The following is a 72,089-nucleotide window of genomic DNA, read 5'->3' as shown; positions in this document are numbered from 1 at the left end:
TTTGGCCAACCATGAAATATAGATTTTGATAATTGTCTTAATCTACCTACAATCCATACCTCAACCCTTTGGGGACTTTCATAATTCTCCTCTTAGTAGACCTCAACCCTTTGGAGACCTTGCCTAAGGCCAACCCTTGATCGAATTTGTATTTTGATAATTGTCTTAATCTACCTACTACAATCCATACCTCAACCCTTTGGGGACTTTCATAATTCTCCTCTTAGTAGACAACCCTTTGGAGACCTTGCTTAAGGCCAACCCTTGATACGAATTTGTCTAATTCTCTTCTCGTTGGATTTAGCCAATCATTCATTGATATAGATTTGGACAAATCTATACACATACATACACCACTCCTATTGGGGACCTATGCTCCTCTTACTAGAACCATTAAGTATATATTTGAATGGTTGTCCAAATCTATATACAATACATAGCTCACTCATATTACTAAAACTAATGCTCTTCTCACAAGTTTTGGATAACCATTCAATATATAGATTTGGACAATTGTCCAAATCTATCTATAATTCATAGCTCACTCCTAATGGGGATTGGGCTAATGATAACCCTAACCATGGACATAACTAATGCTTCTCTCACTAGATTTGGCCAACTGCTCAATGTAGATTTGGACAATTTTCCAAATCTATATTTAATTCATTGTTCACTCATATTAGGGACTTTCTTACCTAATTCTCCTCTCACCACATTTGGCTAACCCATTAAATGTAGATTTGGTCAACCAATCAAATGTAGATTTGGCCAACCATGAAATATAGATTTTGATAATTGTCTTAATCTATCTACAATCCATACCTCAACCCTATTGGGGACTTCCATAATTCTCCTCTCAGTAGACCTCAACCCTATTTTAAAGACCTTGCCTAAGGCCAACTCTTGATATAAATTTGTCTAATGCTCTTCTTGTTGGATTTAGCCAATCATTCATTGATATAGATTTGGACAAATCTATATACATACATACACCACTCCTATTGGGGATTTTCCTAATGCTCCTCTAACTAGAACCACTAAGTATAGATTCGGACATTTGTCCAAATCTATATACAATGCATAGCTCACTCATATTACTAACTAATGCTCTTTTCACAAGATTTGGATAGCCATTCAATATACAGATTTGGACAATTGCCAAAATCTATCTATAGTTCATGGCTCACTCCTAATGGGGATTGGCCTAATGGTAACCCTAACCATGGACATGACTAATGCTTCTCTCACTAGATTTGGCTAACCGCTCAATGTAGATTTGGACAATTGCCCAAATCTATAATTAATTCATACTTCACTTCAATTAGGGACTTGCCTACCTAATTCTCTTCTCACCACATTTGGCTAACCATTAAATGTAGATTTGGCCAACCATTAAATATAGATTTTAATAATTATCTTAATCTACCTACAATCCATACCTCAACCCTATCGGGGACTTGCCTATTGCTCCTATCACTACATTTGGTCAACCATTCTCACTACAGATTTGGACAATCCAAATATATCTATAATTTATAGCTCACTCAAATTGGGGACTTGATTTATGCTTATCTTACTAGATTTAGCCAACCATTTAATATATATTTGGGCAATTTATCTATAGTTCATAGCTTCAAAGTATGACTACATCCTTATGCTAACCATTACCACAGACTTGCCTAATGCTCCTTTGACTACACCCTTATGCTAACCATTACCATGGAATTGCCTATGCTCCTATCACTATATTTGACCAACAACTCAATATATAGATTTGGACAATTGTTTAAATCTATATGTAGTTCATAGATCACTCCTATTAGGGACTTGCCTAATGATCTTCTCAATACTTTTGGCTAACCCATTAAATATAGATTTGGACAATTATCCAAATCCATGACCTGTAATGGAGACTTGCCTAATGCTATTTAGCCAACCATTCAATACAGATTTGGATAATCCAAATCTATCTATAATTCATAGCTCACTACTATTGGGGACTTACCTAATGCTCATATCACTATACCTCACATCCCTATTTTTTGGGGGCTTGTCTAATACTAACCCTTATTGGGGATTTTCCTAAAGCTTCTCTCACTATTTTTGATTCATATATCACCCCAATTGGGGAGGATAATTGTCTAGATCTAACTGCAATTCATAGCTCACTCTGAATGGGGACTTCCAAAATGCTCCTCTCACTAGACCTCACCCCTATTGGAGACTTGTCTAAGACTAACCCTTATTGGGGATTTGTTTAATGCTCCTCTAACTAGATTTTACCACCCATTAAATATAGATTTGGACAATTAAATATAGATTTGGACAATTGTCCAAATCTATATAGCTCACTCCATTGGGGACTCACATAATGCTCCTCTCACTAGATTTTACCAACCATTCAATATAGATTTAGACAATTCTCCAAATCTATAAGAATTCATACCTCGCACTCATCATATCAAGGGCTTACCTAATGCTCTTCTCAATAGATTTGGCCAACCATGCAATATAGATTTAGACACTTGTCCAAATCTATTTATAATTCATAGCTTACTCCTATTGGAGACTTGTTTAATTCTCCTTGACTAACCCTCACTCCCATTAAAGAAATTTCTTGACCACAAACTTGGCTAATCATTCAATACAAATTTGGACAATCCAAATCTATCTACAATTTATAGCTCACTTCCATTAGGAGCTTGCCTAATACTAACCCTTATTGGGGATTTACCTAATGCTTCTCTTATTACTAGCTCACTCCTATTAGGGATCTGCCTAATGTTTCTCTCACTATTTTCAATTCATAGCTCACCCTAATTGAGGAGGGTAATTTTCCAAATCTAATTGCAAGTCATAGCTCACTATGGTTGGGGACTTCCAAAATGCTCCTCTCTCACTAGACCTCACCCTTATTGGAGACTTATCTAAGGCTAACCCTTATTGGGGATTTGTCTAATGCTCCTCTCACTGGATTTGACTACCCGTTCAATATAGATTTGGACGATTATCCAAATCTATATACAATTCATAGCTCACTCCTACTAGGGACTCACATAATGCTCCTCTCACTAGATTTGACCAACCATTTAGATTTAGACAATTCTCCAAATCTATAAACAATTCATATCTCACTCCTAAAATAAGGACTTACCTAATTATCTTCTCAAAAGATTTGGCCAACCATTCAATATAGATTTAGACAATTGTCCAAATCTATTTATAATTCATAGGTTACTCCTATTGGATACTTGCCTAATGATCCTTTGACTAGACCTTTAAAGGATTTTCTAATACTAACCCTAACCATAAACTTGGCTAATGCTCCTCTCTCACTATATTTGACTAACCACTCCATGTAGATTTGGACAATTGTCCAAATCTATATAATTCAAAGCTCATTCCTATTAGGGATTTGCCTAATGCTCTTCTTAATAGTTTTGGCCAACCATTAAATGTAGATTTGGACAATTGTCCAAATCTACCTACAATCCATACCTAACTCCTTTTGGGGATTTGCCGAACGCTCCTATCACTATATTTGGCCAACCATTAAATATAGATTTGGACAATCCAAATCTATCTATAATTCATAGCTCACTCCTATTAGTGACTCTCCTAATAGTCATCTTGCTAGACCCCATGTCCCTATTGGAGGCTTGCCTACTAATAGTAACCCTTATTTAGAAATTTTTCTAATTCTTTTATCGTTATTTTTAATCAATATCTCACCCCAATTGGGGACTTGCTTGATACTAACCGTGGGGGCTTGCCTAATACTAACCCTTATTAGGAATTTTCCTAATGCTTCTCTCACTATTTTCAATCCATAGCTCACCCCAATTGGGGACTTGCCTAATCCTTATCTCACTAGATGTGGCCAACCATTCAATATAGACTTGGAAAATTGTCTAAATATATCTACAATTCATAGCTCACTTCTATTTGGGGACTTCCATAATGCTCCTCTCACTTCATATCACCCCTTTTTTTGGAGGCTTGCTTAAGGCTCACTCCTATTAATGATCTTATCAACAATTTTAGCCAGCCATTAAATGTAGATTAGATAATTATCCAAGCATACCTACAAAACATATATCACCCCTATTGGGGACTTCCCTAATGCTCCTATCACTATATTTAGCCAATTATTCAATATAGATTTGGACAATCCAAATCTATCTAGCTCACTCCTATTGGGTGCTTGCATGATACTAACCCTTATTGGGGATTTGCCTAATGCTTCTCTTATTATTTTCAATTTATAGCTCACTCCTAATAGGGACTTACCTAATGCTCCTCTCATTAGACCTCACGTCCCTATCGGGGGCTTGCCTCTAATACTAACCCTTATTGGGGATTTGCCTAATTCTTCTCTCACTATTTTCAATTCATAGCTCACCCTAATTGCGGACTTGCCTAATGCTTTTATCACTAGATGTGGCCAACCATTCAATATAGATCTGGACAATTAGCTAAATCTATTTACAATTCATAGCTCACTTCTATTGTGGGGGACTTCCATAATGCTCCTCTCACTACACATCACCCCTATTGGACTTACCTAAAGCTAGCACTTTTTGGGGACTTTGCTAATACCCATATCACTAGATTTGGCCAACCATTCAATATATATTTGGACAATTATCCAAATGTAACCACAATGCATAACTCACTCCTAGCATTGCAAGAAGCCTCCGAGGCTTACCTTTTTGGGCTTCTTGAAGACACCAACCTCCTTGCAATACATGCAAAGAGGATTACCATATCTGCCAAGGACATGCAACTAGCTCGGCGCATTCGAGGAGGCGAGCGAGACACGATCTAGAGATCTTAGATGTTAACCTTTTTTTTAAAGCAACTCTTTTGTTTCAAACCCCGGGCCCTTTGTAACAAGCCTATCTGGCTTTCATTTGTAACCTTTTGATAATTAAAATTTTAAGTTTCTCTTACAATGTCTCGGTGTCATCATGTTTGTTTAACATGGAGTGTCTATCATGTGCCAGTTTGTCACCCAAGGCATCAGAAATACTCTTGGAGGGCTTGTTGAAGCTGTGCCAGAACAGTGCGAATTTGGCCTCTGCAAACGGCAATGTAGGCTCAAAATTCGCACTGTTCTGACACTTCACCCCTAGCCACTCAGGATCATTTCTGATGCATTTAAATGAAGTTGAGCACACTAATTGTGAGAAACAATAGTTTCTAAGATAAAAACACCTTTAATCATGTGTAAAAATATAGTGTTTATCATCTAATGCATCAGAATTGCTCCTGGAGGACTGGGCTACTATGCCAGAACAGTGCGAATTTAGGCTCTGCCAACGGCGGTGCAAGCTCAAAATTCGCACTGTTCTAGCACTGCTCCCCAGCCACTCAGGATCATTTCTGATGCATTTATAATCAAGTTGAGTACACTAATTGTGAGAAATAGTAGTTTCTAAAATAAAAACATCTTAAATCATGTGTAAAAATATAGTATTTATCATCTAATGTATCAGAATTGCTCCTGGAGGACTGGGAAAGCTATGCTAGAACAGTGCAAATTTAGGCTCTGCAGCGACGGTGCAAAGGCTGAAAATTTGCACTGTTTTGGCACTGCTCCCCCAGCCACTCAGGATCATTTTTGATGCATTTATAATGAAGTTGAGCACACTAATTGTGAGAAATATTAGTTTACAAGATAAAAACACCTTTAATCATGTGTAAAAATATAGTGTTTATCATCCAATGCATCAAAATTGCTCTTGGAGGACTGAGAGGAAGCTGTGCCAGAACAGTGCGAATTTAGACTCTGCATCGGCGGTGTATGCTCAAAATTCGCACTATTCTGGCACTGCTTCCCCAGCCACTCAAGATCATTTCTGATGCATTTATTATGAAGTTGAGTACATTAATTGTGAGAAATAATATTCTATAAGATAAAAACAGCTTTAATCATGTGTAAAATTATATTGTTTGTCATCCAATGTATCAGAATTGCTCCTGGAGGACTGGGGAAGCTATGCCAAAACAGTGCGAATTTAGACTCTACAACGGCGGTACAGGCTCAAAATTCGCACTGTTCTGGCACTGCTCCCCCAGCCACTCGGATCATTTCTGATGCATTTGTAATAAAGATGAGTACAGTAATTATGAGAAACAATAGTTTATAAGATAAAAACAGCATTAATCATGTGTAAAATTACATTGTTTGTCATCCAATGCATCAGAATTGCTCCTAGAGTGAGGACGCTATGCCAGAACAGTGCGAATTTAGACTATGCAGCGACCATGCAGGCTCAAAATTTGCACTGTTCTGGCACTGCTTCCCCATCCACTCAGGATCATTTCTGATGCATTTATATGAAGTTGAGTACATTAATTATAAAAATAGTAATTTACAAAATAAAAATACCTTTAATCATGTATAAAAATACATTATTTGTCATCCAATGCATCAGAATTGCTCTTGGAGGGCTGGGGAAGCTATGCCAAAACAGTGCGAATTTGGGCTCTACAGCAGTAGCGGTGTAGGCTCAAAATTCGCACTGTTCTGGCATTGCTCCCCCAGCCACTCAGAATCATTTTTGATGCATTTATAATCAAGTTGAGTACATTGATTATGAGAAACAGTAATGTACAAGATAAAAATACCTTTAATCATGTGTAAAAATACATTATTTATCATCCAATGCATTAGAATTGCTCCTGAAGGGTTGGGGAAGTTGTTCTGGCACTACTCCCCCATGCTCCCAGTGTCATTTTTTCTGATGCATTCACAAAAACATTGATGGTACAAACTTAAAAAAACAATGATATACTTGATGAAAATAAGTTTGCAAAAATTGTATTGTATTCATAATAAGAAATGATACATCATCTTTACAAAAGCTTTCTTACAATATTGAGCTTCCTTCTCTTGTTATTGGGACAGAGTGTGCTCAAGGAGTGATTGGGCTATTTCTTGAGGATCCTCTATGCCTATGCTTTTGGCTATACCTATACGAGCAAGAAGCTTACCCCTAAATCTAGAACCAAAAACATCAAAGACAAGGGATTTTTTAATTAGAACTATACATTTGGTGCTATGTGCCATAGAGGCTACACAGAGCACCTTAGAGAGGGCTTTCAAAAAGAAGAGAGTGAAGGCAGATTGAGGGGTGTAGTCCCAATGGATAATGGCGATGCCATCCACAGGAAGTCGACCAAGATAATGCACCAACGCAGCATCATGTCCATGGACCTTGGCCTGGTCTCTGCAGCCGCTGCCTCTCCCAGCAAATGCGTCAATTTTAACCACCCTTTGCAATCAAAGGAAAAATCAAAATATTTTTCTATACATAATTACAAACGTTTCTAGGTTGTAAAAGGTCGATTATTACCTCTTGCTCAATGTCTTCTTTTGCCAAAGTGCTGGTGGAGGGCGGAGAGGTCAATCAAGGACTTAACCTCATTCTTTTTTGGTGCTTTGGTCTCCTCCATTCCTCCAGTAGTAAGGGTATCCTTTTCAGCCTCTAGCTTGTCTTGTAAGGTTGTGAATTCCTCCTCTCTGGAAGAACTAGGGCTTGCTCGGCAGTCTCAACCACAGTTTTCTTGACCAAAGCAACTGTCTCTGCTACGATAGATTCTCCAAGGGGTAATATAGCACTATCTAGGTGAGGACCGAGGTTGGACGTATCAAGGTCCACCTCACATCTCATGCATATAATGCCCAGGCATTCATCCATTCTCAAGCCAGCTGTCTTTTCAAGGTCATGAAGAAATAAGTATTCTTCACCTTCCACCACAATGGTGCTCAAGAGATTGATCTCAAGCTCTGGTAGCACCTTGCTCTCCTGGTGTTGTGGGGAAGATGGCCCCACATCTTCTACTACTACATTGGGCTATTCAGCTGTGCAGATTGTGCACCCTCTGGAAAGTGCTCTGATGCAAGCTGCTCTTCTACACCAGCACTCGTTCCTAATGCCTTCACTTCCTTGTCATCCTTCAAATACCCTGCCAACTGCAATGCGGGCATCTCTACCTCCTCATCCGAATCCTCATCACGCTGATGAGGAATGCAAAAGTGGCAAGCCATGAGAGGAACCTAGTTCCTAAATTGCCCTTCCCCAACCCCTTCACCTCCTGCTTAAAGGTACTGCGGGGATACAGATGTCGATGACGTTCAAGGCGCTGGATGTAGGGGCGGGCATATTGTTGAATGTACTTAAGCAGGTCAACAGGCACCCATCGATCATTGGGGCAATGGGAAAAGGAGATGCAGTGGGGAGCCAAGTATTGCTCCATGTATGCAATCTGCGTCTCATAATTTTGGGATGCAAGGGCGAGCGACTTTTCAAAGTTGATTTCACGAGAGAACATGACAAAGAGCTCACTCTTGCTGCCTGCCCACGGGGTGGTGGAGAGGAACTCACAGAAGTTGTCAAAATGGGTAGCCATGTGAATGCAAAGAGATAGTATGAGCTCGTGCTTGGTTTCTATCGCGTGAAAATGAGAAAGAAGGCACCTTTGGCTATTTATAGTAAAAATTTAAAGTTTGGCCTTTTCACACTAGACCGCTAGACAAAAAAAATTATAGTTTATAAAAATATTAAGATTTTAATTAAATAAAGATTGGTTAAAAAAGAGCCTGCTACAAAATTACAAGCATGTCATCTAATCTAAAATTGTTATAATGTCTTCATTTTTGCCCCTCTTGTGACATTTACTTCATGTTGATGTCCATCTCCTTGTTGACTTGAAAGCTTGTCATTGCCTTCACCTCGATCATCCTGAAACTCTTGCCCCTCACGTGCATCAGAACACAGAGGCTATTTTCCCATATACTCAGTTCAACTTCAAGCTCTTCCACATGCCTACTATGTGTTGGTAGGGCTATGCACCTTACTGCTGAAAATTCAAGGTCCCCCATTTGTCATGATTCTGAGACCATGGTTGTCCTCCCCTCCTTAGGCTTCCCAATCTGTAAAAATATAGAAAGTGGCACAATAACCAGAAAGTGTAAGGGTTAACTCTAGACATGTAGTGGAATCAGATATACCTTTCTTCTCATCAACTTGAAACTTGACTCTTCTACAATGTCAAAGCCCATGATGCTAAAGTGTTGACGTAGGTCTGCTAGGCTCCAATGCTTGCTTGCTGCCACTCGCTCAATCCATCCATTTTGCATCATCACAACTACCTCAATAGGCATAATTTCTTCTTCTGAGGGGCTTGAAGTGGGATCCATGTCCCGTGCTTTTGCATCCATCTTTGGTAGTGCAGACGCATGTACAAAATAAAGTGTGCCTTCAAGAACCTGAAAGACACTGTAGAATCTACTACTTTGCACTTGTACACATCACCTTGATGTGACCCCTCATTAACCTCCCAACCCTCTCCTAGTAATCCTTGAATGAGGTTAGACCGTACCTCCTTACAAATATACATTATTTTTGTTTGGTACATTGGCATGGAATTGAACATGTGCACAAAAACATGTAAAGGACAAAACCAATTTAGTCCTACTGACCTAGATGCCTTTGAAAACTTGAGTGATGTCTTGATATCACTTACCATCTTAAACTTTAAGCATAAGATGGTCCAAGCATCAGGTTTGGGCCATGCGGGATTGTTAAGAGGGGGGTTGGGGATCTCTTCTAGCTTGCCAAATAAACTTGGTTTTTTATCTACAAAATATGAGTGAGAAAAGAAAAAGATATTATTCTATAGTACAAGATCACTTGGGCTTTGAGATACAAGCATTGCCTTCTCCAATGGATGCATGCATAGCATAGAAAACTCCAGTGAAGCTTTGTAGTGGTTGTTCCTCAACATACTTAGAGGAAAAAATATCTGCAGAGAGACATAAGAAAATGGAGAATCATAAGAAAATTTGAAACAAAAAATCTAATATTAGCATGTTGTTAAAGCTGTGTTTATGTTACATTGACAATTTGAAGGAAACCTTGGTCGTTGGCCTTGAATGTACACATCTCCAAGGGCATACACATGTTGCACTATGGCAACCAATCCTTCCTTCTTAGTATGCTTGAAGCCTTATAGCCACCCCTTCCAATGATGTAGCATATTCCCCAGTTTGACACACTCGATGTGGTCCCTTAGAGCTTGGCTGCATGTAGACCCAAGTCCCAACCCTGAATCTTGTTGGAGCCCAAACTCCATTCTCATCTCTTGTGTTATGCAGCACAAGCTCTTCCACCTTCTCCCTAGGTCTTCTGACATTACTGGAAGAGGCCATGGTGGTAAGAAAAAAGAAGGGAAAACAAAAGCTTGTTTTACAGAGCAGAAGAGTGGAGAGGAGAGAAAGTTTAGGGTTTTCAGTGCAGCAATGGAAAGCTTCAAAGAGGGTTAGAGTTTGAGAATAGGCTTCCTGAACCTAGGGTATACTAAAGAGGGATAGAGTTTCTACAGCAACATGGAGAGGGAGGGAGCTTGAGAGAGAGAGAGAGAGAGAGAGAGAGAGAGAGAGAGAGAGAGAGAGAGAGAGAGAGAGAGGGAGGGAGCTTGAGAAGGAGGGAGAGCTTGAGGGATGGAGTTTCTGTAGCAATGGAGAGCTAGAAAAGGAAGAAAGAGGGAGAGGGAGCTTGAGACTGAGGGAGAGGGAGCTTGAGACTGAGGGAGCTTGACAAGGAGGGAGAGCTTGAGAGGTATGGAGTTTCTATAGCAATGGAGAGCTTAGAAGAGGAAGAAAGAGGTTCAAAATGAGCTTTCCAAACCTAGAGTATGTTGGGGGGAAGTTTGAGAGGGAAAACACACTTTTGAAAAAAAAATCAATTTTTAGGGTTTTTCATCTGCGCGATTCTAGGTGGGGGGACCTCTAAGTTTGGGGCCAAGAGGTAGGGGGACAAGAGTAGTAATTAAGCCCCATTAGCAAACCAAAGCCTAGGCCCCCTAGGGTCAAAGAAGTCAAAAATGTGCACCCAGCCCTCTTCCTATTGGTCCATTCCTAATCAAAAGTTAATCCAAGAGGCCCTCTTTGGGTCCAAAAAATTCCTAATGCCTTGTGACCGTTTTCGCCACTTACATCACTAGCGTGTTTGGTAGAATGCTAACATGATAGATCTTTGCCAGTGTTTCTACAGTTAGACTACATGAGTTACTAGTCCACCACTGAGTTATGGCATACTTATCTCGCCAGCTCACTCACTTAGCGTGTTCACATTATGGACCGCATGTACATAGTACTTCAGTACTTATGTTGTATTTCCCTTATCTTTTTAGTAGAACCTTTTTGTTGTAAAGAAGAAGAAGAACAAATTTTCACCCTCTCATCTTGTGTGTTCTCTTCTAGAGTTTGTGTGAATGTGTGTGCTTGCAAGCTCTCTTCCTCCCTGCATCTTTTCGAATTTGTAGTAGTTCATCCTTAAACATAGTAAGTTGAAAGAAGAACACTTATAGCATTTGCGCTCAATGTTCAAACTTCTTATTAGGAAAAATAAGCTATTTGGGAAGGAATCCAAATGCAAATTTTTTGCTAAGAAAATCCACTATTTAGGCCATATTATCTCCGCGCGGAAGGTGCATGGATGGATCTTGACAAGGTAGATACCATTGGGGGCAAATGGCCTAAACCTAGAAATCTTGAGGAGCTATAGATTTGTCTAGGTATGTCCGGGTTCTACCGACAGTATGTAAAAGACTACGCAAAGATCGCAATCCTGAGTTGAGGATAATATATATATATATATATATCATTAGGGGGATGCTCAATGAAGAAGTTTTGAGAAGCTCAAGGCGCGACGGCACCAGTATTGAGCATTGTGGACCCTAATGGACCGTTTGTTGTGGAGATAGACATTAGTGGGGCGGTTTTATTGCAAAGGGGACACCCTGTTGCATTTGAAAGCAAGAAGCTTGACCATGCCTAACGTAACTACTCGGCTTACGAACAAGAGTTGTTCATGCTCTAAAAAAGTGGCGACATTATTTGTATGGTGTTACATTTGAGGTCCAGACGGCGGATCATGAAAGTCTTAATGGCTTTCACATCAGAACGAGTTAAAAGGTAGAAAAGCTCGGTGCGCAAAGATCCGCTGAGCCACATGCCTATGGTGAATGAGTTGAGTTTCACCACCTTCAAGAGTGAAGTCTTGGAATCACTACATGGAGGATTATGTGAGCATGATTCATCTTTTTTAGAGGATGGCGCATTGTACGTGGTCGCACTTTTTCACATAGCAAACAGCCACCTCCCTCATCAGAAAGGAGTACTAGTCCATAGAGATTAGTCGAGGTTTCTGTGAGTGTGGCAGGAGGAAGAGGAGTGAGCGCTAGTCCAGAGGAGCGACTAGACAAGTCTCTTCGGTTTTGTACCGAGCTGGAGAGTTTGGGGGTGGACCCTTCACAACCATTTGATACTAAACCACTTGGGGATGATAAACTTCATCGAGGAAAAAAAGTACATACATTATTCCATTGACGAGACGAGTACCTACCTACAAGGGTAGAGTTTGCATACAAGTTATTAGTGATTTTCAAGCCCAAATTATTATAGAAAGTCACGATAATCCAAGTGCTAATCATCTTGGGGGATAGACCTATACACTAGTCAAAAGATAATTTTATTGGCCTAGTTTATTTAAGGACATCCAGGACTTCATGCAGAAATGCAAGAAGTGTCAGGTCAATAAGCATGAGCGCCTCAAGGTTGGAGGTTTGCTTCATCCACTCAATATTCCCAAAGATAAATGGGAAAATATTTCCCATTTCCATGGATTTTAGCACTGGTCTACGTAGAACAAATTGAGGAAATTATTCTGTTTGGATAGTGGTTGACTAATTGACCAAGATGGTCAAGTTTGTATCTCCTAAAAAGACGGTGAAAACACTTAAGTTAGCTAGGTTGTTCATCAAACATCTATACAAACTATATGGCTTGCCCACGCAGATATAGTCTCTGATAGAGATAGGAAGTTTGATAGCCACTTTTGGAGGGAAGTCTTCAAAAAGCTGGAAACTACTCTAAGCCTGAGTACAACAGATCATCCACAATCTGATGGTCAGACAGAAAGAGTCAGCCAAGTGTTAGAAGACATGCTCCGTGTGTATGTCAATAAAAAGAAATCCAATGGGAGGAGTACTTGCCGCAGTTGGAGTTTGCATATAACAGTTCGAAACATTCCGCGGATTAGATTTAGTCCATTCATGTTGATGTATGGATTCATGCCGAGATCTCCTTTAGCCGTAGGACTAGAGAAGGAGAAGTTGCAGTCTGTCAAGGAGTTCCTTGAAGACATGCAAGATATGCTGCAAGCAGCAAAACATTGCATACGTAATGCACAAGATCCAATGAAGAAGTATGTGGACAAGGGTCACAGAGGAGTGGCCTTTGAAGAATGTGACTTTGCATATTTGAAAGTCCCTGCAAAGTTGGAGACTTTAAAGACAGAAAAGTGTAAAAAGCTTTCACCTAGATACTACGGTCCCTTTAAAATCCTTAAGAAGGTTCGTGGATTAGCGTACAAACTTGAGTTCTGGAGAGCTCTCAAGTTCATCCTGTTTTTCATGTCAATAGACTGCAAAAACTATTGATCATCAAGAGAACGTAGTTTCTCCAGGGATTTTGGTGGAGTTGATAGAACCACCATCTATTCCACATGAACCCAAGAGGATTCTTGGATTAAGAGATCAAAACAACATGAGACATACTGTGCACCACAAGGCTCTTGTTAAGTGGAAAGATCACGAAGATGAGGCTTCTTCATGGGAGCGTTAAGTATGCTAGCCAAGAACTTTTCAGAGTTCGTTTTCGCGAACAAAAGCTCTTCTTAAGGGGGGAGTAATGTTACGTAGCCTGTAGTAGCGGCTACCTATAGGAGGCCCGCGGACCGAGACTGCATGGACAGTGAGCGAGCCAGGGTTCAGGGGTGAGGATGCCTAGGAACGGAGCTCCATGCACGGCCAGGTATGTGTGAGCAAGAGGTAGGCCCCTATATATGCTCGGCAGTGGGGAGGATTCCCCATTACCTCTCAGGCTAGGTGGTGATCCACGGCTTCGCTCTGCGTATGCGACTATAGTGCAATAGCACCCTTCCTCCTTATTTAGCTTGGAAAGTGATGGCTTGAGAGCTCACAATCACCTTTGGTCATCATAATCCACCTTCATCTCTTTTATTCTTAATTTTTGGCACATTTTTTTAAATTTACATGCATACCACTCCTTTGTCCATGCTTTAATTTCGTTTCTAAAAAAAAAAAGCCTTGATGTGCACGACTCCACATATTTTTATCTCTTTTCATATAATCCATTCTTATTTTATTTAAATACCATATCCAATCTTTCAACCCTTAGTCTAAAGCAATTGAACCATTTAACCTTGTAATTTTCAATGTGTAACCCTTAGATGTAGGGTTTCACAATTTAATTAATTTGTGCACTTATACATAGATGTAATTTTCAATGTGTAACCCTTAGATGTAAGGTTTCAGAATTTAATTAATTTGTGCACTTACACATACATGTGCTATTATTTTGCACATAACCCCTTCACTCCAATTTTATTATTTATATTATTTATTATTTTAAGGCCATAAATTCAACTTTCTCTCACTAACCTATTTTATGAGTTAAGAATATGCAAGGTGCATATACATGTGCACACCTTGGGGGTCTTAATAAATTTTCCAAGATTCTAGATTGCAAGTTTTCTTCGTATTATTGTTTTTATATTTTTTAATTTTTCATAATATTTTCTGGCCTTAGAATATTTATTTTCCCAATGTACACATCTTTTACTCACTTTCTCTCTCTACACACATATTACCCTTTTAATGATATTTTTGTGCATTTACATATTGGGAATAAATTAGGACTCACAAGGCTCAATAAAAGCATTTTTAAAAAACTGATCAAAATAAGAACATGCTTATAAACTAAGCGGTTTTCTAGGCTAAATTTGCATATTTTGCTAGTATTTTAACTAAAAACTATAAATTTGAACTGCTTTTTATAAAGGCTTTTTTATATTTCTAGCCGATTTTTTAAAATTTCAACCAGTAAAAATATATTGAAATATAGTTTTTGTCAAGCCCTAATTAGGAGGAATCTCAAATGAAAGTATGACAATTCTCCACCCAATATACACACACACACACATTTATATATGTACACACATTAATTGTGTGTGTGTTGAAAAAATGTATATGCACTTTTGTGAACTGTCATTAATAGAATGCGCACATTACAAAGCTCTAAAATCAATTTGTTGAAATGAAACAATACTTGGAAATTACCAAATATGAGATTACATACCATTGAATCTAAATCACCTGCACATTTCTAGTTGCTTGGTATTTGAAAACGCTAAAAGTTGCACCAAAGGGGCACAAAATATAAAATGACATCTTTTGATTGGTTGAAAAAATGCACATAAGGTGGTTATCCAAGTCCATTATTATGGGGACTACAATTATGATGGAGGAAAAAAAAAGTAAACACACAACTATTCAAATTTATAGTTTTAACCTTTTGTGAAAATTTTAAACAACATATAAATGTAAACGTGTTTACATTCTATTTTAAATGGAAATTAAATTTAAAGCTTAGGATTTAGTATTGCGTGTGTTCCAAGTTGTCCATAATATGGTCTCTTTACCCAAGCTTATAATGTATATCACTAATATTTATACTTATTATATGCTCTAAAAAAATAAAATCTCGCTAGTTTTATTAATAAAGACTTAAGTTAAAGATTGTATGATTTCTCACTAGTTTTTTTAATTAAGACTTAATTTATAGATTGCAAGGTTTGTATGTCTGCGAAATAAGACAAGATAAGGCTGTCCTTTCCTATATAAGAATGGGTAGCTTAAATTTCATATTTCTATTCTAACATCAATGTGAAACTTTAGTCCTGCCTCCACTGTTACTCTTATGGCTTCTTCAATATGGAGACTTGTATAAATTATCTGACGCTAGAAACGAGGATTGCAAAGCCAATGGATCAATGAAAAATTGAATTGTAATGGTGTTTTCACCTACAGAGGGGGATTTTTATATATTTTGAAAGGGTGTCACAAACGCAACCTGTGTACTATAAAGGAAATAAAAGTCGTTAATCTTTTCAATATACAATGCTTGGTTAGTTGTACATGTTGGCTCTAATGCAAAAGGGGGGTGTGTGTATCCACACACACACACAAATGTGCCAATAGCACCTATTTTGAAAGGGTGTCACAAACACAACCTGTGTACTATAAAGGAAATAAAAGTCGTTAATCTTTTCAATATACAATGCTTGGCTAGTTGTACATGTTGGCTCTAATGAAAAAGGGGGGGTGTGTATCCACACACACACAAATGTGCCAATAGCACCTATTGATTATTGGGTCAAGGTGATTGGGTATATACATAAGTGAAGCTATCACTTGTTACTTGAGACATAAGTTGTACCTATACAAACCCACATTGTTAACAATTGCACACACACAAGCCCTCCTCATTCCATTGGCTTCTCTTTTGTTGTGTTTGTTTTTCCTAATAGGGCACCAAAATGTTTCTCTACATTTGATTAAATAAAAACAACGCATGGAGTCCAAAAAACTATGGTGCATAGTACTTTTTCGAACGTTTTTATTTAGTAATTCAAAGTAAAACATGGGCCTCTCTGTCACTCGCTCGCTCTAACGCTCCCCCCTCCCTCCCTCCCTCTCCCTTGTCGGTCTCTCAATCACACAAGCATCGCCCTTGCTTATTTGTCTCCCTCTCTCTTCCCCCCGTCTGCATATCTGTGTGCACGCAAATCACGTGAAAGGAAGGCTTCTGCCCAAGCTCTCGTCTAGTCAAAACATGAAATGAACATCATCATCTTGCACTCGATGTTGGTTCTGGCTTAGGTTTACAAAGAGTCCTCGATTAAAATCTGGCTAGGCTTCTAATCGTCTTTCCAGGTCTTATAGTTTGATGGACTTAGAGCACCTCAACAACTCATACCACACACAACTGATGGACTTCTAATCGTCTTAATTTTCAGGTCTTATAGTTTGATGGACTTAGTGCATGTCCATTTCCACACACAACTGAGATGGCCAATGTTTCCAACAATGAAGACAACTTATGGAGGCCTGCCACAACCGTCCGAAACAATGGAAGGCACCCAAGGATTCTCAACCAGTTAAAGATTCTCGTACGTACGGGAGGAGCACAAAAGACACACCCACACAGAATGCCTTACTACACCCCTAAACATCCATGCAAAACACCTTAAAAGCTTCAAAGTATCAAAGCAGTGACATGCCTGAGAAACGCCCTCGAAAGGTCTATGATGTACACTAGGTACTCCTGAATTGCTATTGGCAAGTCAATTGGACTGAAAAGAGTGTAAACCAACAGCTATGGGTAAACTCCATTTACACCCCCATTTGACTAAGTTTGCATTTGGCTTATTGAACATATTTGTAGCTTTTTTGAAGAGAAATTTGAGGTAAAAGTGCAATTCAAAACACGTGCACACATCACTCACACAAGCCACCATGTATTATCATGATTTACAAGGATGCAACAATGCCAGCAGGGTTTGAACCTCCAACCTCATGAATACTAACCAACACTCTAGCCAACTGGGCTAAGTTGAATCTACACGATATCCAATTAAACTGCATGCCAACAAAACAGCTCTAATCAACCCTGCATTAACTCTTTTAAACTATTGCTTCAATTTATGGTGTGCTCATGGATATTTCACCAGGGATAACAGACCCATGTATCATAATTTCTGGGCCCACATAGAAATGATAAGAAAACCATGATTTTTTGGCCCATCATCAGTACTGATAGCTTACTTCATGCATCCTTATCTTTAGTTTATTTTAGAGGCTTCAAGAGGAATGCGACAACAGATGCTAAGAGGTTACGGAGCAACCATTAAACACCAGAAAAAACTTTTGGAAGACCTTGAACCTCTGTCAAACTTTTTCCGCTAAAACTTGGCTTTGCCCTTTTTGCAATCAGGATGGACTAGGTAATCCTCATTGAGCCAAATCGCTCACCAAATCGTTGTACAACATGAGCTTCTGTACTTCATTGATTCAAGCACTTCTACCGTGACCTTGTGAGCGATCCCACAGAAAAATGATCTGCTGCTGTGACATGATCAAACCCGTGAACCTGTCAGGACCTGACCTTGTACATTTCTCATAGTAGCTCAAGTCCCATTGTAACAAAATTAAGGTGTAAACTGCTCAAAGTCCATGGATGGCTGTGCTGAGGAGTGTTGCTGCACACTTCTAATTTCCCGAAGGCAGGCTTTTGCTTCTTCTTTAGCCTAATCATTCATGTGCAGAAATAACAAATCAGAATTCAAATGAGTTTTGCAGGGGAATGCTTTACATTCACACGGAGTGGGCCATTAAAAAAAGAGGTACGTAAACTACTGAGAAAAAATGCTAGCCAGTTTAGAAAAATAAGATTTAAACACTTTCAAGGCATGGGTCATAGTTGAAAGTTGACAAGAAAAAAGAGGGAGAGAAAGAGACAAGTCTTCTGATGTTATAGCCAAGCTTGCAGACCACATGATCTTTGCGACCACGCTTAAGTGCAGGGAATGGGTCTTAAGCGCAAGATCTCTCAATTAGGAGCGCCCAGTGATAAGAGCACTAAGAACTCTCTCTCTCACACACAGTCCAAAAAGAAGCCGTAAGTAACACATACATGCTTCTATGATCATACAATGCTCCACAAACAAGGGTAAAGGGTTAGGTTTGGTAGATTTGTGTATGTCAGTTTTCCCTCGTGCATGGAGCATTCTCTGATCATAAAGCCTGCAAGTGTTACTTACGGCTTTTTTGGAGTGAGAGAGAGAGAGAGAGAGAGTCCAAAGTAGCAGATAAATCTATACAAAAGGGCGAAGTGCCATGCCAATACACAAAACCTAAGAGCTTTCTAAAAATCCAACAGAAACATCAGAATAACTTAACAAGAAAGTTGGGAGAGGAAGCAGTACCGGTCCCCCATAATCAAGCAGCCTCGTGCAATACTGCTCTGCCTCAACAAGTAGATTTTGACTTCTGCAATGCTGTGCCAGGAAAAGAAGTGCCTCCACAATATCAGCCCCTTCTGTCTGGTCATTCTCCATCCTTTCTAAGTTCTTTTTGTAGTAATAAGCCGCTTGATCTGTTTGATTGAGATGATTATGAAGCTTTGCAAGTTTGTGCAAAGCGATGCCTTCACGGTCATTATTACTGACTGCCCGCCGGTAACACCGAATGGCAGGCCCATGCATCTGCAGCTGTTCGTTTTCATAACACTGCCCCATAGCACACCACATGCGAGCATCATGAGGCCTTAACTGCGTGGCTCTGCGGTAGTAGTAAAGAGCATAGTATGGCATGGCGAGAATCTCATAAGTCTGCCCAAGCCCATACCAGGCCCTGTAATCCCTTGGGTTGATATCCACCGCCCTACGGTACGCATCTATCGCAGCAGGCGTATTCTTCATTTCCACATATTCATGCCCCATTAGTGTCCATGCTGACAAATATTTCCTATTCAGCTTCAGTGCTCGCTTGAAGTAGAGAACAGCTTTCTCATGTTGAGCTTTTAAGCTGTAGTAGTTACCAATAATACAGCACGTCTCCGGGCGGTACTTATCAGTCAATACTGCCTTGTGAGCTAAATGGCTCAAAGCTGCAAAACACTCCTTTACATACAAGATATTAGAGTAAGTGTCCATGCCTTCAATTCTGTAAGGATCTGTTCGGAGAAGCTCTTCAAACAGGCTCTCCGCCTCGTCAAACTCCCGTAGGTTATAGTGTGCAGTGGCAGTCTGACAAAGGATATAATCACTGCTCTGAAAAACAGCATGTAAAGACTGATAGCAAGAAAGACCTTCTGTATTCTTCTGCAGGTCTAGATACAAACTGGCAACAAAAAAGTCCCGCATCCAGTGATCATGTAAGTCCAGAGTTGACAAGTTGTCATGGTCAGTGCACAAGGCCTGAAGTTCAAGCCAAGCACTCCAATTCCAAGGATAAGCATTCACAGACATGCAAAGAGCTGCACGTGCCTCTGCTTTCCGGTCTAGCTCATGCAAAACCACCCCATATAAGTAGATTCCAAAAGGATCAAGAGTCCTCTTCACATGTAACCTGTTGAGTTCCTGCTCCAACCCGGCCAGCTCCGGATTCATGGCATCACTTCTCCCTAGAGGGCCCGCTAATTCAACAATTTCTTCCTCTTTCCTTTTCTCTCCTGCCTTTAACAAACCGAGAATATAAACATGGTCATATTTCTCTCTCTCTCTCTCTCTCTCTCTCTCTCTCTCTCTCTCTCTCTCTCTCTCTCTCAAAACACCAAGTGTTGGCTCTTTGACTCTAAAAGCTGAGGAGATTACCTCTTCAGATGCCCAGTGTACTATGACATACGAGGGAGGATTGATTTTCTCTTCAGATAGGGGCCTCCCCATGCGCATGATGTATTACCAAGTTCATAGATGTTTGAACCTCTAGCTTCTAGAGTTTCGGCATCACAAAAAGGCTTCATTGAGGCTATAGACAAGGAGACAAGATTAGCAGGACATCACTCAAGAGTCCAGACATCCATTACAGCGTTCTTTTGGCACCATCATTGTCACCAATTGGCCGACCATTTGGTCCATTCCCACATTTTTGCGTCTCGTTCACTTGAGGCCAGGCCGGTGTCTCATGTGAAGAGGCCAGTATTTTGCTGACATGGACGGGAGCCAGACTGGTGCCACCCGTGTGTTAGCAGGATGGTGTCGTATGGACGGGAGCCAGATCAGTGCCACCCGTGTATGACCTGGACTGTGTTCGATCCATGGGACTGTCACGCCATGGAAGAGCCAGTATTCGTGCCGTGTTTTACCTATGGGACTGTCACACCTAGGGAAACTCGTGCCTGGAACTGTGTCTTACCTATGGGACTGTCACTCCATAGGAAGACCAGGTTTTTATGTTTTATGTCGTGCCAGTTTTGTGCCGACAGATTTTTTGTACATGTTCCATGAACGGGAGATATGTCCATGTTACTATTTGCACATGCACACATATTTTGCATGTTTGAAACTGTTTTCGCATGACATGTATTCGTGTGTTTGCCTGCCTGACGTGTTACTTACTGAGCGGGGACGCCTGCCAGTGAGTCGTGAAGTGTGCCCTGTATTCTGACGAGTTTCAGTGCATGTGAACAGGTGGTAAGTATATAGTACATGTTGTTTAATGTTATTAAATTCTAACCCTTTGCTTTATAAGGTTAGGGGTTCACACTCATTTAAAAGTGGGCACCCCCTTTGGGCACCCACTTTGGGGCCAAGGTGGGGAGCCCCACTTTAAGTGAGTGTGGGGGTGGGCAAGGGCACCTACCCAAACTCCCCCACCTTCATGCAAGCGTGGAGTTAAACTCCACATGAATTTTATTAATAACAAAGGGCTCTCTCTCAAACTATCGTATCTGGCCGCTGGCGTGAAAATCATCAACCGGCGACCATCTCTTCCTTTGGCGCATACTCTTCATGAAGGCGATTGCTTCAGAATCCTTGGTTGCTGGCTGCGCATACCCCTCTACAGGCGGCTGAACCCTGCTACAGGCTGGCTGCTTACTCCACGTAGTCATCTCCTACAGGCTGCTCCTACAGCAACCAGGCGGCTGAGTGCACCTCTACAGCCAGTCGCTTCCTCTCTGCACATGCTGCTGCAGGTGGCTGCGCCTACAACATTCCCCCTCCTACAGGTGGGCTGCGCAAGTTGCAGCCAGGCGTAGCACAGGCTGCGAATACCTTATAGGCTGCAGCCTCAGGCGCCTGTTTACAGCAGCCAGGCGTCCCTTTTTCTCGCAGGCGGCTGTGTGCACCTCTACAACTGATCGCTTCCCTTCTACACAGGCTGCGTTACATCCTCAGGAGGCTGCCTCCATATGGTGCTGCTCTTGTAGGCGCCTGTGTGCTCACATGCCGTGGCCTCTCCTTCCTTGCAAGTGGGTATTCCTCCTTTCACGGCAAGCGGCTGTGGCCTTTGTGGCGGTACATCATCTCCACGGGTATTCTACAAGGAGGACTTCGCATCACCTGAGTGGCTTCATCATTCCACAAGTCTTGGTCTTTTATCAACCAACTACAAGTAAGTGATTTTCAGATTTGAGTAAAGCATTTAATGTTTAAAATCTGGTAAAAGATTCGTCCCGCTCGGCCTACACCCGTTCGGTGCCGGGTTGTCCAAGCTATATGGGCGAACCTCGGTCCAAAGGTGCTGAGATCGGGAGAGCCAGGCGTTAGTACGAGAGCGCCTGTCTGTGCGTGGTCTCGGAACACCAGTGTGGTGCTCTCTGCGGAGTCCAGTGAAAGCACAGGACCTTAGCGATTGGACCACACCAGTGGTCGTACTGCTTCGAGTATTCATCATCGAAATCCGAGCCTACTTGTTTGGTATTGTTTTCATATGTACATGGACATTATCTGGTTCTCAGAACCCATGGAGCATTGTATTCATTAAATACTCCCAATAAATATATCATATATTGAGGGGGGGGTCGGCCCGTTCCGGCCCCAGTGCTGGTGTCCATTTTTCCATTTCTGCTCATTTAAATTCAAGTTGTTTTTAAGTTGTCCATTTCATATTTGTGGTTTTAAAGTTGTGCTATTAAGCGTGTGGGTGTCCAACGGAGTCTTTCCCACTTGACGGGATCGGTTTCATTGGTATCAGAGCACGGTTGTTTCGCTCTTCCTAGTGGGGAAACGAACCTGTGTACTGGACATCCCGCTTTTAGCAAACTTTGAACACAATGGACAGCCAAGGCAACCCTTTGGAAGTGCCAAATTCGAGGGGTCCTTCTAGTGCTTCTCGTGGGTCTGATGCCCTGCGAGGTAGACACAAACCTCTTGAAAGGGTTATGGATAGTGAATCCAAAGGTCAACTGTCTCCAGGAAAGACAGTTATGCTTGAACAAGACCCTGATGCTATGAGGGCTGAAATGGAACATATGAGAAAACTTTTGCAGGCTCAAGAGCAAGAATTGAAGTTTTTGCATGAAGATCCTCATCTACAAAGTGCTATTGAAGCCAGGAAGGCTGATGCTATGGTTGATGTAACCTTTGAATCAATGGCTCGTGAAGTGGGCAAGAAACCAAGGGAGTTGGCACTTGCCTATCTCCTTCGCAAAGGTGATATCAAAGAGGGGGATGACGGAGAGCTAAAATTCAGAAATCCACCTCGTTTAAAGCATGGAGATCCCGCATCCCAGAGGCTGAAATCTTTTATGCAAAAGGAAGAGGTGACTGTCACCTCTCGTCATGCATCTTCTCCGCAAGGCACTAAGCCTGACAGATTTATGTATGCCAGTGCTCATGGAGGGCACGAAAGTCACATGCATGCCAGATATGTATCTCATGGTGACAGGTCTGCTTCCAGAAAAATTTTGCCTTCTGAGTTGTCTCATGGAGAGACTATGCCATATGCAGGTAAGTCACATGCATCTGAGCTTCGAGTTCGTGGAGCACATGCCACCGTGCCCCATGAAGCTTCTTTGACGGCCCATGGAGCCCATGCAGACAGGGCTACCCTGTTGGATAAGGGGAAAAGAAAAAGAGAGGACCATGAGCCTCATGCCAGGAAGCTTAAGGAGTTCAAAGCAGGTGATAAATCTGTCAAATTTGATGTCTTTCATGGTGAACATGATGCTTCTAAGGTGTTAGCGTTTGTGGCACAGTTCGACATTGCTTTTAGCGATGAGGACTTTACAGAAAAGTCGAAGGTGCGCCATGCTAGCATGTTTCTGAAAGGCACTGTTGCCCATTGGTGGATCACCGAAAAGATCACCAAGGATCCCATCTCTACTTGGAAGGAATTCAAAGATAGATTTTATGCTCAGTTCCTGCCCCCCAATGCAGAGCAAACTCTCACTCAAAAAGATAATGAGAGTGTGCAACAGTATGTTAACAAATTTTGGAAAGTGTTGCTGGAAGTGACTCCCTTCATGCTAATCTCAGAGGAGGAAAGAAAGAGGAAGTTTCGTTCTGGATTGCAACCTGCTTATAGATCGGGTATTGAATTGCACCCAAAACATACGTTGCAACAACTCACAGCTTCTGCCCTTGCTACAGAGCAATTGGTGCTTAAGATCAAGCAGGATCAAGGAGGTTCCAAGGCGAAGGACAAGGCTGCCCCAAATCAGCAAAAGGGCGGACAGCCACCTAAAAAGAACTTCCGGGAGCCTTACAAGGGTGGTAAAGCTGAAAATAACACATCAAAAGAACAGGGCCCAAGAAAGAACAAATTTGGATTAACCCCGGAGCAAAGAGAGCAATATGCTAAGGATGGAAAATGCTTTTCTTGTGGTAGCAAAGACCACATGTTTCGACAATGCCCAGATCGCAAACCAAAGCACGAGGACAAGCACAACAAAGCAAATGTTCATGCAGTTCCTGATGTGCAAGGTAATACAGGTCATGATGCTAAAGAGAGAATGGTTTGCAAGGCTTGGGGGCAAATCAAGGATCAGCCCGCACTATTTATGTTTGATGACTGTGCAACTGACAATTTCATCTCTATGCAAATGGCAGCTGCATTGGGTATTGAGGTTGAAAACATGGGACCTCAGATTGAAGCCGAAGCTGCATTTATTGGTAAAGAGGTGCAGGTTACTCCTTTGATTGGGAAGTTGCGTATTCATATACAGGGCTATCTTGATAATGAGCATTTCTTAGTTGCTCCTTTGAATGGATGTGATGTATTGTTGGGCAAGCCGTGGCACCATAGGCTTGAGCCCCGCAAAGACTACAAGTCAAATATGATTTCTTTTATGCATAAAGGCCGCATGCACTTTATTGATGCTGGCAAAGAAGGGGATTCTATCCCAGTTGTATCACACATCCAAATTAATAAAGCAATGAAAAAGAGTCTTTCAGCGTACTTGGTTTTTGTGCGTGATAGTCTTGTGCCAAATCATCAAAATGTGGATGCTATGTCTAAAAATAGGCTGAATTTTCTTAATGCATTCAAAGACTGTTTTGCTGACTCATTGCCAGGTGAATTACCTCCCCAAAGGCCCGAAGATCACCGCATAGATCTTGTGCCAGGTAGTTCTCCACCTAACAAACCCGCATACCGAGTGAGTGTTGCACAACAAGAGGAAATTATGAAGCAGGTAAACGAGCTTTTAGAGAAAGGTTTGGTTCAGCCCAGTTCCTCACCTTACTGCTCTCCTGTGCTTCTTGTTCAAAAGAAGGACGGATCATTCCGTATGTGTGTTGACTATAGAGCTTTGAACAAGCTTACCATCAAGAACAGATTTCCTATTCCACGTATTGATGATATCTTGGATAAGCTTGATGGCTCAGCTTGCTTTAGCAGACTTGATTTGAAGAGTGGTTATCACCAGATTCGTGTGGTGCCACAAGATGTCCATAAGACTGCATTCAGGACAGCCTTCGGATTATATGAATTCTTGGTAATGCCTTTTGGTCTCACCAATGCTCCTGCTACTTTTAATCGTATGATGGATAGGATATTCCGATCCCATCGCAAGTTTACAGGAGTCTTCTTTGATGATATCTTGGTTTTCTCCAAGAATGAGCAGGAACACAGAACTCATTTGGTCACAGTGTTCGAAGAGTTGCGGAAGCATAAACTTTTCGTCAATGCCAAGAAAAGTGAGTTTTTCCTTTCAGAGATTCATTATCTGGGACATATTGTATCCAAAGATGGAGTTACAATGGATCCTGCAAAGATAGAGACTATTCGGAATTGGCCCAAATTGCAAAACGTACATCAAGTACGTAGTTTTCTGGGATTATGTTCGTACTATAGGCGTTTCATCAGGCATTTTGCTATGATTGCCACTCCTCTACATGATCTCACAAAGAAGAAAACTGCTTTCAAATGGACTTCAAAGGAACAGGATGCTTTCTTGCAGCTCAAGCATGCGATCATATGTGGTCCAGTATTGATTGTTCCTGACTTGCACAAGTCATTCGTGGTTGAATGTGATGCTTGTGGTGATTGCATCGGAGCTGTCCTAAATCAAGAAGGGCATGCAGTTGCATACGAGAGCCGTCGTTTGCATGATGCTGAGCTTCATATGGATATCTATGAGAAAGAGCTCTTGGCTGTAATTCAAGCCTTAAAGATTTGGAAACACTACCTTCTTGGGGCTGAATTTGTAGTCAAGACAGATCATCAAAGCTTGAGATACTTTCTATCTCAAACCAAGCTTTCAGAGAAGCAGATGAGAATGGCAAATTTTCTTTCCATGTTTCATTTTCAGATTGTGCATACTCCAGGAAAGAAAAATGTCGTGGCCGATGCACTATCTAGGAGGCCTTATATTGCTGCAGTCTCAGTGGCCTCTCATGGAGATCTATCTGCTATGAGAGATTTGTATCATTTGGATGCTGATTTTTGCCATATATGGACTGATTTGATGGCTGGTCATTCACATGCCTCTTATGTTATCAACGAGGGTTATCTCATGAAGGATAATTGCCTATGTGTGGTGAAGGATTTGCGTCCAAAGGTTATGGACGAATGTCACGCTCCACCTTATGCTGGTCATAGAGGTATTATGCCTACTACTCGCATGATTCAGAGGTATTTCTTTTGGCCAAGCATGCGTAAAGACATTGAGGCTTATGTGCGTGCATGTATCACTTGCCAAAAGGTGAAATTTGACAGGCAAAAGCCTCCAGGTTTGCTTCAGCCATTGCCTATTCCCTCGCAACCTTGGGAAAGTATCACGATGGATTTTATTATGGATTTGCCTAGATCCCAGCATGGGAATGATGCTGTTTGGACTATTGTGGACAGGTTTAGCAAGCAAGCTCACTTCTTGCCCGTCAAGAAAACCATTAAAGCTGATCATATGGTAAAGCTTTTTCTTGCTAATATTTTCAAGCATCATGGTATGCCTAAATCCATTGTTGGGGATAGAGATCCCAGGACTACAAGCCTATTTTGGAGGGCTCTATTTGATAATATGGGTACTAAGCTTGAGTTTTCATCAGCTTATCATCCCCAAACGGATGGCCAAAGTGAAGCTGCGAATTCAGCTGTATTGGATTTGTTGAAATGTTATGTGGCAGATCAAAAGAGTGCATGGGAGAAGTATCTTCCACTTGTTGAGTTTGCCTACAACAATACAATCCATGCTTCCACAGGAAAGGCTCCGTTTGAGATTATTTATGGCAGAGTGGACTTGCCACCCATCCTTCGTACAAAGGATGAGATTTTTGCAGCTGATGAATATGTTCGTGACTTGGATGTTGCCTTTGGTCAGGTGCGGACAGCCATTGCAAGATCTCAGGATAAGCATAAAAAGGCTGCTGACAAGCATAGAAGGGACATGGAAGTCAAAGAAGGTGATTGGGTATTGCTGAAATTTGAGAAGGCTAGGCTTCGGAAGAGGCCAGGACGAGAAGGATCATATCTTAAGCTTTCTCCTCGCTATTATGGACCCTTCAAGGTGATTCACAAGATCAATGAAGTGTCCTACAGGCTTGCTTTACCTAGTCATTGGAAGATTCACAATGCTTTTCATGTGAGTCTATTTCGGAAATATGTGGGGCCAGATCCTGATGAGCCTGTCACAGAAGATCCGCCAGAAATTGAAGAGCTTGAGGAGATCCTCCAGCCAGAACAGATTGTTTTTCACAAGGAGAGAAAGCTACCTGCAGGAAAGCTTTCCAGGAGATACCTTGTGAAGTTTAAAAATTATTTGCCTATTGATGCCAAATGGGTAAATGAGGATTATTTTGCAGATTATCCACAATTGTTGCAGGCATATCTTGAGGCTTTTAAGTTGAGGTCAACTCTTTAGAAGCCCGGGGGGATGTCACCAATTGGCCGACCATTTGGTCCATTCCCACATTTTTGCGTCTCGTTCACTTGAGGCCAGGCCGGTGTCTCATGTGAAGAGGCCAGTATTTTGCTGACATGGACGGGAGCCAGACTGGTGCCACCCGTGTGTTAGCAGGATGGTGTCGTATGGACGGGAGCCAGATCAGTGCCACCCGTGTATGACCTGGACTGTGTTCGATCCATGGGACTGTCACGCCATGGAAGAGCCAGTATTCGTGCCGTGTTTTACCTATGGGACTGTCACACCTAGGGAAACTCGTGCCTGGAACTGTGTCTTACCTATGGGACTGTCACTCCATAGGAAGACCAGGTTTTTATGTTTTATGTCGTGCCAGTTTTGTGCCGACAGATTTTTTGTACATGTTCCATGAACGGGAGATATGTCCATGTTACTATTTGCACATGCACACATATTTTGCATGTTTGAAACTGTTTTCGCATGACATGTATTCGTGTGTTTGCCTGCCTGACGTGTTACTCACTGAGCGGGGACGCCTGCCAGTGAGTCGTGAAGTGTGCCCTGTATTCTGACGAGTTTCAGTGCATGTGAACAGGTGGTAAGTATATAGTACATGTTGTTTAATGTTATTAAATTCTAACCCTTTGCTTTATAAGGTTAGGGGTTCACACTCATTTAAAAGTGGGCACCCCCTTTGGGCACCCACTTTGGGGCCAAGGTGGGGAGCCCCACTTTAAGTGAGTGTGGGGGTGGGCAAGGGCACCTACCCAAACTCCCCCACCTTCATGCAAGCGTGGAGTTAAACTCCACATGAATTTTATTAATAACAAAGGGCTCTCTCTCAAACTATCGTATCTGGCCGCTGGCGTGAAAATCATCAACCGGCGACCATCTCTTCCTTTGGCGCATACTCTTCATGAAGGCGATTGCTTCAGAATCCTTGGTTGCTGGCTGCGCATACCCCTCTACAGGCAGCTGAACCCTGCTACAGGCTGGCTGCTTACTCCACGTAGTCATCTCCTACAGGCTGCTCCTACAGCAACCAGGCGGCTGAGTGCACCTCTACAGCCAGTCGCTTCCTCTCTGCACATGCTGCTGCAGGTGGCTGCGCCTACAACATTCCCCCTCCTACAGGTGGGCTGCGCAAGTTGCAGCCAGGCGTAGCACAGGCTGCGAATACCTTATAGGCTGCAGCCTCAGGCGCCTGTTTACAGCAGCCAGGCGTCCCTTTTTCTCGCAGGCGGCTGTGTGCACCTCTACAACTGATCGCTTCCCTTCTACACAGGCTGCGTTACATCCTCAGGAGGCTGCCTCCATATGGTGCTGCTCTTGTAGGCGCCTGTGTGCTCACATGCCGTGGCCTCTCCTTCCTTGCAAGTGGGTATTCCTCCTTTCACGGCAAGCGGCTGTGTCCTTTGTGGCGGTACATCATCTCCACGGGTATTCTACAAGGAGGACTTCGCATCACCTGAGTGGCTTCATCATTCCACAAGTCTTGGTCTTTTATCAACCAACTACAAGTAAGTGATTTTCAGATTTGAGTAAAGCATTTAATGTTTAAAATCTGGTAAAAGATTCGTCCCGCTCGGCCTACACCCGTTCGGTGCCGGGTTGTCCAAGCTATATGGGCGAACCTCGGTCCAAAGGTGCTGAGATCGGGAGAGCCAAGCGTTAGTACGAGAGCGCCTGTCTGTGCGTGGTCTCGGAACACCAGTGTGGTGCTCTCTGCGGAGTCCAGTGAAAGCACAGGACCGTAGCGATTGGACCACACCAGTGGTCGTACTGCTTCGAGTATTCATCATCGAAATCCGAGCCTACTTGTTTGGTATTGTTTTCATATGTACATGGACATTATCTGGTTCTCAGAACCCATGGAGCATTGTATTCATTAAATACTCCCAATAAATATATCATATATTGAGGGGGGGGTCGGCCCGTTCCGGCCCCAGTGCTGGTGTCCATTTTTCCATTTCTGCTCATTTAAATTCAAGTTGTTTTTAAGTTGTCCATTTCATATTTGTGGTTTTAAAGTTGTGCTATTAAGCGTGTGGGTGTCCAACGGAGTCTTTCCCACTTGACGGGATCGGTTTCAATCATGTTAATAAAACAGACACTCGAGCAGGCAGAGAGATCGTGAATGAAACACCCTTCCGAGATTGCGACCACATCCGTTCTGCTCTTCACCAGTCTGCCCAAGTCCTAGACAAGGAGAGACTTTGACAGCCGCTGGTTTGGAAACCCTTGATTACACTTCCTAGTTGCCACATGCTTGGAGCAAGGGACCAGCCCAGTCTCTTGGAGAATGGCTCACCCTCAGGCAGCTCCCGCCAGAGGCTCAGGTGAGGAGCCTAGCTGGGATCAGAGGGAGTGACAGACTCACCATCGACATCCACTCCTCCATCCCTCCCAAGTGCCTCGCACTAGTCCAGGACCCGCCTCCCCCTGAGTGGGTAAGGGTTTTTACCAAACTCATGATGATACCCCGATGGCAGTCCACGGTGCAGATGGAGGCACCCTCATGACACTCTCTATAGGGCCACATGGCAGATTGAGCCAATCCCCCCAGTCAACAGAGGACCTCAGCCTCTGCATTTTACAGAACGTGAGAGTGATCGGGTTTCATGACCACAGAAAGTATGTCAACCCACCTCCGGCCAACGTGGCCAGAGAAAGCTGTTGGAGATTATGGTTATTGGAGGGCCGGCCACTGATGCGTATACAGTGGGATCCTGGTGAGTGGCAGTGGCACGATCCCTTTGCCCCTGAGGACGCACCTGACATCCCTTCTTTGAGTACACAATCCGTCTGGGACGCAAGATTCAGATGCCAGAGGTTGATAGTACACCAGCGGTAGCAGCACACAGGCAGACACAAGGCATCCCCACGCATTTCCCCCGGGATTTTCAGAAGCGGCTCCGAGACAGCTTCCGGCTCTCTTTTCCTTTGGCAGATAGCACATAGGAGCTTGGCAGTGGAAACCTGGCTGGCAGTTTTGTTCCAGGTTTGGACACCCTCTGGCATTGCCTTTGGGATTGTCCCAAGGCACAGCACGTTTGGTTGCGGATCCTCCGCATTTTCACCGTGGACCAAACACTGGCCCTCACCATCCCTTAGGGGGTGGTAGCCTCGGCTTTGGAGACACCACTGGCCTTAGCATATGAGAAGACAGAACATAACCTCGCCCTTCCCCTCTCTCATCACAAGGCATCCCCACGCGTTTCCCCCGGGATTTTCGCAAGCGGCTCTGAGACAGCTTCTGGCCACAAAAGATTTCTCTTTTCCTTTAGCAGATAGCACATAGGAGCTTGGCAGTGGAAACCTGGCTGGCAGTTGGAGGTCGGCCGGCTCTCTGTTCTAGATTTGGACACCCTATGGCATTGCCTTTGGGATTGTCCCAAGGCGCAGCATGTTTGGTTGTGGATCCTCCACATTTTCATTACACCCCCCCCCCCCCCCCCCCCCCCCCCGTGCACCTTCATTGATGTTGATCAGTTTCTTGGACAAAGTTTTGTTCTTCTTGTGACCTTGTACCTTTGCCCCCAAGGAGGACTCCATGGCAGCAACTCCAGCAACCCCAACTGAGGTCGCCCCTCCTTGCCCGTCTTTTTCCAAAGCGGACCTCCAGCTCCTTGCATCGACAGCATTCACCTCCCTAGAGGCCTCCACCTTGGTTTGCAAGATTGTGGGAGCCATCGGCGTGCAGACAACTCAAGGATCTTTTGCAGGCTGGCCTCATCAGCGAGTTGGGAAAGATTACTAATATTCATCCTCTTGGGCATAGGATTGGGTCATGCAGCTGAGCCCCATCGCACTGCGAACAGCGCAGGCCTTCTTTGCGGGGTGGCTACACGGCTTCGACCTAGCATCGGAACCCCTGACAGGTGTGATGAAGTGGACAATCTCTACTCAAGACCCATCCCAATGAAGTCAGAAGATCCCTTAGACATCATGCAGAAAGAGGCTATACCAAGTCTATGTGTGGTAGCCCAACCCATTTCCACTTTCATCAAAGAGGAGCCACCCATGGTGCCAACCTCCCCCCAAGAGAGTAGTGCACCAACTCTCTTGGCACCGCCAAGTAATGTCAAGGCTCAAAAGGGATCTCCACATGTTTCCATGGGGCTATCCACATCAATAGGATGGACTAGCCAAGTAAAACCACTACTATGTGGTTGGACATCCACTAGCACCGGTGGAGGACATCCAATAGCGCCGGTCTCAAGCTTCCCAGTTACAGTTTGCTTTCATGGCCTCGAGAAGGAGTACCTTCCCTACTCCCAGTGATTATCGAGAGAGTGATGGAATCCCCCCACCGCGGCTTGGGTTCTAGCTCGGACAGCAGGGATTCCCTCCCTTCGCATCCACATTGCCTCGCCAGAGTCTACTCTTCATTTCTCTTCTGTGCCGTATCTTATCTTTTAATTAAGGAAGCTTCAATAACAACATAATTGTAATGTTCACTTGTTTGTATGTCTATAGCTTAAAGCAGTGGACCACCCCCGACACAAGATGAATATGATTTTGTATTACAATGGGGTTAAGAAGCTCTATTTGAAAGGGTGCAAGATGAAGGATATATTGTTCTCTCTCAATGTTGCATGGTAGAATGACCCCTCGGCCATTCTTGCAAGCAGAATGTACTTAAAAATGACCCTACCATGATTAAATCTACATCATCTTTGCTGAATCATTGGTCATAGGGCCAAGCTACCATCAACAAAGCAACACCATCTTTGATGGTAGATTGGCCCTAGGGCCAAGATACCATCAAATTTGATGTAGATTTGTTGATTGTCCTCCGAGGAGATCCTATCATGCAAAGAGTTGAGTACTTTGGCCTCCTTGAACAATGCTTCATTGCCTCAAACGTAGCATCTTGCTAGAGCATGCCCTTGCTCTGTCAATCACACGAGCGCCATCAACAGTCCCTCCCCCTGGTCCCAGCATAGCTCCTCATCAGGGAGGGGGGGGGGCATTTACAGGAGCCAAAGCACGAAGCCCCATCCCCATAGGATCCAGGGGTAAGTCTTCAATCCGAGGCGGAACCAACGCCAAGCCACCACGGCAGAGCGGCACTCTCAGGTGCACCAACCACCTGTCCTAAGCATGCCCATCGTACATCGTTCACGCTGTCTAAAACCGGTCTATGGACACATAAAGCGGTAATTCATTCACAAATAACCTGGACTTACTCAGACACACAATCACAGAATCCTCGCTCCCTCGCTCAACATCACATTGGCCCCGAAGTCCGGCGTCCCTTGCGGTATTTCTTTATTGTTAAAAAGTTGGAAAATACAAAGCTCGAGTGCAACAGAGCACTCTTCTTGCACCAGCTAAGTTTTACAAATTTTGGGAGAAATTTGCCAACATAACTGCACTAAAACTGTTCCATAACATCTCGGAATGAGTCCCAACTGACAGGCTCACTTCCATAGGCATCAGACTACCCAATGGAGTCCAAAACATCACAATTCAGCTTGCTGTAATTTTCTCCACAAACCTGTTTTCAGCTCTGTTTTCAGCCCAAATTAACCCTTGTACTGTCCTAGAGGACTTTAGTAAAGTCCTACTGCATTCTAGTACCAACCGGGCAACATAACAGCCCAAAAACAACACCTTAACAGTGCTGAAACAGCGTTGTATTGAAGAGGTTATTACCCTCTTCCGTCCCTGCTTTGGTGTAGGAACTAACTACACCGGTTCCTGTTCAAGGAGGCAACTAGCCTTTGCATATAAGCATGAAATTCACACAACTGTACCTGATTTTATCTGATGAGAGCATTACCATAGTCTGCAAGAGAAAGAGAGAGAGAGAGAGGCTGTGGGGAGCAAGCTCAACCCTCAATACATGAGTTGCAGGGCAAGGGAGTGCACCACAATAGCTCTTAACCTGCAACAATCCACCATAATGGCTGCAAATGAGCCTCATTCAGCCCAAAATCCCACGCTTCCCTCTTCCCAGTGTGGAAAATGCACATAAATTTGACACTTGGCACATTTTTAAGCCTTTTCCACATGCAATCTTCCAAGCTAAAAATCTCCTCACTGGTTCTCACAACAGTCCTTTGCCAGCTTTTGGCCCCCTTGACATTCTGCACAAACTGACGTGAACACTTTTTCAATTCCGACACTGCCCAAAATAGCAGTTCCCTAGATTTTAGGGATGATGTCATATGCATTCCTTCTGGTCTCCTAACCATCTTTGACCACTATGGTCACTTCAGAATTTGCTTAGAATTCAAGATACACTCACATTTCGGTGGCGGCCACTTACTAGTGTAAACCGGCCTATGCCCTCATTCAACAAGTCATTCATAGTTCAGCTTCAAAAAGCATATTAAATCACTGCAGGTTCTAACAGGAAGGCTTCCTTGTAAAGTTGCATGAACTGAGGTGAATCAGCCAGTTCAACCTCATCCATCCATTTAGCATCCATTGGTGAATAATTTCTGAATTTCACCAAGTATCCTCTTGCAACTTGTCCTTTCACTTTTCTGTCTTTATGGGCCAAAATCTGCTCAGGAACCAAAATTTCATCCAATTCCTCCACTTCAAGCTGTTCCTCTGGCACCATATCTTCTGGCACATTGCCAATAAAAGACCTCAACAGGCTCACATGAAATGCATTATGTATCTTCCAAGTTTCTGGCAATTTCAGCCTGTACCTGTGCCTGGGTAACATGTTGCACTGGATCAGCTAGTATCACAGGTGCCTGCTCAACATGCAATTGGCTCCGTCCGAGCAGAGGCTGACACCTGGGCACCTGTCACCTCTATACGCTGTCTGCGAGTAGAAGAGCAACTCTCTTCAGCAGGGAGCTTGCCTTTCCCTTTGTCTGTCATACTGTCAACTGAAAGTTTAAAAGAACCTGTATCCAAAGAAAGAGACCGTACTCTTTCTCACCTGTAATCAGTTGTACCTCACTATGTGTGTCTCCTGTTCACCCAATCCAATCCATGTCCGGGCTCTTGCAGAAAAGAGAACCCTATCCCGGCAATGGAACCATAAAACCGGTCTATGGACACATAAAGCGGTAATTCATTCATAAATAACCTGGACTTACTCAGACACACAATCACAGAAGCCTCGCTCCCTCGCTCAACATCACATTGGCCCCGAAGTCCGGCGCCCCTTGCGGTATTTCTTTATTGTTAAAAAGTTGGAAAATACAAAGCTCGAGTGCAACAAAGCACTCTTCTTGCACCAGCTAAGTTTTACAAATTCTGGGAGAAATTTGCCAACATAACTGCACTAAAACTGTTCCATAACATCTCAGAATGAGTCCCAACTGACAGGCTCACTTCCTAGGCATCAGACTATCCAATGGAGTCCAAAACATCACAATTCAGCTTGCTGTAATTTTCTGCACAGACCTGTTTTCAGCTCTGTTTTCAGCCCAAATTAACCCTTGTACTGTCCTGGAGGACTTTAGCAAAGTCCTACTGCATTCTGGCATCAACCGGGCAAGATAACAACCCAAAAACAGCACCTAAACAGTGCTGAAACAGCGTTCTATTGAAGAGGTTATTACCCTCTTCCGTCCCTGCTTTGGTGTAGGAACTAACTACACCAGTTCCTGTTCAAGGAGGCAACTAGCCTTTGCATATAAGCATGAAATTCACACAACTGTACCTGATTTTATCTGATGAGAGCATTACCATAGTCTGCAAGAGAAAGAGAGAGAGAGAGAGGCTGTGGGGAGCAAGCTCAACCCTCAATACATGAGTTGCAGGGCAAGGGAGTGCACCACAATAGCTCTTAACTTGCAACAATCCACCATAATGGCTGCAAATGAGCCTCATTCAGCCCAAAATCCCACGCTTCCCTCTTCCCAGTGTGGAAAATGCACATAAATTTGACACTTGGCACATTTTTAAGCCTTTTCCACATGCAATCTTCCAAGCTAAAAATCTCCTCACTGGTTCGCATTCTCACAACAATCCTTTGCCAGCTTTTGGTCCCCTTGACATTCTGCACAAACTGACACGAACACTTTTTCAATTCCGACACTGCCCAAAATAGCAGTTCCCTAGATTTTAGGGATGATGTCATCTGCATTCCTTCTGGTCTCCTGACCATCTTTGACCACTATGGTCACTTCAGAATTTGCTTAGAATTCAAGATACATTCACATTTCGGTGGCGGCCACTTACTAGTGTAAACCGGCTTATGCCCTCATTCAGTGGCCATATCCTGGACACTGTCATTCATCTTTCAGTGCAGTTCTCAAGCTTAGCCAACCACTAGTCCAAAGTCCCACTGGCTGACCCATTCTGACATTGCAATGGCCCAAGCCCTGCCAAGAGATCCCGGGGAAAAACAACAGCAACCAAAGAGAAAGAAAAGAAAAATATATATTTATAAAGAAATGTAAATAAAGAAAACAAGTGCAAAAAGTTTCACCTCCTGGTGACACTGTCACCATCTCCTATTTTTACAGTTGGACATGTACATGGGACTCATGGGTGATACTCATGACGGGTCTATGGCATGGGTTTACTCAAGACGGGCACCGTCCGTGAGTACCCAAGATTTGCATGGATGGTGTCCATGACATTCTGGTCTTCGCGTTGTGCACGGTGAAAGACTTTAAGAAAGAAGAAAATGTTGCGTTGCTTAGTCCTACTCAAGCTAAGAGAGCATTGAGAAAGAGGGAGAAAACTTTTCTAGTTTTTGTGAACAAGCTCACAACTCATAAGCAATGTCCCAATGATCCTTCTTTACGACTCTTTTCTTTCTTAGTTCTTAGATTGCTTTCTTGATGACCTACCCCTGGTTTACCTAGTTCTAGACATGAAGACCACAGGATTAATATACTTGGTGTACAAATAAGAAGGAAGATGGGAAATTTTTCCAACAACATTTTGCATAGCCATGTGTGAGTTGGCTTTTGTTTTTTTTGTGTGACATGTTTTGACTACTTGGACAATGCCAACTATTTTAACTCTGAATGTTCATGGGGTCCGAGGACACCTAGGAACCCTATGGACGTGTGCGTGCATATTCTGTTTGGGCCTAAAGCAATGTTATTTTGTAGGTAACGAGTGTGCACAATTCTTTTTATTCAATTTTACTAATATTTATGAGGAAAGGTGTTGAACATGCGTGGAGCATGCTTGCCACTTCCGGTCAACTACTTCACCACGTCCGGTCAACTACTTCTCCACCCCTCTATGAGCTGGTCGACTCCATATCCTCTATGAGCTGGTCGACTTCATATAGAGGTCCCCATGAGCTGGTTGACTGCATCTGCTAGCCTCCAGGACCACAGCACCATTTTCTACAAAACAATGACTAACTGTTATTGGGCTGATTTGTGGCCCACGCCACTCTCTTTCTATCTTCTCACTCCTAAACACAGAGTCCCATGGCTGTAAACAGGGATTTCGGGCAGTTTTACGTGATGGAAATTGTTAGCAACAAGTTTTCTAGTGAATCGGTGAATTTGGAGCAAAGTACAAGCTTGGTCTCGAACCTGACGCATGGCTGGTCATGCAGAAAACCAGCATGGATAGCACTATGTGAGTGTTGCACCGCATGTGTGTTCATGTGTAAGAGTGTTGTGAAAGGCTCTTATTGACCAAGCATAGCCTAGGGGCTACGGAATCTCCTGGTGGGAGTGTTCCTTGGCCTATGGCGGGATGCTACAGATTGGGGCGGTGTTCCTATTTTGAAGAGAGGTGCTCTAAGAAACTCTTTTGTTTGATTTGTTTATTCATGTTTACTGAAACTTTTTCAATGAGACCCGTCGATGTGATTCTCGGCTTTTGCATCATCTTGTACAAGAACACTCTTTTGATAATACAATTTTAGGCCGGGGTGGGGGGGGGGGGTGCATCTTCAACTCCTCGTGCTGTGTATTGTACACAATTCTCTCTTGATGCAATCTTGATACTTATGTTATAAAATGTTATATCAGACAGGAATGTATAATGCCATGATGTATGCAATTGTGATTGTGTTGGATTTGCAAAATTTCTGAGTTTATGCGTTCTTCCAAACTGTGACATTGGTATCAGAGCAAAGGTTTCTGTCCTCTTGGAGAAACAAGAGGTTGTGGGCACTCAGAAAACTGATTTTCAGCCAACACAATTGCTATGGCAAGTGATTCAAAAGAGCATGTTTCACTTACTCCTGACCATGAGAGGCAATAAGAGCAGCAAGCAAATCAAGCTTCGGATATTATGTCATAGTTGGAAACTGTGAAGCGTCAAGTACAGCGCTGTGGTCCTGAAAGGCTAGCAGACAGGTGCAACAAGTGCTATTGGATTTTGGTACTTTTGTTTTCTTGATTGTAAGTATTAAAGTAAATCTGTAAATAAGTTTGAAGGAAAAAATTTGAAATTTCAAATTTGGGTCCCCAACTTGTAGGGGAAAATTGCACTTTTGCTCTCCAATTGAAGGCCCAAATTTGAAATTCCACATTTTGGCAGGCTCATATTTGGGCCCCCAAATTAGAGGGGGAAATCACACTTTCCCTCTCCAATTGAAGGCCCAAATCTAAAATTTCACATTTAGGCTCCTAAATTGGAGGAAAAAATTGCACCGTTCCTCTCCAATTGAAGGTCCAAAAGTGAAATTTCACATTTGGGCTCCTAGCCTTCAGATTTTATGTATATAATCGTTTCGGCCTATCGTTTCTTTGTCCAACTGCTAGTGTTGAAACGTTTCATTCCAAATAAATCATTTCAACAACGTTTTGTTTTAGCAGTGAAATGTTTCGTGGTGACCTTGCGTATGAAAGTAAGTGGACGGGATGTATCAAATTTTCCATTGTAATTCTCAAACTTTACATCATCATCCTATGTGTTCAACGAGGACGACTCCATTCCCTCTTACTGCATAGATAAGAATCACTTCTTGAATGCATGGAATCTTTGGTTATACTCGGATGAGAAGTAGGGCGTGGAGTACGGCTAGACAACTTGTCTCTTATGTGAATAGGCTTGTAAGGTTTCTTCACATCTTTCATGCCTTCCAAAACGAATCGGTTTCTTAAAACCGAGATTGCCTTCAACATGCTTTACCAAAATGCCCATGTGTATACAAATATGCATCTGTCAACTCCTTAGGCTCTTCTTAATCCCCATAGAGTGAGCTATAGCTTCAAAACCAATCTCCTCATCTATAGCCTCTTTACGAGCAGCCATAATCTGTTGCACCTGTGGGTCTTTTTTTCAAGGCTCAAAATTTAGTACCAAAATCTAGCAAATAACCAAACAAAGTTTAAAACTACGACGCATTGTTAATTGTATCCATGGACAATTCTAAGTGAGCCAACCTTAACATGTATCCATCATCACTTTGCATAAAACATAAAGCTGGACAAAACATCCACAAATACTGAAAATGGAGCTTGCACGTGTGACACCGCATAGAAGCCGAAATGGGCCGACCCCCCCCCCCCTTGGAGTATTTTATTACCCAAGGAGAATAATATCATGTACAAGTTTTGAGGGCCTTACTCTCCCCACGGAAGATGCCGGATTATCCGTATACAAATGCCATAACAGAGCCCAACACGAGGCTACCAAGCCGGAATACACGCTGTAGAAATGGGGAACCAACAATATAATCCATATACCTCCGTGTGGGTACTGATTCTTTCCCAAAAACCATGGGTCTTCATGCAATAGAGCTGGTACAGCAAGTACAACTCTCCATTCAACCGGTACAACATGTACAGTGGCTGGTACAGCCGATACGGTGGCTAGTACAGCAAGTACAAATACTGGTACAGCATGTACAATGACTAGTACAGGGGATACAGTAAATACAGAAGCTAGTACAGTCGGTACAATGGGTGGATCAACAAGTACAAGTACAGGGACTGGTACAGTAGGTACAAAGGCTGGTACAACAAGTACAATGGCTAGAAATCATAATAAATGATAAATACCCTTGCCTTTAGTATTTCTTCGCGATGGAAGCGTCCAAAACAGTCCCCAACAGCCGGTATTCTTCATGGGCAGCCTTCAAGAGAGAGAGAAAGAGAGTAGCCATCATTAGGGCAGCCTGTAACGGTGGTAGAGGCTAGTGTGCAGCAAGAGAGCCTCCATTAATGAAGAGAGAGGGCTCCAATTTATAGATTTGGGTCTCCCATGAGCTAAAATGGCAAGAGAAGGCTACAATGACAAGTGGAGAGCCACACAATAGCTGAAGTGACAAGTGTGAGGCCACTTGTCTCACTTTGATCCACTTTATGACAAGTGTCAGGCCACTTGTCTCACTTTGGTCCACTTTCTTGCCACATGTTCCAATCTAAGAGATGGGTCCTTCCATAATCTTTACCTCTAAAAATATCCCAAACTGGTAGACATTCTGTCTCATAGGCACTTTGCCAACTCTTAGTATCTGCTCAATTCCAGATATAATGACGCGAACAAAATTTCCATCGGAGTCGGGCCAAAAATAGCAACTCTCCTAAATTTTAGGAGTGTGGTCCTTTGTATTCTAGGATAATCCCCCATTCCCAAAGCTTGTACTTTTCAAATATTTAGACATCATGGAGTCCACCAGACCCCTTTCATACTGGGAAATGTCCAGGCTGGTGACAGTGCCTCATAATTGGTTTAGCCGCAAGCACAACTTTCAATAATATTCAATATTGAACGTTTTTATTTCTTCCTTCTCGACTTTTCAACTGCCCTGAAACGCTGGACGAAACGTCCACGATTAAAATGTTTCAATAGCGAAACACGTTTCACGTTTCAGCAGCAACGAAAAACGTTTCGTGGTGACCATGTAATCATACGTCAATTTGAAATTGCTTTTGTGAATGAGGATTTCTCTGAGAAGTCCAAGTTGAGGCATGTGGGAATGCATCTTACAGATACGGCCAGTTATTACTGATGGATGGTCAAGATTCTCGATCATTCGACTACCGTGACTTGGGTTGAGTTTAAAGAGCAATTTTCTGCTCAATTCATGCCTCCTAATTTTATTGAAGAGGGGCAGAAAGAGTGGGATTGGATCTCACAAGATGAAGGGGAATCGGTTTCTACTTACACCGCAAAGTATAGGAAGGTTTTATTGAAGGTTACCCCTTTCATGAAGCTTACGAATGCTGAGAAGAAGCGTAAGTATGAGTCAGTGTCATGTGCACAGTGTGTATCTACCATGTGCTACATGCACGCAAGACTACTTTCGAGGCTTGGGGAAGCTTGGAACTAGGCAGGCTGATTGACGAGCTGAGTTAGGGATATACTAACGGACGGGCACCCAAGTATGGACGGGCGGGCGCCCAAGTGTGGACGCCCGATGACCGGCCAAGAGCCTATAAAAGGGTGGCCAAGGTTAGTTATTGCAACATAGAGAGTCTCGCGAGTTTGTGAGAGCTCTTTGGTCTTGGAGCGTGGATCTAGTGCAGACGTGCACCTGCTTTATGCAGTCGAGGCCCGCGAGGGCAGCTTCGTGGCGGTATGGGACGTCGCGAGGAGGAGATTGGTCGGTACGTCATCCTAGTTAGCTCAGCTCGTGGCTCGGTGGGGACAGCCAAGACTGTGGGCTTGCCCACGGCTGTCATGGTTGGGAGGTGAGTCAGGCCTGCACCCCCTTGTCGTTTGTTTGTTCGTTTGTTTGCAGGTTTCGAGTCCGAACCAAGATCGATCACGAGGAGATCCATGGGGATTTGACAGTGGTATCAGAGCATACCTCGTGAACGAGCAAGTCGGTAGGTAGAGAAGAAGAGGTCGAAGAAAGGTATGTGTTAAAAGCTTGCTGTTTTTTCTGTGCATACTGCAGATTTCAGAATAGTATGTGTTTTTCTTCATCAAAGACACCCATGTTGATGGGGGGATGGTAGTTAACTAGGGTTGATTGCTTTGCAAAGAAGAGGCTTGAATCGGTTGTGCAGTCGCATGAACTGCAGGGAGAGAAACAGGAAAAAAAAAAAGCAAGTTTGTTTTTCGTTGTTTTTTGGCGCAAGAGAGAGTGAGCGAGAGAACTGCTGGATTGGCGTGTTGCTAGTAGGTGTGCATGCTGGTCGAATGGACCATTCATCAATAGGATTTACCTTTTTAGGAATATTTTGTCGTATGTCGTGACACCCCATTGTGAGCCCCAGTCCAGGACATGTCAAGCACAAGCTACGTAGGTCAATCTCCACAGCCATAGAGAGTCTGCATGTGTCAGTCCTCTTAACCCCCTTAGAGAATTTATCAAATAGTGCATGTAGTATCAGCCTTAGTATTAGGTATGCATCAGTAAAGCATCTTATTGCCTATGGGCTAGCCAATGGGCCAGCCCATGGCCTTAAGAGCCTGTCCAAGGGCTGTTCATTGCCCTAGACAGCATAAAAGGCCAGCCAACAGCATTAGGGGGTATGCTCCACTCGGCCAGCATGGTTGTGCTCAGCATGAAGTTGGGTTGCAGTGATGTAGTCGGGCAGCATAAAAAAACAGCACTTTATCATGTACAAGCATTTTATTTAGCATTTAATGCTAATAAATGTCCAAAAGCAACTGGCCGACAACCTTATGCTGGCCGACCAGCAGCTTGGAAGCATATAAATCCAAGCAATTCATTTCCCAATAATTCATTCAGGTATTCAGCAAATTCAGCATCAGATCCAAGCTGATTCTAGCATTCCCAAGTCTCCACAAAGGGCATCTTCAACATTCAGCCAGCATATGTGCCTCCCTCAAATTTACGGTTGCATAGTGGTCATTGAAGAGCCATTCAAAGGAGCTTGGATAGCATTTGGAACAGCTTGCGTTTGGTCTACATCGTCCTTGCGTCCGACAGTCCTCAGCCATCATTCATACTATAACTGTTTGGCCCTCCTAGCTCTATTTCACATGATGAAACCCATGCCCGGACACCAAACACTAGACAGGTGGAAGAAGACATGGGGACAAGGTCCATAAGGTTTGATTAAGAAAAAGCACCATTCTTGGTCAAAAAGCAAGAAAAAGCAAAAAGTCAAAAAGGATTGACCGTGAGCCAAGCATTGGTAAGAGGAGACTGAGCCGGACCAAAAAGCTAAAAGCCGCTTTTTCAAAAAGCAGCTCCAAGGTCAAAAAGCAAGGCCTTGAAGCTAGAAAAGCAAAACAAGAACTTTGACTAAAGTTAAGTAATATTTTACTATTAAAAAGACCAAATGCAATGTAAAAGGCAAAAGCATCACTTTTTGGCAAAAAGCAAGGTTCCCCAAGCATAAAAGAAGCATGAGCCTCTCTTGAGCATCAAGTTGAAGAAGAACCTCTTCATCGCGTTGCCATCTTCGTTGAAACGTGGAGATCATCTTCTCCATCATCTACTTGATCATGAACCAAATCATGGAGTTTTTCATCGCTGCCCACCGATTCACACACCCCAGCAACTACAGTGCCACGTCATCATCTAACCGTACGACTGTACGGATCCGTACAGCCATAAAAAATTGTATGGACTCGAAATTCAAAAACCCTAGATTTGCTCCAAAAACCCTAAAAAACTACTTTTTGGAGATTTTTATCGCTCAAAAACCATTAAATCAAGTTTTACATCAATTTTTCTTACCAAAAAAAGCTTTTCCATGGTTTTCTTCATCATCGACAAGGCTATAAGAGTTGTGGACATTACTCATGGAATGAGCGAGTGATTCTTGGATTCGGACTTTGACTTCAACTTGCATATGAACTTGGACTTGGATTTGGATTCATTGGATTTCGTATTAATCCGGTAAGAGATACTAATGGGTCATCCCCGTGGTATGCTCGGCATCAGAGATCTTGTGCCTCAACATCAACATCGACTTGGATATCCTACATCACCATATCTGTTTGTTTTGTATTCATTGATTGTATTGATCCTGATTTCCTTCTCTCTCCTCCCTCTCTCTCTATATCTTTATCTCTTGGACACATGATTGAATTGTCACGGCACGCTCCGCTGGGCTTACAGGTATCAGAGCAAGGTTTCTCTTGAAGAAACTTTCTTGGGGTGACAGAACCATGGCAAGAAGAGAGGGATACCAAGGGCCTGATGAAAAGAACAACTATGAGCCCGATCCAAGACTTCAGGATGGAAACCAGAGTCATCAGAAGAATACCATGACTTTCAGCACCTCAGACAAATTCTCCAAGATGAAGATTTCCTAGCTTAGAGAGCCAGGCAGGAAAAGGACCAAAGAAGGACTAAAATATTTGAAGATTTCATCAAGGATCGAGCCACCGAAGCTGAAGGAGTTGAAGCTACTAAAGCTTTATCTCAGAAAGATCTAGAGCGACCTGGTCTATTTCTCGTGAAAGAGATAGGGAGGCTACTCATAGGCCTGCTATCTCAGATGCCGCTTCTTAAGGACAGGTAAGGGAAATAAAGAACATATCGCTGTAAATTGTCCCGACAAGCCAACACAAGAAGCTAGAGAGATCGGAAAATCATCAGATTGACATCATGCCAAGAAGTTCATCAAGAGCATTACAGTGGATGTTATATATACCTAGATGAATCCAAGAACATGCCCAAATTCACCTTATAAGAAAGTGCAATTTATAGCATCCTAGTAGTCATCCACAAGACAATAAATCATCAACTCCATCATGCATAGTATGGACTAGATACTACGACATCCCCACGTACGTGTGAAACTGTCTGCTGATATGGTTGGGTGGCATGTGAACACGTGGTAAGTATTACCCAATCTAGGCTCAAATAGCCCTTAGGACTTAGCCAATATTTATAAGTGAGTGCGTTCCCACTACATTAAAGTTTGGACGTCCAAAAGTCACTTATAAATTATGACCACTTCCAAGTTCACACTCACTGAAGTCCCGAGACGGACAAAACTCAATGTCCAAGATCTGATCCTCCCCTTTTACTCATAAATGGACATCTCCCCATGCCCCTTCACCTGATTGGACCCCAATTCACTTACTTATTAAGAGAAAATTCGTGTTTTCTCTTCATGAAGATTTTTGGAGGCTGACAACTCTGTTTTTCCACCATTTCTCTCCATAGCCATGCCCAACTTGCTAAGGTGATTTTCAAGCTTCTTAGAGTGTTTCCGGATGCTAATCACTCTCCTACACACTCCCAACGACTGAAATTCAGCAAAATGGCTCTCTTTATTGCTGTAATTTCTGGTCTTTTTGCTGAAAACCCTAATTTCAGCTCTCCTTTCTCAAGTTGAACCATAGGGGAAGCTTTCCCAAGGTTCTCTTCATCCTCTTGAAGACTTTTGTCGCGAATAAAGATGACAAATCAAAGATCTCAACACTCCAAGGACTTCCATCGCGAAGACTTCCGCTGTCATCGACTCTACTTGCTATTCAACACTCCAAGGACTTCCATCGCAAAGACTTCCGTTGTCATCGACTCTACTTGCTTTTATGCTTAAATATGGGAGCAAGTAGCAAGAGGGAGGAACCGGATTACAAGATCACATACCCTGTGTAGTGTTCTCTTGTCCTACGTGCTCTCTTGCAGATTGTTGCTACCATGTGTTGGTGAAACAATAGAGAGCAGATGGTAGAGAACATGGGCACTTGAGAGGGTATTGTGGGTTGCAAGTCTACATCGACAACCACTTGTTTGCAATACTGTATTCATATGCATTGGTATGGAAATCTGGTCAGAAATGCCCATGACACTATGTACTTGATTCTCCCAAGATCAATATACTTTATTTGAGGGAGGGGTCGGCCGTTCCGGCTCATTGTGTGTCTCTTGTCAATTCAGCAATTTACTTCTTGTATTTTGAGCAAGTGTCCATCAAATCTTAGTGTATTTAAGTGTATTGATCAGCATTCTGTTCAACCAAGTTACAGGATTTGCATTAGAAAGCACTGTGCACATTGCATATCATTCATCCATTGCACATAGAACATTGCAGAAGCCTTGAAATAGCATCTGGTATTTTTAGGATATTTATTAGCATTTATTTAGAATTTTTTCCTATTTTATAGCATTTAAATATCATTATTTAACATGAACAAGTCGTGTAGCTCTAGGGAGCCAACCGACCAACCCATGAGTAGTATAAATAGCATTCATTTGCACCAATCTATCATCCATTCCCAAGCGATTAAACCATCAGCCTGTTGGAGCATTAGCGCTTGAGCATCTAGGAGCATATCATCAAAACGCAGCATATACAGCAGCCGGCCAGCATCACAGTTCCCTCAGCCTTGCATTTTCAGCATATCCAGCAGTCGGCCAGCAACAAAGCACCAACCCCCTTGCGTTTTCAGCCTTGAAGCAGTTTTCAGCATTGCATAGCATCCACCTTTGCTACAGCCCCTTGGGTAAAGGTAACACACATGCATACATTCATTTTCAGCATTCAGACATAGCTTAGAACAGTCCCAAACAGTCCATACCTCAGCCTCACATTTGCAGCCTTCCCTCATTCCATTGGGAAGAGTGCATAGACTCGAGATCGGTCATTATTGGTGCTTCTATAGCCATGTACAGTTTAGCCCGACTCTTGGTCCTCCGAGATCTTGCATTTGGCTTATCGTCAGTCCAAAGTCATTCTCTTCTTATAAGTAATAAAGCAAATACTACTCCGGTAACACGATAGGGGGCCCTTCAGTGGGTAATTCAAGACCCCATACGGTGTACAATTTCTCTTTCTCTCTCTCTCTAAATCTCTTAAAGTTTGAAGTCATAAAAGTGGATTGCTAAACTCGCGAAACTCACGATACAGAAGGTAGTGTGAGACTTGTGTGACAGGATCCTTAATTACGAATACTTCCGCTGCATGTTACATATTGTGTCAACTCTTATCTGCTCTCTCTCTCTCTCTCTCTCTCTCTCTCTCTCTCTCTCTCTAACTCTAAGTGGAATTGCACAGACTCACGAGTATAAAGAAGGCTTTGTTGCGCGTTACGATGATCAACCTCCTGCATGCTACAGATACATTGTGAAATTCTGGAATTACCCCATGCTAGATGCGAAATGGGTCGACGACGCATACTTTCACGAGTATACAAAGCTCCTGAAAACATACTTAGAAGCTTTGCAGTTGAGGACAACTCATGGTGGGGGGAATGTCACCATCTCCTATTTTTACGACTGGACATGTACATGGGACTCATGGGTGGTTCTCGTGAGGAGTCTGACATGTATGGTCTTACTCACGACTTACTCAAGACATGCAGTGCCTGTGAGTGCACAAGATTTGCACAAATCGTGTCCATGACATTTTGATCTTTGCGTTGTGCACAACGGAAGACTTACAAGTGTACGGATGAGAAGATCGGAAAATTTTCCAATAACATTTTGCATAGACATGTGTGTACTTTTATTTGTGTGTGACTACTTGAACAATGCTTGCTATTTTGACTGTGAATGTTCATAGGGCCCTAGGACGCCTATGGGCACTTGTGTGCATACTCTATTTGGGCCTAAAGCAATGTTTTGCTAGGTTTTGCAGGTGGTAACTCTGTACAATTCTTTTTATTCAATTTTACTAAGGCTTATGGGCGCAGGATTCACACACACTAAAGTTGGGGGAACAAGTTATAAAATTATTAACTCACTTCACACAAGGTTGGACCATATTTTAATATTTTACGGTTAGGCCGGACACAAGGAGGGCACCCCTTTTATCAGCTCCTCTAGTAGCTATTTTCAGGGGAGAACTCCTCTTTTGGCAAAAACCCTAGAAGAACTACATGTGGAAAGTGTGTTGGCCACTCCAAGGCTAGGACGGGTGTTGAATATGCGTGGAGCAAGCTTGCGAGGGCTGGTCGACTCCTTCTCCGCCCTTCTATGAGCTGATAGACTTCATATACAGGTCCCCATGTGCTGGTCGACTGCTTCTGCTAGCTCTCGAGGCAAAAGCGATTGCTTTCTGAGGGATTTTCTACAAAACGATGACTATCTAACTGTTATGGATCTGATTTGCCGACCACAACACTCTCTTTCTATCTTCTCATTGCTAAACACAAAGTCCCATGGCAGTAAAGAGGGATTTAGGACAGTTTTACGCGATGGAAATTGTCAAAAACAGGTTTTCTACCAACTACAATGAATTTGGAGTAAAGTACAAGCTTGGTCTGGAACTTGACCCATGGCTGGTCATGCAGAAAACCAGCATGGACAGCACTTCGTGAGTGTCATACCGCATGTGTGTTCATGTGAAAGCCTCTTACTAAGGGCGGTGCCTAGTGGCTATGGAATCTCCTGGTGGGAGTGTTCCTTGGCCTGGCTATGGCAGGATGCCACAAATTGGGGCAGTGCTCCTATTTTGAAGAGCGGTGCTCTGAGAAACTCTTTTGTTTGATTTGTTTATTCATGTTTACTAGAAGTTTTGGTGAGCCCAGTTGATGTGATTCTGTAACTATTTGGCCCTCCGAGCTCTTTCCACATGATGGAACGCATGCCCAGACACATGAACTCATGCCTAGACACATGGGCAGGTTGATGAACACATGGCAACAGGGTTCATAAAGCTGGCACTAGAAAAAGCACCAATCTTGATCAAAAAGAATGAAAAAGCAAAAAGTCAAACAATGTTGACCACGAGCTCATGGCACCATTGGAAGGAGGTCACTAAGCTGGATCAAAAAGCTAAAAGCCGTTTTTCCAAAAAGCAACTCCAAGGCCAGAAAGCAAGGCCTTGAAGCTACAAAAGCATAAATCAAGAACTTTGGCTATATTTGACTATTATTAAAATATTAAAAAGGGAAAAGATAAAAGCAAGGCAAAAGGCAAAGCAAAAGCAAACCATGGCAAAGAGCAGGGACCCCCCCTTCAAGTATAAAAGAAGCTTGCACCCTCTTGAGGAGATCACAAAACTCGGTGCAGATTCATCTCGTGGAGAGAAAGAGCAATTTAGTGGAAAAGCCTCATCATCATCATCTTCCTCTCCACCACCTTGTGGCGTCGCCGCCCAGCCCAACTCCACACAAAAGCGCCTTGCAGCGCCTACTCCACCCTGCGCCACCTGTGAGCCTTGCCCTGCCTAGCAACTGCCACCACTGGTGTTAGCATCGTTGCCGCCTATTCTTCCCTAAGCAGCTCAGCCCGCCTCTTCCTCTGAAATCCCCAGCCAAAGGGGGTTACCAGTCAGGTGCCACATACATCCCACACTTCGGTGATCGCTTTCTCAAGATTCTTATCCACATTGGGTATTGAGGTTCCCTTGGATATCTGTGAGGTTCAAGATTTGATTCAAACTTTGGATCTCGGATTTGGATTTGATTTGAACTTGGACTAGAACCTGGACTTGGAACTTGGATTTGGACTTGGATTGACTTCAAGGTCAACAGTCTATTTCTCATGAGACAACAACCATGAAATCGGTAGAATGCTGAGATTTTTAGCAATTTAGACGGTTTCTCCAAGATGAAGAATTCCTAGCTTGGAGGCCAAGAAGGAACAGGACCAAATAAGGGCTCGAATGTTTGAAGATTTCATCAACGATCATGCCACCAAAGCCGACAGAGTTGAAGCTGCTAAAGCCTATCTTCCAACCAAAGGAATCACCATTGCAGAAGGATCCAGAGCTACCCGGTCTATTTCTCGTGGAGGAAACAAGGAGGCTATCCCTAGGCCCGCTCCCTCAAATGCAACTTCTTCAAGGCATATAAAGTAAAGGAAGGCAAAGGAGCCTTCATCAACTAGCAAGATGGACTTCAAACTAGGAGAGAAGAGCGTCAAGTTTGATGCTTTTCATGGAAAGTGGAATACCCAAGAAAGCTTTATCCTTTATCAAGCAATTTGATGGTGCTTTTGGAGGTGACCACTACACCGAAAACTTAAAGCTTCGCATGGTTCGTATGATGCAGCCTTGAATTGGTGGCTAAAAGTAGTACAAGAAGGGACCGAGCCGAAGACGTGGACCGACTTCAAGATTTTGTTCAACAAGAAGTTTCTACCCACAAACTTTGAAGCTGATGTGCAGAAGGAATGGGATGAGGTAAAGCAGAAAGTTGGTGAGAATGTGGCATCATACCTTAACAACTTTTCAGCAATTTCTTTGAAGTTTACTTCTTATACCCCCATTCCATCACTAATGGCAATGCATAAGTTTGTCAATGGATTGCAACCTAAGCTTATGCAAGCAGTTTACATGGCGGGACCAAAAACATTGGAAGAAGCTCAAGACAAAGCTTTGCAAGCCGAGGCCTTGTGCATGCCTTGGATGGATGACAAGACAAAGAACGACAATCGGGATCCACCTCAAAGGAAGAAGTTTAAAGACCGATCCCCATCAAGAGCCGAGTCTCCCGAGACGAAATATGGAAGTGGGGACAAACCCCCAATCTTTCGAAGAAGATTGTCCCTCGAGCAGTGTGAAGAATATGTCAAAGAAAGTGTTTTCAATGTGGAAAGAAGGGACACTTGGCTGCAAATTGTCCTGACAAGCTAAAGCAAGAAGCCAGATAGATTGAAAGATCAACAGATTGACAGTCTGCCAAGAAGTTTGTCAAGAAGAGATAACATTGGAGCAGTCTTGTACCATGAGGGCCATATTGTGTGGCCTATGAAAGTCTTAGATGAGGGTTTCTACAATCGTATTGGAACAGATTTTAGAATGGAAATTTTGTGACTTTTCTTTTTGTCATCAAGAAAGATTCTTTTATGAAGTAAACCCGTTTATGTGTAACAAAGGACTTGAAGACCAAAATTGTCTAAAACTCAAGCTTGGGAGAAGCTACTACAATGGCCTAGTAGAAAGAACAATGGCCTAGTAGAAAGAACATTAACTTTTATGTTCAAGAATGTTTCGTTTTGTCAGGTAGACAAGTTTGATCGACAAAAGCTAGCAGGATTATTGCACCCATTGAATGATCTATGGGAAGAAGAGTATTGCTATGGATTTTATCTTTGGATTGCCAAAGTCAAGGAATGATGGTATATGGACCTTTTTCAAGATACCAAGAAAATCAACGATGTATGTTATCGGTTGGACCTTCCAGAGCATTGAAGGATACATAATGCCTTCCTTGATAGTTTATTGGAGCCATGTACAAGTTACCCCCACAGGAGCTTGTTTTCAAGGATCCACCAGGGGTGGAAGAGCGAGAACAGATTGAGTTTCATTCTGTGAGAAAAAGAGGAAAGTCAAGGGGGGTCAGAAAGTTCCTCTTGGAATTTGAGAATTATTCCCTATTGGATGCGAAATGGATGCTAGAGAAGTACTTCAAGGACTATCTAGATATACTACGAGCTTATGAGAAAATACGGATATGGACGTCTTGCGATCAAGACAGATTCAAGAGGGAGGGATTGTACCTCTAGCCCTCTTCATTGTATATACATATTGGACTGGAATTGATCATTATTATGCTTATAATGGTTACTTGGACATGCTCTCATTGGGTGGCAACGATGCTCGATAGCCCAAGGAGCAAGATTTGTATATGAGAGGCAACAATGCCAGATGACCCATTGACGGCAACGATGCTAGAATGAGATTTGTATATGGGAGGCAACTATGCCAGATGACCCATTGACGACAACAATGCCAGATACCTTGGACTTCGCAGTTGAGCGGTCATTGCAACCAGATGGCCCAGATGACTATATTGGACTTCGTAGTCAGGCGGTCATTGCGACCAGACGGCCCAAATGACTGTATTGGACTTCGCAGTCGAGCGGTCATTGTGACCAGATGGCCCAAATGACTATATTGGACTTCGCAATCAAGTAGTCATTGTGACCAGATGGCCCAAATGACTATATTGGACTTCGCAATCAAGTAGTCATTGCGACCAGATGGCCCAGATAACTATATTGGACTTCACAATTGAGCAATCATTGTGACCAGATGGCCCAAATGACTGTATTGGATTTTATAGTCGGGCAGTCAATGCGACCAGATGACCCAAAAGATTATTGATGAATTCTCGGGCAGTCCTAGTGACCAGATGGCCTTGAGCAATAGTCTGAGCAGTTTCCCTCCGGAGCCAGTTAGCTCAGCATGGTTTTCGATGAAACCAGACATGACAATCCATGAACACGAGGATCATTACTTGTGCATTGCATACTAATGTATGTCCGCTCGGATCCAGAGCCAGTACCTAGAATACCCAGTAGACGCGAATGATGCATACTTGTTTGTTGACTAGCTTGTGTCTAGTTTTTGCAAAAGGATTTATTATATCTAACACATGTGAAAGACTATGAAGATGTACCATCAAGAACAAGTCATCGGTCGAGGAAAAGGCATAGAGATGTTGCTAGATGACCAAAAGGCACCACATATCTGAGGAAAGACCAGATGCACAAGATCACCAGATGGGGCTAGTACCAAGAACATATAAATGTACTTGGAAAAAAAATATGGATATGCTTGGAACATTTGTACTCCACAGCTGAGGAAAACTGTGATATAAGAGGGAAGGAATGTAACTATTTGGCCCTTTGAGCTCTTTTCACATCATGGAACTCATGCCCGGACACATGGGCAGGTTGATGGACACATGGGAGCAGGGTTCATAAAGCTGGCATTGGAAAAAGCACCAATCTTGGTCAAAAAGCAAGAAAAAGTAAAAAGTCAAACTATGTTGACCACGAGCTCAAGCACCATTGGAAAGAGGACACTGAGCTGGATCAAAAAGCTAAAAGCCACTTTTCCAAAAAGCAACTCCAAGGCCAAAAAGCAAGGCCCTGAAGCTACAAAAGCATAAATCAAGAACTGTGGCTATATTTGACTATTACTAAAATATTAAAAAGGGAAACGACAAAAGCAAGGTAAAAAGCAAAGCAAAAGCAAAGCATGGCAAAAAGCAGGGACCCCCCTTCAATTATAAAAGAAGGTTGCACCCTCTTGAGGAGATATAACAAAAATTGGTGGAGATTCATCTCGTGAAGAGAAAGAGCAATTTAATGGAAAAGCCTCATCATCATCTTCCTCTCCGTCACCTTGCGCCGCCGGCTGCCCGCTGCCTCCGTGCGCCACTACCACCACCCAGCTCCTCCCAAAAGCCGCCTTGCAGCACCTGCTCTGCCTTGCGCCACCTGTAAGCCCTACCTTACCCAACAACCGCCACCGCTAGTGTTAGGGCCGTTGCCACCTGTTCTTCAATCCGCCCGCGGTATAGCACTCCCACCGCCCTAAGCAACTCAGCCAGCCTCTTCCTCCAAAATCCCTAGCTGAAGGGGATTACGAGTCAAGTGCCACATACATCCGACGCTTCGGTGATCGCTTTCTTGAGATTCTTTTCCAGATTGGGTATTGAGGTTCCTTTGGATATCTATGAGGTTGAGGATTTGATTCAAACTTTGGATCTTGGATTTGGATTTGATTTGAACTTGGACTAGAACCTCAACTTGGAACTTGGATTTGGACTTGGACTTGGACTTGGATCAGGACTTGGATTTCGACTTGGACTTGGACTTGGACTTGGATTCATTGGACGAGATACTTGTGGGTCATCCCCGTGGTGTGCTCGACATCAGAGATCTCGTGCCTAGACATCGACATCGACATCCACTTGGATATCCTTCATTGGCATATCTATTTGTTTTGTATTCATTGATTGTATTGATCCTAGCCAGCGTGCCCAAGGATTGTTCTTGAATAAATTCCTGAAAGGGAGCGGGGCATGTTCCCCACTCAATGTGGTGTATTGTGCAAGATCCCCATTCCCTTCTCTCTCTCTCTCCTCTCTCTCTATCTTTATCTCTTTGGACACATGGTTGAGTCTGTCACTACACACCCCGCTGGGCTTATAGATGCACGGCTGTTGCATCATCTTGTAGACTTGTACAGTTTACCTACCAGGGTGGGAAATCGACCCATCTTCAACCCCTAGTGTTGTGTATTGTATAAGATTCTCTCTTGATGTGATCTTGATATTATGGTATGACAGAGATGTATAATGCCATGATGTATGCAATTGTGATTTTGTTGGATTTGCAGAATTTTGGAGTTTATGCGTTCATCCAAACTGTGACATACACCTAATCCAAAGAGGAGACAGCAGACCAGCTCGGTGCACCAACTAATTCACCATATTACTGAGGCTGTCGAGATGCCATTATTGCCTCTCCATTGTGTGCTCTCGAGTCTCCCCCCTAGAGTCGCTAGGCACCCCCTCACACACACACACCCCCAAAAAAATAAAAAATAAATCTTGGGGCAGCCTGTGGATTAGAGTTCCTTTCGATGCCTTCCCGTAGCAAAAGATGGTATTTTCGAGGAGACGGTGGCTCCCATCCACATTTGCGTGGTTCTACATCACTCGAGGCCTTCCATCCCAGAAAGTGGCGAGATGATTTTCTCTTTCACCTTGAGCATGGCTTCGGGAACGCAGACTCCATGTCTGTCGCTGTCATTCATGAGAAGGCAGCATAGCTCTGTCACCATTTGGAGGACTTGTGGATTACGACATGCTCACTCATTTTTGGCCGTTGGTGCGGATGAAGCTTGGTGGCTCCGGCCACAAGGATCGGGGCAAGGAGTTGGTGTCCTCCAACCTGGAGGTGTTCCTCTTCGTATTTCTTCATGTCTCGATGGGAGTACCCCCCCCCTCCCTCCTAAAAATGGACTTGTGGACAAGGTGGCATGGTTGGCATTCTTGTAGGCACTTCTTTCTCAAATCATGCCCCTATCATTCTTTCCCTAGAGGGCCCATGGAAGCAAGGCAGGCACTCGTGCACCTGTATCCCCGAGTGCCTTGTTCAGGACTCCAAGATTTGTAGCAAGATTGAGGAGATTAGGGAAAGTCGTCGATTTTCACGCATGTTCAATCGCAAGTACCCTAGATGGAAGACTTGGAGAGAGCACCGGTTTGCTTTACACGAGGCGGCACAGAGCTAACTTGCAGAGTTCAGAGAGAAGGAGAGGAGCATCGGTCGAAATCTGGCTCCCTACAACACTTCCAAGAGAGTATCCCGAATACCTTGTGGATTGAGGCCCAAATGGCGACGGCCCGAGTAGAGTTGAGTTCACTCAAGGAGAGGAGGGTGGAGAACAGATATCATGCTAGAGCTTCCTTCTAGACACAGGGAGACAAGGTAACCGACAATTTCTTTGAGATTACATGTCCACAATAGTGGAGGGATGGTATCCGCAGATTGCATGGCCAGGATGGATCTATTGTTTTTGATCCCCCTCAGATTAGAGGCATTGCCACAATTTTTTTCAAATTCCTTCTTTCAAGAGCCCCTCCCTCCATGCAAGTGATGGACGCGAGGGATCGGGTACGCGGCACAAGAGAGAGGTGGTCCCCCCGTGCTATGGGAGCTTCTTGATGACACCCCTTATCTCAGAGGAGCTGGTGGAGGCTCTGCAAGCATTCCCCCGGGGCAAATGCCCTGGGGAGGATTTCTGGTCTCCTTATTTCTTCATCTCACTGGGATCTCATGGAAGGCGGCTTCAAAGTGGCCACGGGCTTGATGCCAAAGAGCCTAACTGGGGGTCTGATCCATTTGATTCCCAAGGAGGGTGGAGACATATTGGAGATTTAGTAGTGGAGACCCATCACCCTCTTAGGAATCGCCTACAAAATCCTAGCCAAAACCATCAGCCGGAGCCTTTAGTCTTTCCTCCCCAACTTGATACATAGCACGTAGACAGGTTTTATTGAGGATTGGAGTATTTTGGACATCTTCACTTTTTGGGAGTCGGCTGCCTTGACCTGTTCAAGGCATTAGGATTTTATAGTTCTCCTTTTGCCTATGCCAAGGTGGACTAAGGCTTTTTGGAGGGGACTATGTGCCGAATGGGATTTCCAGTGGAGTGGGTTTGAGGTGTTTTCGGACTCTATTCGGCCTCTCACAATCAGGTGCTCATCCAAGGGACCCAAGGTGATAGATTTCCTCTTTCTCGTTCAGTCCAGTAAGACTGCATCTCGCGCCCTTCCTTTTTGCAGTCGAGGCCATGAGCAGTTTCCTCTCTACCCAAAAGACCGGTTTACAGGGGTTGCACCTACCTATCCGCTCACAAGAGGAGCTTCTTGACTTAGAGTTTGCAAATGACACAACAGCATACCTGTTAGGAGATGTGAGGAATCTCCAGATATTCGCCAATGCGATATAGATCTTCTGTCGTGCATCCGGCGCACAAATCAATTGGCACAAGCTATGTGGATTTTGGGTTGTGTTCTCGCCTACTCGAACTTGGAGGCCAGTTGAGCCTTTTTTGTGGATCTCGAGCAACAGGGCTGACCTGCCTAGGTGCTAGTGTGAGTGGACAACATGGGATGTCAGAGATGCATCAAAGTCAGTGTCATTTGCTCGTATGGTCTGTTGGTCATGTCCACTCTTGGCTAGTTCAGGTGTGAACCCAGCTTACTCACGGGCACTTTTTCCCTGTGACTAGACACAAGTTTTTTTCCCGTGTGAACACACTTACGTGTGTTGGGCACTTTGCCCTAGGCCTTTTTTAGTACTCACTTGTACTTTCATTTGAATCATTATTGAGTACATCTTTTCCAGCACTCTCAAGTTTCTCTGTGCTTGAGGTTGTGTGTGTGTGTGTGTGAGTGTGTGAGTGTGAAGACTAGCTTCCCTCCTACCCAACATTGGTATCAGAGCAAGGTTAGGGTTAGGGTTACACCTTATTGCTCCCAAACATTAGGGTTAGGGTTTGCCCCTTGCTGCAGCCTATTGCACACTTTAGACACCACACACTCTCTCTCTTATTATTATTTTAAAATTAAAAAAAAAACCCTTGCTGTTCTCGACTTGTATTGCCCGACTGCTCACGCCCTGCATCGTACGACACTGCCCAGCGCCGCCCTAGTCTGTGGTGCCTCAGATCTGTGCGCCTCATATTTGTGCGCCGACTTGTACTGTCGCCTCTCGCTGACTGCACTTCGTGCCTCCCAGTTCGCTGCGCCACTTGTACCTCCTAGAGCCGTCGCCGCCGCCCTTGTGCGTGCGCCACCGCGGCCGTTGCTCAGATCTGTTGCCCTACAGATCTGCGTTCGCAACTATCGCGGCCTTCAAATCTGTCAGTCGCCGCCTGCATCATCGTCGCCTGCCCGCCATCGCATGTACGGTGTTGATCCACTTCAAATTTGCTGCCGACTTGTACCTGCACCGCCGCCGCCCGTCGAAGCCACCTTCATCGCCCCATATCTGTGTCGTCCTGCTCCACCCCTGCGCTGCCCGTACTGCGCCGTCTCATGTACCTGCCCGTAATACTATGTGCCTATTGTACCTGCTGCCTGTCTTGTTGAAGGTGCCCAATGCAAGCTCAATAATTTTCTTACTGATTTTTTTCTGGCAATTTTTCAAAAATTCAAAAATTGCTAGAAAATTAGCAAATTAACTGCATTATTTTTGGGGCTTTTCACCATTGAGCCTGCAATTGCAACATTGGCACACATTGGCATTGATTTCAACAGATTTGGTGCATAATTGCACTAGAGATTATGGGATTTTGCAGAAATTGACTCGATTTTGCAAAAATTGGCACTATCTGCAGGCAATTTTGGATATTGCAGGCACTTTTGGTTGGCATTGGAGCATTTCCCCCAATTTTTTGGGTATTACAGGCACATTTGGTTGGCATTGGGGCATTTCCCCCAATTTTTGGGCATTGCAACACTTGGTACAGGTGACAATCGCATTAGCAAATTTACAGGTGCACATCTGGTTTAGATGTGGTCTAATTGGTTGCCTAAAAATTAGGGCTTTTCTACATTGAGCCCATTTTTGGAGCATTCGACCAATTTACATTTCATTTGCCAGGATTTGAGCACTTGCAGCTCTTACAGGTGTCAGCTGATTGTGTTTTTCACGGCACATGTATACATTTGTGGTTCGCTACAGTATATGTATGCCATTGTGGACACTTTGACAAATTTGCATCATCGTGCAGTACACTTGCAGATTTAGGACATGCATATGTATTTCTCGTGGTGAAGGAGTTCCCTTTCAGTCCATTGGTTATCCTGCTATTTATCTCCCGCATTCTTACAATTTTGCTGGACATTGCATGCTCGTGGTGACTTGTGACAGATTTGCTGTCCTATCATGGCCAACAGTAATAATGACCTCTTTGGAATGCTATCTCAAGAGGACAAGCTCAATGGGGACAACTACTCTACGTGGGCTTATATGATGCGTCATGTTTTGGTTGCCAAAAATGTATGCTTGGATACCTTGGCGGCATTGTATTCAGGTCGCAATGAGGCTCGTGTAGCTTACCTTCGGGGCAAGCTTGAGACTGACCACATGCTTGAAGGTGACTCTATCGATCAGTACCTTACGCATGTGAAGGACCTACGAGAGCAGCTCATTAACATTGATGAGGTTTTGGCAGATAGCTATCTTGTTTAGACAGTTTTGCGCAACTTGCCTGACTCTTATCAAACATTTGGCACCACTTTGCGGTTGTTGGCTGGCAATGCACCTAATGCGGCCACTTTTGACAACCTTGTGACTCTCTTGCTCAGTGAAGAGCAATCTCGTTCCAACAAGAACAACATGATGTCTGTTGAATCAGCAATGGCTGCTCCTTTTCGTGGGAATAGATCTGGGCCTAAACCTAGCCCATCGAATCCTCCCAAGAAGACAGAGGACAAACCTGAAAAGAAAAAGCGTTGTATTTTTGCAGGAAAACAAGGCACACCATAGAGGAATGCAGGAAGCGTATTGAGAGTTAAAAAAAGAAGAAGCTGGCATCTTCTTCCACAGGTGCAGATCAGGCCAATTTGGCTACACGTGTCAGCCTTGACACTTACATCTTCATTGCCTGCAGAGATGTCTTCTGATGCCATTGCTTTTGATGACTATGCTTTATAGTCTGTACTCCATGGTATGCATTGTCTGGCAGATGCATTTCAAGGGGGGATTCTACTTGCCCACATGCAGTTGGTGATGCCTCATGGTCACTTATGCTTGTTGACCCCTATGTTGGTCTATGCTAGACGCTTTCTCTTATGTGATGTCTCCTAGAGATGCCTTTTATGCTGTTTTCCCTTGCAGCGGGATTGTTTCTACAGTGTTAACATTGTCACTTTCTCACATGTGATGTTTACTGGGAGTGCCTTTTACACACTTGGCCAGTGTTGGCTTACTCTCATGGTTTTGACAAGTCACATGTATATTATTCATTGTGGGATTATGCATCTTTACATTTGCCATACATGCCACTGATCATGGCATCGCTGAGAGTTTACCTATCCTCTCATGGCATTGGCTGATGCCCGCCTCGAGCCCCCACTTTTTCTCCCCATTTTCAGCTTTTCCCATTGCTGAATTTTTACTTTTATCAGCCCTACCATTGCTGATTTTTTCCTCATCGGATCCTCCATTGATGAGTTTCATTTTTGCAGCTTACATTGCATGTCTCACAGGCATGACTTCTGGATCATGTTACCTTTACACATGCGTATATCTGCTACCTCTTCTTATGCTTATCACTGGTGCAATTACAGAGCATTGATGTGGATTACATGCAGTTCAGCTTGGCATTTGGTACTTGCCTTCAGGGGGGTATTATGCGATGCCTCTTGATTTGATGCAGTTGATGTCCACATGATCTTTTCCATGCATTTCTGGTGATGCATTTTTGTACTACTGTGCTCTAACATTAGCACTATGACATTAGGGATTCTCCTTTTCCCCGTCATATAGTGCTTGCTTTTTCCATTGGCACTGCAATTCACTCTTACTGTGGAGCATAGTGCAGGGCAGCATTCACAGCTTTATCACCCTGCTCTTACCCGTTCACACCATTCACTTGAGGGGGGTTTGTTGGTCATGTCCACTCCCGGCTAGTTCGGGTGTGAACCCAGCTTACTCAGGGACACTTTTTCCCTGTGACTAGACACAAGTTTTTTCCCGTTTGAACACACTTACGTGTGTTGGGCACTTTGCCCTAGGCCTTTTTTAGTACTCACTTGTACTTTCATTTAATATCATTATTGAGTACATCTTTTCCAACACTCTCACGTTTCTCTGTGCTTGAGGTTGTGTGTGTGTGTGTGTGTGTGTGTGTGTGTGTGTGTGTGTGTGCACGCTAGCTTCCCTCCTACCCAACATGGTCATGAGGGAAAGTTGGTGGCAAACTCAGCCGATCTGGAAGCTTCTGCATGATCTCCTCCGGCTGAGGGATTTATAGGCAGCCATCGGGTGTGAATTCTATTTGACAACGGCTCTACTCACAATTTTATTACTTCATGTTTATTGTTGACACCACGGCTAAAAATGATGGCAAGTGATCATTGTTATATGATCAATCTTGCCAAGGGTACAGATGTGAAAGCATGGGATCAAACGGTGGACTAGAAGTCTAGATTCAAGACTACCGGAAGGCTTTGTCATAGATCCAATATAGATCTAGACTATGAATACTATGCTTGGGCTAATGCTTATTGTCCTCCTCTATGTGTTAATGGAAAACGCTGATTCAGAGATGTACTTGGCAGATCCAAACCGTTAGACTCCAAGTCCTTGTTCTTGGGTCTGCAATCTCTATCTTTAAATGCTAAGAAGGATCCATGACTTGCCTTTATATAGGGATTTCTGTAGGAAGTGGTAATCAGGTTCATTGCTGAGGACATCAATGGTCCTTATAGGGGGAAGTATGTGGGGCTGTATGAATAAGTTGTCCTTGCACACTCAACAGGTTAAGGTTTGTCGAACTGGCAACAGATGCTTCTGCCACAGGGACAATCATCACTCTGTTAGGACAATCCTTGTAAGCATGGTCGAATCCGCACTTATAACATGTGCCACCGTGAGAGTAACACATGCCACACATCAGGTTAGTTGATGATGGTATAAGAGCAAGGCTCAAGGCAGCAATTATTCAGGCTAAAACTGTTTTCTCCTGAGAAGAACTTTTGTTTGAAAACTTTCAGACATCGCACTCATGTTGTACTATAGACATGGCTATCCATTACAAAGACCATCAGGGCACACAAAAACAGGCTGTCAACCAAAGTGTGAATGCAATTATGCAAAAAACAAGGCAGCTAACGATCCATGACAATCCACCTGGTGCTGCAAGGCAACCAAGGTCCCCTCTAATGAGGGAGCATCTATCATGGGGATTGCTGCAAGGCAACCAAGGTCCCCTCTAATGAGGGAGCAAGTATCTATCATGGAGCCCAAAAGAACCTCCCTTCTCACTTGTAGATCAAGAACTACCAACTTACAAAGTAGGGCTCTACACTGACCCTCAACATCAAAAAAACCAAAACCACATTGGTGAGGCAAAAACAAGGTGTCTTCAAGCATTTTGGCCCATACATCTCACATGCTGCTGGGAATGGTTCAAGAGTTGGTAAACATCCCTACTGCCATCATCGATTGCACTCACAAGATGATGAAGGCCGGCACTAATAAACAAAGTCAACCAAAAATAAACAATTCATCATTCAGTTTAAACCACAAGCAAGCATAATATTCAACAAAAGGGGGCCAATGAGGTGATAGCTCAAGTGGTGAAAGTGTTTGCCGAGGACCAAGAGGTCCTGAGTTCAAAACCCCCCTTGGTGCTTCCTCGGCGGCATTGCCTATGGGCAGCTGTCTTACGGACGGTGAAATTTGGTAACTATGGGAGGATCTTGGTCCAAAGGCCTGTTGAAAATATATATATATATATATATATATATATCATGGCACCCCTTGTTGAGAATATATATATATATATATATATTCAATAAGGGGTGCCATGGGTTGCATGACACCATTAACTAAACAAACCACAAAGTGATTAGGCTTTTTAGAACAGCAGCAAAGATAGGACAGACATACAATGAAGACTAGATGGCTCCCAGACAAAGCCAACAAGAATCTCATTCACGGACATCACATGGAAAGTGAGAAGTCCTTGCTTAAATGGGAACAGATTGCAATTTGCACCTCTATACTCTACTCAAGGAACCTTGTTTGAGATATCACAATGTCTATCTTAATCATGACAACCTCAGGGTCCAAGCACAAAGTCAAATCACACACATATGGTACATGGCTGCAAATGAAAAACAAACACAAAACTTCAGGTTCCTATAACTGATACACATAGCATGTGGCCTCACATGTGAGATAACCATGATAGGATGGCTAGAAAATGAACTTACCAAATAGATCGCATAGCAGCGCAAAAAGAGAGATTTTTTGCCGGAAACACCATTCAGGACATGTGCAGCTCTTCTATACTCCCTCATATCGAAATAGGATTTCGCCAGGAGGAAAATGTCATCCTCTTCCTCCTCTTCTTCCTCTACAAGCAAGTTTCCAGCTCCAGTCAGAGCTATGGCTTCCTTCTTTCTAGAAGATTTTTTTAAGCTGGTCTTTTCCGGTGAAAACAGAAATGAAGAAGGTCCAGGTGGTTTTGCATCATCTGGTAGGCCAATTAGCTGCTCTGCAGCCCTGGTCGAAGCAAAGGAGACAGAAAACCATGTGTCAAAAACTGCTGACTAGATGTAGTCAAGCTTATTGCTCTACGGGCACCCCAAGACAAAAGCAAAGGCAAATGCTGCCCTGATTGATGTGCTGCATAGTAACAGGAAATGGTTGCCAAAATTGCAGAAGTCCATTTTTTTGGAGGCGCTGTTTCTGTTTCAGTTTCCCATCTCTCCCAACCTCACCTAAGGAATTTTCCCACACTTTTCCCCGGCTAAGTTTTGATTATTTCCTAGTTTTCCTTGTTAGCTCCTTTAAATTATAATCTATCATAAGTTTCTCCTCTATTTCACAATTTCTATTCTATTTACTGTGTAAAGTTAAAGACGTGCCGTTCCCAAGCTGTCTCTGTTTCTTAGTTTCATGCCATTTCCATTGGGGAGACGTCACACACACACACACACACACACACACACAAAATAAACAAAACACCCCCCAAAGGAAAAACCAAAAGCAATTGCATAGTAAAAAGGCAGCAACCCAAACCCAGCCAAATTCACCCACATGAAAAAGGCAAAAGCAATCACTAGTAATGTAAAACACATGGCATAAGTAAAGGCTGATCCTAGTGATAACACACATGCCATCACCCCATAAATGTCAAAACATCCCGAGGATAAAATACAAATATCTATAAACGTTTTGAAAGCGGAAAAGAAAAAAACAGATTCCAACACCATGTCATAGGGCTCTTACGGTTGTGCCCAGAGAGAGCGGTTGCCAAACGTTTGCATCCCAATTTGTCAGCCAATGCTTTGCAGCATCATTGATGACGACATTGGAGAATGTTGGTTGGCAAGTTTGGAAAGGCAATGGCTCATCACATTAAGGGCCTTGGGAAACCTAGCAGGGTTGGGGTCTTGCCAGCTCCAAGGTTTGACAACTACGCCTCATCCACATGTGCAGTTGCTGGCAAAAGACAAGCCTGCCTTGGTGCAAAAGCGATTGGTCAATCAACCCACATGAAAAAAACAATTTGCTACCCTGGTCAAGTATTTCACATACAAAAGCAAAAGCAATAGTTGCCTTGTCAAGAAATCCACATGATAAAATAGTTGCCTTGGTGTTGCCAAGTGATCCACATGAAAAAAATGGCACCCACATGAAAAAACCCATCATTGCCCTGGTTAAATTAACCCAGAAAACCCTTTTTTAGGGCAAATGCAAAAGCATCCACATGAAAAAAAGCGATGGATGCTCTGGTTAAACTAACCCACCTGATGAAGGAAACCCTAAACACCTCATAAAAAGGAGGAAATAAGCAAGCAGACGCAAAACAAGCTTACCACTTGGAAGCTGCATAAAGGCCACGTTCGCGAAGCTGCTTAACGGCACATCGCAGCTGAAGACGATAAGAAGAAACAGGTGGAGCGGCCATGCCCAAAAACAGAAAAATATGCAGCTGAATTAACAGAGATCAGAAGGAGCTCTCATTTTCTTCCACAAAAGGAATATTTCAAAATGTGGGGGGTGCCCTTCGAAATGGTGATGGTAGAAGTTTTTTGAAATTTTTAGGCATGGCGAAAAATACTTGTTAAATGGTGAAAATCCCCCCTTCTGAATTTTTTGAGTAAAGAGGTGAAACTTTCCCCTTTTGTTTGTGGATTTGTTTTGATCTTTAATGTCATCCACCTAGAAGTTTGTATTCAAAGAGTGTTGCTAGAACTAGATGGAGGTAGAGATGAAACTTTGGGAGGCCTAAAAAGAGACAGAATTATAACCAAACAAAAACAGAAATGGATGTTAAAAGGGGCCTACCTAAATAAAGACATAGGGCTTTAAAGAGAGGCAATCCTAGAGTCGAGTTTTCCAGAGAAGGAAAGGTCAGAGACTGGGTCGCATGCCCAAGCCGTGGCACAAGCTTTAGTAGAAGGAATGCCCCCTCTAGAGCCAATCCAGGAGGAGTCAAAGGTTGAGTGGGCAACAACTACCCCTTATGGACTAGTAAAACCCAACCTAGAAAAAAAAGGAAAAACCTAAAGAAGAACTGTATAGTAAGGAAGACACTAATAAATTGATAACCAATCATGAATTCCTTGCCTACATGTAGAGAGTGCTTTTACAAGAGCAAGATAGATTTCCCCGAAGGGAAGAAACATTGAATGTTGAAATCTCATCCTTCCCCACAAACTTGGGTAGAGAGGAGCATCATAAAGAGATTCACCTAGGAAGGGGGAGGGGAAGAGGGAGAGGAAATGTATATTTCAATGAATCCAACCTATGAGGTAGTCCCAACCTTAACTACAGCTACCCTAGTTGACATGTTAAGAATAGCAATTGAAATAGGTAGGGAGTTGAGAATTGCTTATACTCATGCCCCAAGGTAGAATCCCATGAAGCCATATCATATAGCTAAATTAATGCAAATCTTTAGTGGAGATGGGGATCCCATCCAACATGTGGAAATCTTTGAGTCCATTTTGTGAAACATGTGGTCACATTGATGAGCTTATGAAGATCCATTCTTTTTCCCTAACGTTAGTGTTAGCTTAGTAAATAACCCACCACAATAACTTTAAAACCTTAGCTTAGGGGTAGCTTAGGAATAGGATTCCGGCGTATGTGTCGTTTTAATTCTCAAAGCCAATAACTATATACCCGCTCACAATCGCTCATTGAAATCATGAATGGATGAATGGATAATCAAGAAGAAGAAGAGCTTTGAGTCTACTTTCTATTTCACATCGTCTGTGCAAATGCCATATTTGCTTACAGTATGTATTAATCAATTGCTCATTGTTTAATTCAACCATAGTGTTTACTGTTAAATCTTTTTATTGCTATGTTGGTTTATTTGCCAACACTTTTGGCAATCTTGCTCGATTCCCTGTCCATGCTCTAGTTTATCATCTAATCATTATGTATGTGCTGCATGGAGTTGGTATGGGTGGATTCCCTGTCCATGCTCTAGTTTTATCATCTAATCATTATGTATGTGCTGCATGGAGTTGGTATGGGTGGATTCTCTGTCCTTGCCAATTAAATGGCGGATCATATCGTCACTAGTTTTATCATCTAATCAGTATGTATGTGCTGCATGGAGTTGGTATGGGTGGATTCTCTATCCTTGCCAATTGCGGATCATATCGTCACTATTTGTTAAGTCCTCCTTCCATCCACCTTTATTTAGACTAGGATGGTGTTCATCATTCCGTTCTACATGTCGATGTGTTTTCTCTATGCGAAGAGGTTTCCTCTATACCGCTATTTTGTTCACCTATTTGTGGCTTTTGGTTGATCGCATCAAAGTGACCACATTTTGTGGGTCTTCATCCTTAGGTCTTTTAGAACGTCTTCCATTTTTCAAAGTCAAGCCTGTTTTAGCACTCCTCGGGAGTTATCCCTAATTGCATTTCCAATTCATGCTCAATTCGATGTGGAAATCTTCTTTTGTTGGTAGCTGAGCATAACAATTATTGTTATCAGCCGCTCGCCAAATACCAAATTATCCGTCTATGTGATGGACCAAGAATGGCTTTATGATGCTCCTCTGGGGAGCGTCATCAATGAGCTGCATTGGATAATCAAAGGGAGGAAGTTGACGAGATGATGATGCCTCTATTTGTAGAGAAAGATGATGGCACCAGTGTTAGGCTTGGGGAAGATAGTATCAGTGTTGACTTGGAGGATAGTCGGCACATGGAAGATTTCTATATTCCACTAGTGATAGCATCCCGGGTGGCTCAAAATTTATTGATTACCGGATTGCTACTTGCCAGAGTAGGTGCAGAATTGCCTTTGACACATCCTACCGTTGCTCCAGCTCTAGAAAGTTTGGGAACCTTTTAAAGTACACTTTGCCTTGTTGACACAACCTTGCCTCAGCTTTTTATCATGGCTCAATGTGTGTCTCTTAAGTATCCAAAGTTCCATGGTAAGAAGAAGGAGGATCCGAATACACACGTGGCAAATTTTGAAAATACCTGGTTGGCCAATGGCATGTCACTCACTGTCATTTCGGTTCCGAAGCACAACACATTCAGTGACACATTTGATGGGTGAGTAACAAATTGGCATGTGTAGTATGGCCCTAACACATTTTTAACTTATGTGGCCCTGCGTGATGCCTTTTTGCATTGGTTTTTTCGAGAGGATAGGATCCCTTCACAATCTTGGAGAAATTGTGTTGTACGAGACAAAAATGCTTGCTAGTGGAAGATTATGCAGTCGAATTTCAAACTCTTCGGAGTCGGGTTGATCTTGCTGATCTTCCAACTAAGGCCCTCATGGTGGGAGATGGTTTGTCCCGGGCTTGTAGAAGAAGTCAAAACCTGCGGAGGTTTTGTGGATCTTATAGTCAATGGATTTGATGGGTTGGTGGAAGCTGCTCGAAGATCGGAGCACATTTTAGGGAAAAGTATCACTTCAAAGAAGAGGGAAACAAAGTCTCAAGAGAGGATGAGTAAGAGGAAGACACTTTAGATGACAATTCGGATGGAGAGTCCAAGCACAAGAATCGGAAGAAGAAAAGCTAGAAGCTAGAGATAGTTGAGGAAAGACTTGTGGCGGCATGGGCTAAGCTTTAGGGTGAAGGTGTACGAGGAGCTGGATCAGGGGCTGAGATCCGATGTCTAGTGTACGAAGTGTTCCAAGCAAGGTCATACAAAGGAAGAATGTCCACTTGTTCTCTATTGTGTTATATGCCAGACCACCACATGCTACGGAGGCTTACCCCGGTACAATGGCAGAGTCAATAGTCCAAAATGTTAGACAAAGAAAACTCAGTCCACAAATTCAATGCAACAGATAGCACGAGTCAATCACGCCACTACAAGCATACCACATGCTCGACCTTATGGGGAGACGAGGTCATAGAGGGGCGCCCAGTGCAACTTTTTAGTGCTACTACTGCAAGGCGCTAAGTCATTAAAAGACAGAGTGTCCGATTTGGATGGAACTCCAAAAAACACAAGCATAGGGATCCACTGCAACTCACTCTCGATAATAAATTTTTTCAAATTTAGCCAATTCAGGAGGAAGTAGAGACTCCACAGGCCGTCTCATGGCAATCACACGAGGGCACAATGCCCAGTAATTGTTGATATGGAGAATCAGAGTCAACCAAGGACAAAGGATAAACCTCAAAATTGGGAGGAGCAACAGCATGTCCGAAACCAAGTCGCCAGGTTAGTGCAGAAAGCACAGGGTGAGGTTCGGAACGTGCATATAGCTCCACAGCCAATCACGATGGTACTAGATTGTTCAGAGGAGGACCTCCAAAGAAGACAAGGTGCATAGTAGAGCCAAAAAGTGCCAGAAGTAAGCAAAAAAGGTGTGAAAAAGAGCTAGAAAGTACCAAAAGCACCAAAAGTAAGAAGAAAAGGTGCAAAGCCAAAAAGTGCCGGAAGCACTAGAAGGGTGTAGGAAAGCACCAAAAGTAAGAAGAAAAGGTGCACAGCCAAAAAGTGCCAAAAGAACTAGAAGGGTGTAGGAAAGGTGTACAACAAGTCCAAGAAGGGTTGGAAGTATCACTACCGAGTCAAGTTGCCGGTAAAATAGCAGTAATGAACCCCCAACAGAATCTAGAGGGATGTAACACCGCCAAGGGAAGTAAAGAGGAAAGAACAAACCCACACAAAGGGCAGGAACACCAGGAGTGGCGTCTGCATGAGGAAGGGGTACAAATGTTACCTCAGACTGCAGCAAGTGAAGTAGACAACGGATTCATTAACAAAGTATGATTTATGAGAGAATTTGCAGAAGATGAAGCTTAATATCACATTAGATCAATTCTTGTGTTTAGTGTCAAATTATAGGCAACGATTTTTGAAAAAGATCATTTCTATGGAATTGTTGGTAGAAATTCAGCTTAACAATAGTTAAATTAGGGCAACCAAATGCAGTGGATAGAATGCCGCACAATCCGGCGCTGCCTCTTGAACCACTTCAAAATTAGGGATTAGATTTTATGGGTCCATTCCAACCACTAGCTCAGAGAATCAACAAGTATATAATGGTAGCCATTGATTATTGCACTAAATGGGTGGAAGCCATTGATTATTGCACTAAATGGGTGGAAGCCAAGGATCTTAGAGATAACACAACTATATCTATAGCTAAGTTCTTATATGAAATGATCATGACCAAGTTTGGCTACCTAGTAGAACTGGTTAGTGAGGGTGGACACTTCCTGTGACCAAGTTATCCAGAACCTGATTGAATATCATATGATTATTCATAAAAGTCCACTGTGTATTATCCATAAGCCAATGGTCAGGCAAAGTCTACCAATCAAGTATTGCCGCAAGTCCTAAAGAAGATTGTGAATGAGAATAGAATAGACTGGAATAGAATATCAACACTGTGGGCATTCAGGATAGCATATAAAGAAGCAACTGGAAGTACTCCCTTCTCATTGGTATATGGTTTAGAAGCAATAGAGCCAATGAAATTTATATCCCCAAATTCTAGGTAGCAGTGAATCATAGATTATCTCTAGAAGAATCAGTCACACATTGGCTGGAGCAGTTGGCATTGGGCAAAAAAGGCTCTAGAGTAGTTGGAATGCATATGTCATCCAGAAGCGACGGAAGCTTTTTGTTGATAGAAATACTAAATTCAAAATTTTTAATGTACGTGATCTGGTATTATTGTTTAATTCCAAAATGGGTCCACATCTGGGTAAATTCAAGTTAAGATGGACATGCCTATACTAGATATCCACAAAGCTTGGCATCAGAACATTTGAATTAATAACATTGGATGGTGTGAAATTTCCAAAGCCAGTAAATTCAAGTTAAGATGGACAGGCCTATATCGGATATCCATAAAGCTCGGCATCAGAATATTTGAATTAATAACATTGGATGGTGTGAAATTGCTAAAGCTCGTAAATGGATTAAGACGAAAGTCCTATTTTGGAAGGCTACCAGAACGAGTGCCTGTGTCAGTGTGCGCTATTTTTGTCATGCAGTAATATGACACGTGTCCATGTCCACGTAGTAATCATGCATTGGCTAGTGTGCAAAGCCGTTGGGATATTATTATTGTATCATGGGGCAGTCTTTGCTTCATTTCTCTTACCCGCCCTGTCACATCAAATTGTGTGCATCGTTAATCCTATCATTATGAATTTGTGTGTTAATTTTATGCTATTTAAATGTTTTATGCCACGCACTACCTCTATTATCAAAACTTTCATTCTTCACAATCACTTTTTCATTCGCAAAGTTCATTGTCATCTCACTCTCACTCTCTATCTTTCACTTACAATCGCTCTTGTTGCTTTCTATTTTTGTCTCGTAATTTGAGATGCTTACTGCTATTCTCGATGTAGATATTACAACTGTGTATGGTTGGAAAAGGTAGGTCTGTTAGTTTGCATCTCTTCCGTGGAACCCTTAGACATCTCTTCCGTGGAACCCTTAGACATTCAACAATGATTTAATGGAGAAGCTGTAGGATGTGTAGAAAATATAGAGCAGTGAAGATAGCTATATAGGGCACCCAAACTGCTGACTCTAGAATATGTGGCTCAACTTTTTCAGTTGCCATTAGAGGGAGCAGTAGATATTCTTGCAGCATCAAATGCTCATATGGAATTATACTTTGGTTCCAAGGAAGTAGGTAAGGAATATAAACTTACAAATTATGAAGATGCTCGTAAAATAGATCACACTTTAGATTCATTATTGAGATGATTATTCTTACCCACAAGTTAACATACATTTCAAAGAGGGCAACAGGGTTATACTTATATGCATTAGCGAGGAAGCCTACTGCATGGGCACACATCCTTTTCTACCAGTTATTATAGGAAAAGCTCAAAAGCATAGGCCCATAATCAAAGACAAAGATTGGCTTTTGTATCTGCAGTTTCTACAAAACGGAGTCCCTAAGAGTGTGCCAAACCCATTGATAGAAGCATCAGGGGAACAAGGGTTACTCTCTAGAGAAAAGAAAATGAAGAAAGCCCATGACAAACCAACTCTGGGTGAGGCTACTAGAATTGGAGAAGAGATCCACAGGGAAGTCCATAAGATTTTTGGCAATTTAGAGGAGGGAGTCCAAAATCCAAGAATTTTGAAAGAGAAGGTGTAGGCCCATCCAGAACAATTGTTTTTTCAAAAGAGGTGGACACAAATTTATTGCAAGTAGCATGTCAATACATAGCAAAGTGTGCCATAAAAACCACAAATTTATTGCAAGTAGCCTGTCAATACATAGCAAAGTGTGCCACAAAAACCACAAAGACAGTTACAAGTTTAACAGCTCAGAAGGATGCCCTACAAAATGAGCTTAGTTTAAAGCTGAGCTGGAGAGATTAAAGCAGAGTTAATAGAGCTCTTTGCAGTGATGAAGTGAGAGGATGAGGAACCATCATTTTGATGATGAAGCTAACCATGCATCCTCTAGTAGGGTCAAATGGAAAAGATAAGGGATCATGGTTGATGGCGATGCTATCTGAATGCCCTCCAGGATCAAATGGAAAAGATATGAGTGTCATGACAAAGATGAGGTAATCCATACATCCACATCCACTGGATAAAAGAGAAATCAAAGCCATGTAGACTCCAAAGCAATGGCCCTCGAACCACCTGGATCAAATGGAAAATGTGGAGAGCCAATGTTGGTGACACGGTTGGTTAATCCTCTTGGGCTAAACGGATAGATATGGTGCACATCAATGACCTCCGATGTCGTTGTAGTAGCTCTTGGGTCAGAGGAAAATTCGTAAGTCCATCCTCATGATCATAATGAAAATCAGACATTTGTGGTGTCCACCGAACATAACCATCACTCATGGTTCGAATGTGGAATGGTCCTAGCGCAAAAGAATCATCTCATATGCCAAAACAAAGGTGTGTCGCAGGTGCATCTGAGTGTCGTGCCACATAATCATCCACCATACATCTTAAGTGGCATAAAATGCACCCAAAGATGAATATCCTGGCTTCGAAGAACATAGGATCATGTAGACACCCATGGGAGCCAAATGAACTCATCTTGAGGTCGGCCTCATGTAGGATTAAATGGGAATCCATGCCATCATCCCACATAGCTCCACTCAAAAAGTTGAAGGCAGCATGATCCACTGCATGTATATGTGCATGAGTGTGATTCGACCCATGAACTATATCCTCATGGGTAAGACCCTCTATGTGCATATGATGATCCAAGATATCAATATAATCATCAGTACCATCGTAGTTATCATTGAAAAATGAAGAGGTATCCTCACATGAAAGATAAATGGTATCATCTCTTAAATCATCTTTTATGGCATCCCCAAGGCCTCCAAGGTCATCCTCATAAGTCTTGTCTACCATCAATGATGCCCCTATGTGACCTACATCCCATGATAAATCTATCTCCAACAATAATATAGGATCTAAGGAGATGTCTAGATCAAATATAAATCTCTCAAGATCTATGCCATATTATCTACTATGGATATGATCAATATGCAAAATCCTACTATGATGTTTCACCTCAATGAAATCATCACTACTCTCATGCACTATCCTTGACTGCTCAAATACATGAACTCTATCCACACAAACACTACCATGAATGCTATGAATACTTATCAGCGATATCCCCACAAATAGAAATTCCAGAGAAATCCTAAAAGAACAGCGTGTGCATCTAACACTAGGAACTTAGGTCTATGCTCATAGGTGTCTCTATCATCCATATGTGAAGTATCACTAACCTCAAGTGTGTTAATGGATACATCACTAATCAAATGCATACTATCCTCTAGAATGTCACCAAAATCAATTAGATTGTCCACATGATCTGTAGGAAAGATGACAGGCATAGAAGCGTCATTGTTTGGTATGCTTGCCTGCTCTGCAAACTCTACCCTCAAGATCATGCCCACATGATCTGAGTCACACACATCACTATCACATACATCATCATCATGTGCATATGTATTAGTGGCATCATGTGCATATCACTACGACCATGTGCATATATGTGCAATGCAGTAATATCATCATGTGCACGTATATCACTATGACAATGTATATGTATGTGCAATACATTAATATCATCATGTCTATGTGTGTAATACAACATCATTATCATCCCCATCATAATATAATGAATGAATCATCTAATACCCGTAAACAAATCCAAATAAACTCACAA

General features: G+C 43.0%; 1 protein-coding gene across 2 annotated transcripts; it reads right to left on the bottom strand.

The window, feature by feature from the left end:
• Positions 1–17,437: 17,437 nt before the first annotated feature.
• Positions 17,438–63,495, bottom strand: APC8 (anaphase-promoting complex subunit 8). Of its 2 annotated transcripts, none has more exons than XM_086795819.1 (4): positions 63,278–63,495; positions 61,667–61,958; positions 18,921–20,171; positions 17,438–18,242 (listed from the first exon to the last, which is right to left on the bottom strand). In XM_086795819.1, the coding sequence occupies exons 1-4, from the start codon at positions 63,367–63,369 to the stop codon at positions 18,144–18,146; spliced, it is 1,734 nt and encodes a 577-aa protein (XP_086651945.1). In that variant the 5' UTR covers positions 63,370–63,495; the 3' UTR covers positions 17,438–18,143. The 2 variants fall into 2 exon arrangements, with proteins under 2 accessions (XP_086651945.1, XP_086651946.1); XM_086795820.1 differs by having other exon boundaries at positions 61,667–61,809; positions 63,278–63,485.
• Between the last annotated feature and the right edge of the window lie 8,594 nt (positions 63,496–72,089).

This window comes from Cibotium barometz, chromosome 63 (genome assembly GCF_041138505.1).
Source record: "Cibotium barometz isolate CiBa-2024 chromosome 63, ASM4113850v1, whole genome shotgun sequence".
Taxonomy (NCBI): Eukaryota; Viridiplantae; Streptophyta; class Polypodiopsida; order Cyatheales; family Cibotiaceae; genus Cibotium; species Cibotium barometz.
Note: the sequence above shows the minus strand (reverse complement) of the source record. Positions and strands in the feature narration are given on the sequence as shown.

Excerpts from the sequence above, each read along its gene's own strand:
- APC8 (XM_086795819.1), bottom strand. The coding sequence starts at position 63,369 with ATGGCCGCTCCACCTGTTTCTTCTTATCGTCTTCAGCTGCGATGTGCC. Across the intron at positions 20,172-61,666 it reads GCTGCTATGCGATCTATTTG|GCAGGAGAGAAAAGGAAAGA; the intron begins GTAAGTTCATTT and ends GGTTTGTTAAAG. Across the intron at positions 18,243-18,920 it reads TGCTTGATTATGGGGGACCG|GCTAAAGAAGAAGCAAAAGC; the intron begins GTACTGCTTCCT and ends ATGAATGATTAG.